This window comes from Castanea sativa, chromosome 5, assembly GCF_040712315.1.
Source record: "Castanea sativa cultivar Marrone di Chiusa Pesio chromosome 5, ASM4071231v1".
NCBI lineage: Eukaryota > Viridiplantae > Streptophyta > Magnoliopsida > Fagales > Fagaceae > Castanea > Castanea sativa.
The window spans coordinates 33,753,170-33,825,258 of record NC_134017.1 but is presented as its reverse complement, the minus strand read 5'-3'; the positions used below and the strand labels follow the sequence as shown (position 1 = coordinate 33,825,258).

The following is a 72,089-nucleotide window of genomic DNA, read 5'->3' as shown; positions in this document are numbered from 1 at the left end:
ACATTTGTGCCAACATTTCTTTAGTATCTCCTAGAGGCTACATAGCCCTCATGTACATATTTAGGTGGGATTTAGGGCAGTTGGTGTCGTCGAACTTGTTCAAGATCGGCATCTTGAATTTTGGGGGCAATCTTACATCTAGGAAAAGAGAGAGCGACTGGTAATCCATGAGATCTTCCATCTTGTGTGCCCTTTTGATCATCTCCTCCATCTTACTTATCTTCTAATTAATCTTCTTCTCACTCTCCAAGATAGGGGGATTCTGATTGGTCTTGTATTTCTCTTGGCTACCTTTCAGGTTTTGAAACTACTATATGATAAGGTTCATGTCTTCCCTCAACTGAATTTAGCTTGCCACCATAGTGTTTAGTAGCTCTTGAGTGTTCATTAGCTCTTTAGTGTTTGGGTGCTCTGCCCCCTCTGCCATGGTGACAGAGTCTTCAGATATCTTATGGCTTAGGCTATCTTGCAAGTTAAACACAATGTTGAGGTGTTGTAACTGTGGAGTGCCTTCTATACTCAAGGGCTTCAATACTGCGATAGGCTTGGAACTGGAACTGCTAGCTTGGCTGTCGTTCTTGGATTCTCTTTGGAGTCTTCCCTTTGATCTTGACCAAATTCTCTCCTAAGAAAAGGCTTAGTTTGGTCAAACAAAGCTAGGTCCCCATATATCAATCTATCAACCAAACAAACACACATAGAATGCAATGCAATTTTAACATGGACCATGCCTAGGAAGACTAGAGCCAATAGGAAAGCCTCCTCTTCTTCTACACCTTCTTTTAAGAGTGATAGGTTTCTGAGTGAGAAAAACCAGGAAACGCATGAGACTTTGAACCTTTTGAGAAATGTTTGGGCTGAGAGAAAGGTTGTTTTAGATGAGCTTGATCTTGATATTAGGAGAAACTTTGAGTGTAGGGGTTGGTTACCGTTGCTGGATATTTCACATCCTCCTCTGGCTACCTTGATCAGAGAGTTCTACTCGAACCTCTCTGTCCACTCTTATGATTCCAACACTCTTGTGAGAAGTTGGATACGGGGTGATGAGTACACCATTACTCCTTCAGTAGTGGCTGCTGCTCTTGGGGTACCACTAGTCCAACATCCTGTTTATCCTTATGATGAGTCTCCACTCCTTGATGACATCATGTCATATCTTACTGGGTATTCTATCCAGTAGGGTTCTGATCCTCGGATCACTACTCACGAGTTGACTGAGATTCATTATCTCTTTTTCTGGATTTCGTGTCATTTCGTCTGGCCTATCTCTCATCTGCACACCATTCCTATAAAGAGATGTGCATTTTTGTATGCTCTTGTTACCGATGCTCCTATGAGCTTTCCTCATCTTTTCATTCGTTCTTTGATTGAGGTTCATCGGAGTAATTCTGTTTCTCATGCTCTTTTCTTTCTTGTTTTCATACATCGGATTCTTTTGCATTTGGGTTTAGAAAACTTTCCCGCGTCTGAGCCTGTCCATATAGTTGCTCCTATAGGTGCCACCTTTCTTAGGTAGAGGGCTGCTCAGATGAGAGCAAGCTTAAAAAGTCCTAGGTTTGAGACTTCTGGTGTTGCTCCTCCTCCTTCCTCCTCTACAGGTGATACTTCTGCTAAGGCGTCTGTCGATCCTGCTGCTGCTGTTGTTCCTCCACCTTCTACTTCAGATGATTCAGACATTTGTCGTATGTTGGAGACTATCATGACCGTTTAGGCGGCTCATGGTCAGCTTTTAGTGGACATGCTTGATGAGCTTCGTGCTTTGCGAGCAAATTTGGAGAGTATTAGACCGCCACCTCCTTTTGATAATGAGTGAGTGTATTTGGAAATTCGTCACAAAAAGGGGGAGTACATATGTTGTAGAGAGGAGTTTTTGCTGTTAAGGGGAAATTGTATCTAGGTGCTTCATTTTGTATTTACATTTTTGGCTCATGATGTATTGTGTATGGGTTATCCATGATAGAGGGAGATACTTTGATTATATATGTCTCTTGTTTCACGTTGTTTAAGGATTTATATTTATGAGGTGAATCATGATATATGTATTTATTGTGTGTTATGTGAAATCAAGAAGTTATATTTAATTACTTGTATTTTCCACACGTGCATTTACGTGTTTGTTAAGTGTTACAGGAATATACAGATCGATTCAGTCGTACTGCTATCTACACTTGCAACTGATGGATAGTAGTTAGGTTGAATTTGTTGTGTTGGGCTATGATTTTGTAAAGGGCTGTCTTGTTTGTAACTTTGAGCATTTTGTTTAAGTTTGTGTTTTGTCTCGGATTGCCAAAGGGGGAGTTTGTTGGGTTCTAAGACTTTGGTTTAAATGTATTAGAACTTCAATTTGTAATGTTGGCAAACTATGATCAAAACGTTTAGTCTTATTTTAGACTCGCTCAAAGTATGATTATGTTGTAAAGTTGGAATCGAGTGTTCTGTAGGATTTACAGTGTAAATTTGCCTAGCTCGATCGATCGAACAAAAATTAGACTCGATAGATCGAAGCTCGTGCAGATTGTTTTTCTGCAAAATTTTCTAACTCAGCCCAAGCCCGTTTTACGTGTAACGTTTTATGTTTTGCCCTTAGCAACGTTTTAGTGTTGCTCTTTATGCTATGTGTGTGAATCTTTTGTGAGATCTAGAGGTGTTTGCCTTCGCATACACTTAGGGTTATCAAGATCTAGGTTGATGTCAAGAGCTTGGTGATCAATTCAATTGCAGATTCAAAAGCTTAAAGATATACAAGCGGGAGTGCTTGTGCTTGTCGAGAATCCAAGAAGGAAGTAGTCTGTGGACTCGGAGCAGTCATGTGGTCATAGTAGTAAGTTTCCTACTCGAAGGTAGCAATAGGATGTTAGAGTTCTAAGTCGTTATTGTGTAAACTTCAATTCTTTCATAGTGGATTCAGTTTACCTTGAGGATAGCTAGGTTAAATCCTCCCCAGGTTTTTTACTGGCTTAGTTTTCCTAGGTTATCATATTTTTATGTTCTTTATTTTCCGCACTTTACAATGATATGATTTATATGTGTTAACCTAGATCTGCGTAATATACCTAAATTAATCACTTGGCTAAATAACTAGGTTAATCTGGTTGTGTTTTAAGGGGTCTAAAAACGAACATAATCCTTATATATGTTTAGGGTTGTGAGAAAAGAAAGCCTAAACACATACTCATGGATTGGATGAAAAAAAGTCCTAAAAAACTGAGTTTCATAAATCTCGACAGATACCCTAGCTATCGAGCTGCTATCGAGCCTTGGGCTGAACAGCTCTTTTAAACCTCGATTGGTACTAGTTGTCGAGCTAGCTATCGAGATTTAATGAACAACACTTCTTCACTTGATTCTTGGATAGACTTGCATGGCTTTAACACTTGAACTTGAAACCTTGTTTCTTGAAGTATTAAACACATCCTAGTTCTACCAAAATATAAGTAAAGTGCGTTTTGTCAAAGGATTAGCCAATTACATAAAATGTTGACATTTGTTCCTATCATCAATCATATATGTACTAACATATATATATATATATATGCATCAGATAGAAAAGAAAAGAATATAAAAAAAATGGTAAGATTAAAGACATACTTGCATGAATGTGCCTTTCAATGAAAGAATATTTTTGAAATCAAAGAAGTTTAAACTTTTTGAAATCTAAAATATGTTCACTTACGGAAAAGAAATTCTTAAAGTCAAGGCTTCCAGAATGTCTTTAACGTATAGGGAGCAAAGAAGTCCGAAAAAGAGTGGCCTTGATTTTTGATGTTTTTCCCTTATTTGTAAAGGTTGGATGCTTGAGAAATAAGCTAGATTGGATCAGATATGAGTTGGGTTGCATCCTCATCCCTAAAAATTCGAAATAGATGTGTTTTAACTTAATCAGACCGTTTCTGGGTCGGGCCTCAAGTCAGTGCTAATCAGCACCTGGGAAGTGCCGATTGGCACTTGCCATGTGTTGATCAGCACTCTTAGAGTTCCGATTGGTCCTTTCAAGTGCCGAGCCGAATTCCCAACTTTGGTTTGATATGGATTCTTTTTTAGGGATTTTCTGAGTTAGGAATTGCACCTATACGTATTTTTAACCCGTATTCTAAAATTAATCCCTATTATATTGATAATCAGGTCTTTAAAGAAATAATTATCTAATAGATAAATATTATAAAAAAGACTTAATTATCAACAATTTCCTCGTTATCTAATTATCCATTTTATTCCTATGCAAGTAGGCTTATTTCTGACAATACCAAAAACCAAAAACCAATCACACAATTATTTAATTAATTTTAAATTTTTAACCAATTAGAATTAACTTCAATTAATCACATGCGATTGGTTTCACCCCTATACAATGCATGTAGACCATGAACATTTGATCTTGTAATATCTTTCAATCCAACGGTCTGATTTTGAGAATCGGGCATACCTTCACGACCATTAGAATCTCAAGATCATTTTTATGATATGCAGTGAATGAGTAAATGCATGTAATGCAACTATGATTTTTGGGTATTTGAAATGGTCATTTTAGTCATCTTTCAAAATTAAATTATGGGTGCAAAATCAAGTGCTACACTGCCTCTTAAATCTCTTGTAAACCACCTATGCTAGTGTACAATTCTAGCAAAGCCTTCTCAATAGACTAGGACATAGCTAAGACACTCAGACACTAATCAGCCTTAACATTGCAAGTGAAGTTGTGGCCCACTCTCAGGAGATATTTCTGCAGGAAGTAAGAGAATCAATTAAGATAGACAGTTTAGTTGCACATAGCCACACACAATACTCTCTTTGCATATTTGTAAATGTGATTTGCATAAATATAAATGTTTAACTTGTAGTATATTTATGACTGTTCTGCCTATTAAACTTTCTCAAAAAAACAACAAAATAAAAGCATGAGATGGTTCAATATAAATGGTTTGAAAGTATATTTATGGTTTTGGTGAGCCAACAATAAAGAATTAGATAAAGGAAAGTACATGTTACATGCCTATTTTTACACCGGCCAGTTCTGCAAAATGCCAGAATAGCCGTTAGGATTGCAAATTGTCCACCCTGAAATGGCTGGCTTTGCAAACTAACCCACAATTTAACCAACCTATAAAAACTACTATGATACAAACTCACAACCCAAATCCAATACCCAAAAGTTTGATTTTTAGGGACAATAAGAAGTATTTTAGTAGTGTAGAGAGAGAAATCTAAATTAGAGAAAAGAAAGAGTGGGGAGGATGTGTTTCATCGACTATGAATTATATTGAGAAACATACACAATCAAATTTACAAATTCTTGGGTGCATATCGCACTCTTAAAATACAAATTGACTTTAGAAACCAATAATATTCAAACTAAAAACCAAATATCTAATGCTGAATTGACTTTACAAATTGACTTTAGAAGCCAAATTGACTTTAAAACTAAATAAAAGTTAAAACGATTCAAAAATATCTAATATTGACCTTGTCATTGACATCTACCCCATCAATATCTGCTACACATTTAAAACAAAAGCACACCCAAACATAACCCTAAATGTTTAGAAAAAGAATATATCAAGTATTGAGCACACACTTTACACTGATTTTTTTTTTATATGATATTATTCTCTCTTGAAACTTGATTCTACAATTAGTAGTTGTATTTTCTAAATTTCTCATAGCTCTATCTTCTCCTAGGCTTTTCCTAAACACATCTATTTTCAATAGGGCAATACTCCCTGTGCTATTAAACCAAAAAAAAAAGAAGTAATGATGATATTTTGAGACCAAAGAATTCAAAGAAAAATACTAAACCCATCTTTTTTTAAATTGTTTTTGATCAAAGTTTTTTTAATCAAACATTAACAAATGATAAAGAGATACAAATTTTTAAAAAAAGCAACAAAGGAAAATTAGGCTAGCTTGACCTTTTGATTTAATCAAGTAGCTCTTTTTGAATAGTTACCAATTGTCTTATAAGCCAGAGCAGAGATGATAGATCTACATTAGCACATGAGGAAAAAATATGTCATTGAAAATACAAAATTACTGATAAGCGACAATGTAAATGAGGCCTCGAAAATTTCGCATATCTATGAATTATTAGTACAGGACAGGAAAAACTTAGCGAATGTGAATTTCAACAAAAAAATGAAAGGGTAATAAGGTTTTTTAAAATGACAGAAGAGAAAGATGAAAGATAGACACACACCAAACAAACTATCAATAAGTAAATAATCACACAACCATATTAAGTAAATAACCCCTTAATATGCAGTAACACATTTTTTTAACAAACTATTTGTTATTTATTTGTTTGTTTCTACTCAAAATTTCACTTTGGAAAAATTCTCAAAACAAAAAAGTAGAGATGTTAATTTGAGACCAAAGCATCCCAATAAAAACCAACGTTGCATCTTTCAGGCATTTTATCTAACACTTCAAGTGCATAATTAAACCTGTAACTATCAAGAACAACAGTGTATTTTGATTCTGTCAAATTTTTACACCCAAATGCAATGAGTAGGACTAACTTCCCTTTCACAATCCAGACATTCATATGAAAATCTGCTAACCAATGTTGATTGCTGTTGGGGTTTATGCCCTAAAATCCAATTTATTGGCATGTCATAAATAATTAAATTATTTAATTATATGAGGTTATTTATAAATGAACTAATGGGACATTATCTTAGTCCATGAGATGCATTGTATGTGATTTATGTGATTTAGTCACAGAAGATGTAAATCACAAGTTCCCTGTAAACTCAAAATGTAGTTCGTAGTCGGTGATGAAATTGGGCGTTTCATCTGTGAAGACTATAATATATCAACTAAGATGATTTGTCTTGATCATGGAAATGGAGATTTCTAGTTGGTATATTGATATGTTTTAAGAGTTAAGACATATTGAATTGGACCGTTGTAAGATTTATTATTCTCCTAACGACTGTCAAATGAATAATAAATCTCACGACTTCTATTTACATCAACTCTTAATCCTGAGAGAATAATGGACCTGATCATGAGATGTAGGTTGCTTTGATATATCAGGATTGAGATCTATTAGTCACGGTCAAAACCTCAGTATGTTGGGCAGTCACATTTAGTGTTGATAGAACATGTATTCTCAAGATGGAATTCATAGTCTCTTAACGGAAATACAAAATATTCCCTTGAGATAAGTTTAATGGGTTTGGTTATTCAGGGAGTTGGACCCAACCACTTTAGTAAGGAGTTACTAAAGTATATATTTAAGGAATTGGATTTCATAAATATATAATGAATAACTTAAAGGATTAAACCGGATACTCAAGGATTAAGATGTAGTAATCTTCAAAGTGACAGTCTATATTCATGACTTTGTATTACTACGAATATTTTATGAAGAGGTTGCATGTACAATAAAGTCTTGAGATATAATTTATAGATAAGGTCTAGAGTGCAACTATATTTATATAGTGGTATTAAATATAGTTAATGGTAACTTTGGACATGTCAAGAGTTGACAGAAAAGCCCAATGCCCATTAGAGCTAGTGTCTTATTGATCCCTTTTGGTCCCACTCCAAGCCACACATAAGAGCCTAATTGTAATGGCCCAAAAGGCTAGCCCAATTAGATAATCAGTTACATATAAGGAGAGAAAAATACAGAATTTTATTAAGAGTTTTCATGAGACTTTTTCATTAGTGTTTTCATACCAAAAAAAAATGAAATGGTTTGTATGTGAGTGTTGGACACTCTCCTATTCTCTAACTGATTGAGAGACCACACATCTTGGGCATTAAGTGGAATTAGAGTGAAGATTAAAAGTATTTCCAAGTGCTTCTGATCTTCGGTTTTGAATTTCACCACACCAAGGTACACTTTCTTGTTCTCTAATTCTGAAACTTAAGTAGTACATGTTATCAATTTTGAATGAAGTAGATCCGTTAATTTTTTCGCTGCACATGTTTGCATGAGATACAAACACGTATTTCCATGTATTTTTCCAACAATTGCAGATTTTCTAACCAAACCTAAACATTTGCAAATCAAAAGGTAGAGAACCAAAGTCTGATGAGTCTAATTTATGGATTCAAAACTGTTAGTAATCTTTTTTGTAATTTTCATAATCTATAAATTATCTTGACTTGACTATAAAAAGAGAGAAACAAAATCATGTGAAACCAACATGTTCTCCATAACCAAATAGGATTATAAAAACGTACCAAGCTTTAAAGGCCAAGACTTGAGCCAGCATAGGCTGCAAACAAAGAAAGCGAGACTGAGAGAAGAGGTGAAGGGTTTGGGCTCAAGAAAGCCATTTGGGCTCAAGAATGTGAAAGCAATCTACCAAAGGATGGCCACAACCTTATTACATGACATGATGCACAATAAGGTTGAGGTGCATGTTGATGACATGATCATGAAATCCAAGGTAAGGAAGGTCACATCATTAATTTGATGAAGTTCTTTGAAAGGATCAAGGAGTATCAGTTGAGGTTGAACCCCCAGAAATGTACTTTTGGAGTAATAGCTGGGAAATTGCTAGGCTTCCTAGTAAGTGATAGAGGGATAGAAGTTAACCGACCAAAGATCAAAGTCATATTGGAGATGCCTCCACCTAAGACTGAGAAAGAAATAAGGGGATTCCTAGGTCGATTATAATACATCACTCGGTTCATCAGCAAACTCACTTCCACTTGTGAGCCCATTTTCAAGCTTTTAAGAAAGAATAAACCCCATGCATGGAACAATGAATGTTAGAAAGCCTTGGAACTTTTAAATACCTCCTCCATCCACCCATCCTAGTACCCCCAAAGCAAGGGAGGCCATTACTACTATACCTGTCCATCATAGGAGATGCAGTTGGAAGCATGTTTGCATAGGAAGATGATGATAAGAATGAGAGAGTAGTGTACTATTTGAGCAAAAGATTCCATGATTATGAAACAAGATACACACCCACAGAGAAATTATGTTTCGCAATTGTATGGGCTGTGCAAAAGTTGAGGCACATTATCCTACCTTTTTAGATATAGATAGTAGCTGGAATGGACCCATTGAAGTACCTATTTGAGAAACCCTCCTTGAGTGGAAGGTTGTCAAGATGGTTGATCCTAGTAGTAGAATTCGATTTAAAGTATGATGGAAAAGAGGATTTCACATATGAGGATATTTTGGAAGTTGAACTAGGGGCATGGAAGATGTACTTTGATGGAGCCGTGAACCAACATGGGAATGGGACAGGAGTACTTTTGATCACCCCTGACAGATCTCATGTGCCCTTGGCAGTCAAATTAAACTTTAAGGCAACTAATAACGTGGTGATATGAAGCTTGTATCGCCTAAATGGAAGCTCTTTAAGAGTTATAGGTAAAAGAAGCAGAGGTCTTTGGGGACTTGACTTTAGTCATAGCCCAAGCATAAAAGTTGTGGAAGGTAAAGGAAGAATATTTGAAGCCTTATCAACAATATTTAGAGGATTTGACCAAAACCTTTGATAAGATTGAATACACTATCATCCCTAGGGCTCAAAATCAATTTGCAACGCCTTGGCTACCTTAGCATCGATGGTTGAAATACCCAAAGGAGTATGGACATGACCCTTAGAAATTGAGCAGAGTTATGAGTTAGTGCACAAGGGGAAAATGGAGTCTTCAGCCTTGGCTATAGAAGAAGAAGGGGTTCCTTTGGTATTATGACATCATGAAATTCTTGGAATTGGTAGTATATCCTAACGGTGCCAATAAGAGAGAACTCCATTCGATTATAATGATAGCTATGCAATATATCCTATGTGGAGGGCAGCTTTATAGGAGATCTTATGAATGGTGTGCACCTCCATTGTTTGAAGAAAGAAGAAGCCAAAAGAGTCATGGAAGAAATTCATCAAAGGATTTGTGGTCCTCACATAAATGGGAGAATGTTAGCCAAAAAGATACTAAGGATAAGGTACTATTAGAACACAATGGAGACTGATTGTGTAGACTTTATGAAGAGTTGTCATGATTGCCAAACACATACCAACTTGAATCACGTGCTACTAAGTGAGCTATATAGCATGACCTCTCCTTGGCCTTTCTTTGTGATTGGAAGGATAGCCTCTAAGGCTTCGAATGGACAGAAGTACATCCTAGTGGCGATTGATTACTTCACCAAGTGAGTAGAGCCAGCCTCCTACTCCGTATTAAAAGCCAAACATGTGGCTCGGTTCATAGAGAATAACATCATTTACCGAAACAGGGTACCACAAAAGATTATCTCAAATAAGGACTCTCACTTTGAGGGAGAAATTTGAAAGATCATGGAGTTATACCACATTGAGCATATCAACTAAGATGATTTGTCTTGATCATGGAAGTGGAGACTTCTAGTTGATGTGTTGACGTGTCTTAAGAGTTAAGACATATTGAACTGGACCGCTGTGAGATTAATTATTCAATCAACAAGTGTCACCTGAATAATTAATCTCATGACTTCTAATTTCATAGACTCTTAATCCTGAAATGTAGGTTATTTTGATATATCAAAAGTGAGATCTAATTTTCATGATCAAAACCTCAGTATGTTGGGTAGCCACACGTAGTGTTGAAGGAACACATATTCCCAAGATGGAATCCATAATCTCTTTTGTAGAGACACGAAATATCCCCTTGAGATAAGTTTAATGGGAACTGGTTATTCAGGGCGTAGTAAGAAGTAATTAAAGCTTATATTTATTGAAATTAAATTTCAATAAATGTGAATAACTAAAAGATTAAACTGGGTACTCAAGGATCAAATAGTTGTTCACAAAATGACAGCTCATTATGACTTTGTTCACTATGGATATTTCATGGAGGGGTCAAATGATATTATTAGGATCTTGGGATATAATTTATTAATAAAGTCTAGAGTGCAATTATATTTATATAATGGTATTAAATATAATTAATGATAACTTTGGACTTGTCAAGAGTTGACAGAAAAGCCTAAGGCCCATTGGAGCTAGTGTCTTATTGGTCCCACTCCAAGCCACACACTAAAGCCCTATTGGAAAGGCCTAATAGGCCAACCCAATTAGATAATCAATTAGTTATAAAGGGAGAAACATACAAAAGTTTTTTATCAAAAAAAAGAAGATACATCATTGTGAAATGGAGTGTATGTGTGGTTAGAAGCCATTCGATTATTCTCCCTTGGAAACTGATTAAGAGACCACACTTCTTGGGCCTAAAGTGGAATTGGAGTGAAGATTAAAAGTGTTCCCAAGTACTACTAATCTTTTGTTTGAATTTCACCACACCATGGTACGCTATCTTGTTCTTAAATTCTAAAATTTGCATAGTGCATGTTATCAATCATGAATGAAATAGATCCATGTTTGTTGCTTCCGCTTTGTGTAAACCAAATTTTCCAACACAGAGTTCACCAGCTAAGTGTGTCCAAAGAAGAGTACAAGTAGGCAAGACACGCCTGTTGCTAATTAGCCTCTCGAGCCTCCCCAAAGTTGAGAAAGAGAGCTAGCCACCTCAGAGATACCATCTTCCCTCCACTGGCAAAGAGATATGCCCCTAGAAGATACAACAAGAAGGCCCTAACCATCTAGGCGCAGTCATCGGCTGTCACCTATAGGGAAGCTTGTAATCACCGATGTTGAAATAGCGGATTGTCTTGGTGGTGTACCTCCTCCTGGAAAGTCTATACCTAGCTAAGTGCCTGATCAACCCTCCAAGTTTATGAAAGCCCCATCGCACCTAAGTCTGGTCATGCAATAGAAGTCATGGGGAGTCACAGTCATCTCCTTATCAGCAATGTGGAAGGTGTGGGTAGTGTCCAACCACCTCTCAGCCAAAGACTGCACCAGAATGGCACTGGCAGACCTCTTTGATAGTAAAGGATGATCGGCTCAAAGCCCACTGCACAAATGTGGACCATTGTTTTCGAAATAAGAACCCTATATCATACCGCCACACGGTTAGTGCTTCCCCCACATAAAAATGGGGGTAAAGCCTACAAAAGGATAAAAATAGGGTGTTAGATTTGCATTTGTATAAGAAACAAATAAAATAGGAGTTAAGATAGGGTCTATGTCTGGCGACATGCACACACAGGCCCATGTCTGCATACACAGAAACTAGGTACACGTACGCAGGTTGGAAACCGTGTGCCCAATAACTCAAGAATAGATATGAATACGCATGAATAAGCCCGCGTACATATAATGACTGGCCGCATATGCATGAATATAAGCCGCGTACCCAGCTCAAATCCGCGTACGCAAAAACATAAACAAAGAGTTGTTCTTCGATAGTTTCAAGCACGTTTTGATCAAAACTCATCCTAAACATGTTCTCATCTAAACTTATCCCATAGCAAAACCCAAGCATTTGCATGTCCAAAAATAGATTAAAATGGAATATCAAAGAAGAACTCGAAAATGAGAAAAGTTTAAAAAACTTACCGATCCAATCCTTGCACCCTCTAAGAGATGATCTTGTGGCATGAATGTCAACAGAGGGGACTCGTTTAGCCTCACCGCTCCATTCCAACGTGTGAAGTTGAAGGCATTACTAGGGAGCACGTAGGAAATTTTCTTGGACTTTGGTGCCATGGATGAGATGAGAGAGTTTCAGATAAGAAATTTGAAAGAACAATCAGATTGTGAGAAGAAGTGAGAGAGGAGCAAGGTTTTTGTAGAGAAGGAGGGAAGTGAGGAGTTAAAAAGGATATAAAGAGATGAGGAGGATGAGAAGAAAAATAAATAAATGATTGATGATAGACGGGAAGGCATTTAATGGCTAAACTACATATAGTTTAGGTCCCCACTAAACTACATGTAGTTTAGTATTAAAAAAATTTCATTTCTCCAAATATAAATGGGGTTTGTAATGGCTCCCAGACGATGTGAGATTCGTTCCAAACCCCAGTCTTTAATGCAAAAAACTTGTCTTACATAGTTTCTAGAACCCTAGCTGCATGCGTAGGTCCGTGCCTACTTAGGTCCGTGCTTGCGTGCACAAATTTTGTATTCTGCTCTTCTAACTTGTATGGGTTTGTGCCTGCATATTCAATTCCCATAGGATATGTGCACAAGTTGCCTTTGTGCTTTGATCCATGAAGTCTTGGGTGAAGAATCCACTGGGGATGATGGAAGACTCACTTTATCAGCTCCATGGGGAAGTTTTTCTTCATAACTCACGAGGGGGTTGCCTTTATGCCTTAGACACGCAAGGAAGTCGTTCCATGATATTGTACTTGATTGGGGATTTGGCCGATGATTTGAAATCACAGGGGAGTTTCCTTGGCAACTTCTGATCCGCTAAGTGATATTCTTGATGTTTTTGATCCACTGGAGATGCTCTGAGGGTCTTTGTGTCTTTTACCCAACTAAGAGTACTTTTAACATTTTTTATGCATTCTTAAATTTTCCTTTGCATTTCCTACCTTCTGAGAACCCAATGGGATTCAACTGTATAAAGCCTTACATGGTATATTTCAAAGACACACTAAAAATCCTAAGGGAAAACCTGAGATTCACACTACAACAAAATGTATTTTTAGCAACGAAAATTAGTGACGATATATTTTTCGTCACTAAAAATACAGGTTTAGCGACGATATAAGGATTTCATCGCTAATAATGAAAAAAATTATAACATTTAGCGACGAAAAGTAATTTTCATCGCTATTGGTGATCTGAAATATGGGCGCTAGCAAGGAAAAATTTGGCGCGAACTTAAATAATCTACAGCAACGAAATATTTCGTCACTAAAAGTGAAAATTTTTAGTGACAAAACATTTCGTCACTATAGGTGTTGCTATGAATAGTATTAGCGACGAAAATCATTTTGTCGCTAAAAGGAAGAACTAGCGATGGAAAACAATTGTCGCAAAAAAAAATCATACAAAATCTTAATTTCTTCGCTAAAAATTGTAAAAAAATCTGTGTTCTTTGGTGACGAAATTATACGTCGTCGCTAAAAGTATGTTATAGTGACGAAACTACATTCGTTGCTAAAAGCATAACAAGAATCTGGGACCTTTTGCAACGAAAAAATACGTAATAGCAACGAAAAAATACGTAATAGCGACAAAATATTTTCGCCGCTAAAGGTGATAGTATAAATATACCAATTAAGATTTTTTGCTCAAACCCTAACATTGCTTTTACTCTCTCTCTTTGCCGTTCTCCATCAAGCTCCCTTCGCCGCTGATGAGGAGCTCCCTAACCATCGCCATCAAGCTCCCTAGCCATCGCCATCAACCTCTCTAGCCATTGCCATCAAGCTCCCTAGCCATCACTGATCAACTCTCCTTCTTAGTCTCTCCCTAGCCATCGACACATCATTTTGTTGATCATTTGCCACGATTTCAACCTTGGCGACTCCACCAGTTCATTCCTTCGATTTTTGAAATTCCTTTTTTTTCTTTTTAATCTTTTCCCAATTCAAAACTAAATACAAATTTACTTGACTGAATGTTCCATTCATTGATTGAATAAATAAAAAGTACAAGTTCAAAAATTTGAACTTTACATGGCTTTGGGTCCTAGTTACAATCTACCAAATATACATGTCTTTTTGTCCTAGTTACAATCTACCCAAAAAAAAAAAGATAAAACTAAGTCTACTTAACCAAAAATCTAAATCCAGAGGCTAGGTTACGGAATGGGAAGGTGTTAGGCACCCATTCCGCCCATGTTACAAGTCCTTTTGCTTTAGCTTTGGCTTGGGCCATCTTTCTCACTTCCATCTCTAGCAAATCATCATCAATGGGCTTGTAACCTAGTCCAAAAGGCGGTGTGGCAGTAGGGATTGACAGGTCCTGAACAATTGGCTTCTTCACAATTGTCCCCAAATTCATCCCTGGAAGGTAGTTCATTCACCTCATCATTGCTACCACATTGTTGTTACCATAAGAAGCAAAGTCCATCGAAATCTTCTCAACTTCTCCCTCTCTCTTTTCAAAAATACGCCTTTCAATCACGAAGCCATCCAAGGTCAATGGCTTTTTCTCAGAATCGATACCATAAATTGGTTTAGGCACGATCAGAGTATCCCCATAGATGCTCACAATAGCTCCTTCATGTGGAAACCAAACCTTTTGATGTAGGGACGAAGGTACGGCCTCTATGTCATGAATCTAGGGTCGCCCAAGGAGCATGTAGAAGCATGAGGCTATATTAAGGACCTGAAAATCCACTTTCTTGACCATTGGTCGTATGGTAAGCTAGGTTATGGTTCCTAAGACTTGTCTTCTACTATTGTCATATGCCCTCACATGTTGGTTAGTAGGCATAAAGTCTTTAATGCCGAGGCCCAGGCAACTCGCAGTCTTTAATGGACACACATTCAAAGCGCTTCCATCATCTATCAAAACCATTGGTATCCTCTTCTCCATTGAATCTACAATAATATGCAAAGGGTCATTGTTATGCTTCCCCTTCATGGTCAGATCATTGTCAAAATAAGAGATGGTAAGTCCCCTATTTATAGACCTAATCATAGCATTCAAATCTTGGGAGGTTGTCATTGTAGGGACTTGAATTTGGCTGAGCAGGTCTACTAGGTTTTGACGGTGCTTGTATAACGCCATGAGTAAACCCCATAAGGATATGTTGGCTTACGTCTTTTGTAGTTACTTGAGGACTTCATCTTCCTCGGCAAGTGTCTGTTGGGTAGATCTATTCAAGGCTTCCATAGGGTTGTCAGTCTCCAAATGTTGGGGTTTGAAGTGTCTCCCCCCTTGTGATGTGGCCGATTTTTGTTAGATCATTAAGGTTAGTGTTTTGGGGTTTGAAGTGTCTCCCCCCACTCGTGGATCTTTGGTTGTTTATTTGGGGTTTGAAGTGTCCCCCCTACCTATGGATGTTTGGTTTTTTATTTAGGGTTTGAAGTGTCTCCCTCCACTTGTGGATGTTTGGTTGTTTATTTGGGGTTTGAAGTGTCTCCCCCCATTTGTGGATGTTTGGTTTTTTATTTGGGGTTTGAACTGTCTCCCCTCACTTGTGGATGTTTGGTAATCCTTAGATTCATCATTCCATATGTCATATCCTGCTGCGGTGGTAGATTCCCTATCCATTAATTCTTCCCATGTCATCATGAAGCATGCAGGTAGGTCACAAATCAGGTCAGATGGATCCTCCTTATTCTCCTCATCAATCATTAAGCAATTAATCCTTGGTCATTTCCTAAAGTTTTGATTGGGTAAGGGATTTTTAGTGATGATAGGCCTTGTAGGCGGCGCGATCACTTTGTTGTCTATTAAGTCTTGAATTGCATGATGAAGGGTGAAACAATGGTCAATGTCATGACCAAGGACTTGGTGGTAAGCACATCTTTTATTTACATCAAACCTTGAGGGCAAGGGGTTTGGAATTAGTCTTGGGTCTAAGGGCTTCAGTAACCCTTTTGCTTTCAGCTTATCAAACACTTAGCTCATGGGCATGTACAACTCATGAAATTCTCTTTTAGGCCTAGGCCCTTGTGGTACTTGCACAGGTGCAACGGGTGCAATCAATTGATATGGATCATTTTTATGAATATTAGAAATTTCTGCAGCCTTGGAATTAGATCTTATACTCTTTCTAAAACTTGGTGGGTCATCAGTTTTTATGGTTCCATTATTTAAAGCATCCTTAATTTGGGTTCTAGCAACAATTAGAGCTTTAAAATTGGGAAAGTATTGTGCAAACAAATATTTATGATACACAAGTAACAAATTCTTTACAACCATGGCTAATTGTTCTTCCTTACTAGGCCTACTCATCATCTGTGCGGCCCTAGCTCTCCACTTGGTGATGAAAGTAGAGAAGGACTCCTTTGGCTCTTGGTTGATAGTCTTGAGGTCTCTTCTTGTGATGTCAACTTCTGTATTGTACTTGTATTACTTGTGGAACTCTCGACAGATGTCCTCCCAACTTCTTGCTCTTGCATCATTTAGATTAAGGAACCACCTAAGAGCGGCTTCGATCAGTGTGCTTTGGAACATCTAAGCAAGTACTTCCTCGGTCACGCCTAAAGGTTGTATAGCCCTCATGTACATCTTCAAATGGGACTTTAGGCAACCGGTCCCATCAAACTTGTCAAGGGTTGGCATCTTGAACTTGGGTGGCAATCGTGCATTGGGGAACAATGAGAGAAAATCTTAGTCCCTAAGTGATGGAAATAAACATGTTTGTATCACATACAAAAACATACGCAGCGGAAGAATAACGGATCTACTTCATTCGTAAAAGTTAACATGCACTATATAAGTTTTAGAATTTGAGAACAAGATAGTGTACCTTGTAGCGGTGAATTTCAAAACTGAAAATCAGAAGCACTTGGGAACACCTTCAATATTCACTCCAATTCCACTAACGCCCAAGATGTGTGGTCTCTCAATCAGTTCCAAAGGGAGAATGTCAAAATGTCTAACACTTCTTTACACCACTTCACAATAGTGTTCTTACAATTCTCTATAGAAAATTCTGTATGTTTTTTCCTTTGTATCTAACTGATTATCAAATTGGCCTGGCCTTTTGAGCCTTTCCAATTGGGCTTAAGTGTGTGGCTTGGAGTGGGACTAAAAGGGACCAATAAGACACTAGCTCCAATGGGCCTTGGGCTTTTCTGTCAACTCTTGACAAGTCCAAAGTTACCATTAACTATATTTAATACCACTATATAAATATAGTTGCACTCTAGGCCTTATTTATAAATTATATTCCAAGACTTTATTGTGCATGCAACCCCTTCATAAAATATTTGTCGCAATACAAAGTCATGAAAGAAGACTACCACTTTGTATATTACTACATCTTATCCTTGAGTGCCCGGTTTAATCCTTTAAGTTATTCGTCATATATATATGAAATCCAATTCCATAAACATATACTTTAGAAACTCCTTACTAAAGTGGTTAGGCCTAACTCTCTGAATAACAAACGCATTAAACTTATCTCAAGGGAATATTTTGTATATCCGTTAAGAGACTATGAATTCCATATTAAGAATATATGTTCCATCAACACTAAATGTGGTTGCCCAACATACTGAGGTTTTGACCGTTACTTTAGATCTCACTTATGATATACCAAAGCAACCTACACCTCATGATCAAGTCCATTATTCTCTCAGGATTAAGAGTTCATGCAAACATAAGTCGTGAGTTTATTATTCAATTGACAGTCGTTAGGAGAATAATAAATTTCATAGCGGTCCAGTTCAATATGTCTTAACTCTTAAAACATATTAACATACCAACTAGAAATCTCAATTTCCATGATCAAGACAAATCATCTTAGTTGATATGTTATAGTCTTCGCAGATGAAATGCCCAATTTCATCACCGACTACGAACTAAATTCTGAGTTTACAAAGAACTTGTGATCTATATCTTCTGTGACTAAATCACATAAATCACATACTATGCATCTCATGGACTATATGATAATGTATCAATATTCATGCTACCATTATTTTAGATAATAATAAAACAACTTTATTAAACACAACATTAAGTTATACATAATGTCATAAATAATAACATACATAGCATCATACAATAGGATTTAAGGGCACTAATCCTAATAATCTCCCACTTGCCCTAAAGACTATTGTGCACTAAGCTAACTCCCATCTCCTCCAAATGTGACTCAAAAGTCCTTTGGGGCAAGGCTTTGGTAAAGGGATCCGCTAGATTCTTTACACCATTAATCTTTGCTACTACCACATCTCCACGAGCAACAATGTCTCGAATGATGTGATACTTTCTCTCAATGTGCTTTCCTTTCTTGTGTTCCTTGGATCTTTGGATTGTGCAACCGCTTCACTATTGCTGTAGAAAAATGTAATAGGAACTTGCTCAATTCTCACAACACCAAGATCAGAAAGGAATTTCTTGAGCCAAACAGCCTCCTTTGCTACTTCACAAGTAGCAACATATTCAGCTTCCATGGTGGAGTCCGCAATGCAAGACTGCTTAACACTCCTCCAACTTGTAGCTCCACCTCCCAAGGTGAAAACACAACCCGACGTGGATTTTCTGAAATCTAGATCCAACTGAAAATCTGAATCTGTATAGCCAATGGGAATCAAATCCTCACAACGGTTAACAAGCATATAATCTCTTGTTCTTCGTAGATACTTGAGAATATGTTTTACAATTTGCCAATATTTAGGTCCTAGATTTGATTGATATCGGCTGACCAAGCCAACTAAATAATAAATATCCGACCTAGCACAAAGCATGGCATACATGAGACTTCCCACAGCAGAAGCATAGGGAACTTGTCTCATCATATTTTCTTCATCTTGAGTCTTAGGCCTTTGGTCATCAGACAAAGGAACTCCATGTCTAAAAGGAAGTAATCCTTTATTGGAGTTTTGCATGTTAAACCGTTCTAGAACCTTATCTATATATCCAGCTTGTGACAAACCCAACATCCTATTCTTTCGATCTTGCCAAAGCTTGATCCCTAGAATATAGTTAGCTTCACCCAAGTCCTTCATATCAAATTGGCTTGACAACCAAACTTTAACCGATGACATTACCCCTACATCATTTCCGATGAGCAGAATGTCATCTACATAAAGCACTAGGAACATTACTACTTTATCTTGATGTCTCTTGTACACATATGGTTCATCAAAATTTTGTTCAAAACCAAATGATTTGATTGCCTGATCAAATCTGATGTTCCATGACCTAGATGCTTGTTTAAGTACATAAATGGACATTTTCAACTTGCAAACCATATGCTCTTGGTTCTTTGCTATGAAACCTTCCGGTTGCAACATATAGATTTCCTCTTCAAGATTGCCATTAAGAAATGCAGTCTTGACATCCATTTACCAAATCTCATAATCATAATGAGTTGCAATGGATAAGAGAATTCTGATAGATTTAAGCATTGCTACTAGTGAAAAAGTTTCATCAAAGTCAATGCCTTCTTTTTGTGTATACCCTTTCACCATTACTCTTGCTTTAAAGCTTTCAACATTTCCATCTATCCCTCTCTTCCTCTTGTAAACCCATTTTCAACCAACAGGTTTAATGCCGTTAGGCACCTCTACAAGATCCCAAACTTGATTGGAATACATCGAATCTAATTCAGATTTCATAGCTTGGACCCAATGATGTGCATCTATATCATTCATTGCCTCCTCATAAGTGGAGGGATTTGATTCAGCCTCTTCTAAGATAGCTTCATAAGTTTCTCCTAAACCTATAAATCTCATAGGAGGCCGAACAATTTTTCCACTACGATGAGGTACCTGTGTACTAGATATCTCATTAGTAGTATCTTGTGGTATATCTAATACAACCACATCATCTCTAGTTTCATCATTTGGTTGTTCAACTACAGATTCATCTATTTTAGCCAAAACAACTTTACTCCTAGGATTAAAGTTATTCACATAATCATCCTCCAAGAATTTGGCATGAGTGCTAACAAACACTTTGTTATCCTTATGATTATAGAATAAATAACCCTTGGTTTCCTTTGAATACCCTAAAAACATGCATAGTTCTGTTTTAGCTTCCAACTTATCAAACTTCCCTTTCAACACATGTGCTGGACATCCCCAAATGTGGAGATATCTCATACTAGGCTTGCACCCACTCCATAATTCCTTGGGTGTGTTAGGAAAAGATTTTGATGGAACTAAATTTAAAATGTGCATTGCAGTTTTTAGTGCATATCCCTAAAAAGAAATTGGTAAAGTTGAATAACTCATCATGGACTTAACCATTTCCAAAAGAGTCCTATTCCTTCTCTCCTCTACACCATTTTGTTGAGGAGTTCTAGGTGCAATCAATTGGGATACAATCCCATTTTGAATTAGGTAATCCTTGAAATCCCCAAGAAGGTATTCGCCACCTCGATCAGATCGAATGGCCTTTTATGCGTTTGCCTAATTGATTCTCAACTTCAGCCCTAAACTCTTTGAACTTTTCAAAGGCTTCGGACTTCCGTCTTATTAGGTATACATAACCATATCTTGAGTAATCATCCGTATCTTGAGTAATCATCCGTGAAAGTGATGAAATACTCATAACCTCCTTTTGCTTGGGTTGACATAGGAGCACATACGTCCATATGAACTAATTCAAGCAACTCTTGGGCTCTTCTACCTTTTGCATTAAAAAGTCATTTGGTCATTTTCCCTTCCAAACAAGATTCACAAACTGGAAATTCATCAAAGTCCATAGGCTGTAAAAGTCCATCTTTGATTAGTCTTTGAATCCGATTTGAATTAATATGACCCAAACGCAAGTGCCAAAGATATGCATCATTAGAAGAAAACTTTCTCTTTAATGATTTTACATGAGAATTACTATCTAATTCAGAATTGTATAATTCATGTTTATTAGGAGTTAAAATATAAAGACCATCTACAATATTGCCAGAACAGATAAACATTTTATCCTTCTTTATTACAACGTTGTCTTTTAGGATAATACAATACCCATGTTTACCTAAATAAGTTGCAAAAATTAAATTCCTACGAACATTAGGTACAAATAGACAGACTTCCAATATTAAAACCCTAGACTCAAAGCATAAATTAAAAACACCAACAAATACAACTGGAACTCTACTCCCATCCGCTAAGGTAAGAAACAATTCCCCTTCATTCAGCTTTCTGGTCTCCTGAAACCCCTGCAAAGAATTGTAGATATGATTAGTACAACCTGAATCCACACACCAGGAATCCGTGGGATTCTATACCAAACATATTTCAAGAAGAAAAGAACTTTTCATACCCTTATTCTTGGCAGCTTTAAAACTTAGACAATTCCTCTTCCAATGTCCTTTCTCACCACAATGGAAACACTTTCCTTTGGGCTTCTTTCCTTTATTGGCAACTCCCAAGGCAATTTGTTTACCCTCTTACTTAATGAAGTCCTTCTTCTTTTTCTTCTTCTTACCCTTGCCTTTCGACTTAGGTTGAGAAGTAGAAGCTTCACCCACATTGGCTTCAACACTAGAAGTACCAAGGATGCCTTCCACCGCTACCAATTCATTCATTAATTCAGACAAAGAATAAACCTTTTTGTTCATATTATAATTCAGTCTGAATTCCTTGCATGATTCCGGTAGTGATTGGAGTATCATATCCACTTGGGATTCTCCATCAATATCGGCACCTAAAACCTCTAATGTATTCAGATTAGAGATCATTGTAAGACATTGCTCCCTAACTGAAGTACCTTCAGCCATTTTGGTATTATAAATTTGCCTCATGGTTTCTTGCCTTGCTGAACGGCCTTGCTCACTAAACATCTCCTTCAAACTTATCATAATGTCCGAAGCTAGTTCTACATCCTACATTTAATGTTGTAGAACATTTAAGATAGATGCTAGGATGTAGCACTTAGCCATCTCATTAGATTTCTGTCAACGATCATATCGTTGTTTTTCCTCAAGAGAAGCATCTAATGAAGGAAAGCTAGAACATGGTTGAGTAAGCACATATTTGTGCTCTTCAGCAGTTAAAACAATGTCCAAATTTCTTTTCCAGTCAAAATAGTTAGATCCAATCAGTTTGTTTTGATTAAGAATAGAAATAAGTGGGCTAAATGATGCCATGTTCAAATCTGAAAATAATAAACATGAATATGATAAGTAAACTGGACATTATCAATTTAGCACATAAACATATAATATGGAACCTTAATAAAACCATAATATAATATATGCAATGACAACCAAATCTCATGTTTATAATTCCTTGGTAGCAAGTTTATTATAAACACTATGATTGATTGAGAACTATCATTATTAGTGATATCATGATAACTCTTATCAAACACTAATAATATGTCATATTACCTTTGGCCTCTAAGTAATAATGACATAACTCATTTGGGAGGTTAGCATTATACTTAGTCTAGTGTACACCATTATCAAGAATCATGTGTAGCCACATTTCATCTCCCTTTAAAGTGTTTAAACTTGTAGTACCATGAAAAAAAAAACCCTCATTTGGGATCGCGAGGCATATACGCCAAGACGAGGTGCTTGTCCACACTACTTTAAACAGGTAAGTTCAATCTCGTAGTACTATGAAATAAACACCCTCGTTTGGGATCGCGAGGCATATACGCCAAGACAAGGTGCTTATCCCACATTACTATGAACCGATAAGGGAGGCCGTGAGATCCAACCCTTATATATGTAAAAAAACACTTAGATAAAATTATGAACCTTCAGTCCTCGATCGATCGAGGATGTACCTCGATCGATCGAGAAAAGTTCTGGTTGCTCGATCGATCCTCGACAGATTCTCGATCGATCGAGAAAAATTTCTACGAAGCTCGATCGATTCTTGACAGATCCTCAATCAATCGAGAAATCTTCTGTCAGCTCGATCGATCGAGCGTCGCAAATTACGAATTTTTCAAAATTTTTCGAAGACAGTTTTTCAACGTTTTCATGTACAAAACAACCAACATACGATCATAATGAACATAAATTGATACCAAAACTGAATTACATTGATGCTATAGCCTTAAAGTTCAGTTTAACATTCTTAAACTAAAATTTAAACAACATCATCACATCAATATCAGTTTTTATCAAAAACAATAATTTCAACATCCATGCAGAAAACTAATTTCTAACAACATGAAACTATTGCCTACAATTCCAAAACTCAAAACATGTTAAACATATATGAAAATGAAGACCGCTTCGATACCATTTGATGGAAATAAACATGTTTGTATCACATACAAAACATACGCAACAGAAGAATAACAAATCTACTTCATTCGTAAAAGTTAACATGTACTATATAAGTTTCAGAATTTGAGAACAAGAGTGTATACCTTGCAGCGGTGAATTTCAAAACCGAAGATTAGAAGCACTTGGGAACACCTTCAATCTTCACTCCAATTCCACTAACTCCCATGACGTGTAGTCTCTCAATCAATTCCAAAGGGAGAATGTCAAAGTATCTAACACTTCTTTGCACCACTTCATAATAGTGTTCTTACAATTCTCTATAAAAAATTCTGTATGTTTTTCCCTTTGTATCTAACTGATTATCTAATTGGGCTGGCCTTTTGAGCCTTTTCAAGTGGGCTTAAGTGCGTGGCTTAGAGTGGAACCAAAAGGGACCAATAAAACACTAGCTCCAATGGGCCTTGGGCTTTTCTGTCAACTCTTGACAAGTCCAAAGTTACCATTAACTATATTTAATACCACTACATAAATATAGTTGCACTCTAGGCCTTATTTATAAATTATATCTCAAGACTTTATTGTACATGCAACCCCTTCATAAAATATTCGTAGTAATACAAAGTCATGAAAGAAGACTACCACTTTGTATATTACTACATCTTATCCTTGTGTACCCGATTTAATCCTTTAAGTTATTCATCATATATTTATGAAATCCAATTTCATAAACATATACTTTAGTAACTCCTTATTAAAGTGGTTAGGCCTAACTCTCTGAATAACAACCCCATTAAACTTATCTCAAGGAAATATTTTGTATCTCCGTTAAGAGATTATGAATTTCATCTTGAGAATATATGTTCCATCAACACTTAATGTGGTTGCCCAACATACTGAGGTTTTGACCGTTACTTTAGATCTCACTCCTGATATATCAAAGCAACCTACACCACATAATCAAGTCCATTATTTTCTCAGGATTAAGAGTTCATGCAAACATAAGTCGTGAGTTTATTATTCAATTGATAGTCATTAGGAGAATAATAAATCTCACAGCGGTTCAGTTTAATATGTCTTAACTCTTAAAACATATCAACATACGAACTAGAAATCTCCATTTCCATTATCAAGACAAATCATCTTAGTTGATATGTTATAGTCTTCGCAGATGAAATGTCCAATTTCATCACCGACTACGAACTAAATTATGAGTTTACATAGAACTTGTGATCTATATCTTCTGTGATTAAATCACATACTATGCATCTCATAAACTATATGATAATGTCTCAATATTCATGTTACCATTATTTTAGATAATAATAAAACTAATTTATTAAACACAACATTAAGTCATACATAATGTCATAAATAATAACATACATAGCATCATACAATGGGATTTAAGGGCACCAATTCTAACAATAAGGTCCTCCATCTTACAAGCTCTTCTAATCATCTCCTCCATCTTATCCATTCTCTCGTTGATCTTCTTCTCACTTTCTACAGTTGGTGAATCATGATCAGTCTTGTCTTCCTTTCGACTATTTTCAGATTCTGGAACTGTTGCATCATACAGTTCACGTCTTCCCTCAGCTGAATCTAACTAGCTACCATAGTGTTAAGTAGCTCTTAGGTGTTCATGGGTTCCTCTAGGTTTGGGTGTTTTCCTTCCTCTGCCATGGTGTGGGGAGTTTCACTATTCTTGTGGCTTGAACTATCCTGGAGGTCGAAGATGGGGTTGTGATGTTGCAACAATGGAGTCTCTTCTATACTTGATGGCTTCAGTATGGTGATGGGAGTGATGAGCTTGGAACTAGAGCTACTAGCTTGTGTGTCAGACTTGTGTTCTCTTTGTAGCCTTCCTTCAGATCTTGACCAAATTCTCCCCTAATGACAAGCTTGGTCGGGTTAATCAAAGCTAAGACCCCATCCACATTCATCATTCAATCAAAAAACACACACACAACATGCAATGCAATCTTAACCATGACTAACCTAAAGATAGGTTCTAAGTCATTAAGTTGTAGGGTGGGTTTGTTGTTTCATTGTTTCCCACAGTTTGGACGTTACACCTTCTCACTTGTAATGTAATGAACATTGCGTTAATCCAAACGACATGATTTATCCTTTACAGTCAACAGGAAATGATCCACTGACTTTGGGCTATGAGTTAGTGAGTTCGCCCCTGGGTACCCGAATCTAATGAAGACCGGTGATCCATGGTTACTACTACCACAAAATTTTTGAGAAGGGGTGCATACATATTGTTTGGATGGTACACACTATGACAATTAGGGAAAGATTTTAACAAACAATACACACAACAAGATATCATACACCAAAATCATACAACATCCCATCAAACATAAATGAGCAAACAACAACTATATCATGCAAGACCATGCAAAATAATGGTACATATTTGGTCACTTAAGTCTAATATGAAGCTTAGCCCTTAACATCCCCAGTGGAGTTGCCACTGTGAGTGACTAAGGAAATCACCTCTAAAAAAAGAGAGATTTTTGGAGTGCTTTTTAGGGCACCTCTCTTTTTAGGTAAGTGGTATGGAGTCACCACTTATTTTTTATATACAAAAAATAAGAAAAACTAAATACAAATTTACGTGACTAAATGTTTCATTCATTGATTGAATAAATAAAAGGTACAAGTTCGCAAATTTGAACTTTACATGGCTTTGGGTCCTAGTTACAATCTACCAAATATACATGGCTTTTGTCCTAATTACAATCTACCCAAAATAAAAACAAAGATAAAGCTAAGTCTACTTAACCAAAAATCTAAATTCAGAGACTAGGTTACGGAATGGGAAGGTGTTAGGCACCCATTCCGCCCAAACAAAGTCCGGTTTTCTAGACTCTTGTGACCAATGTACCATTTTATGCATGTTATGTATAATATGTTAAACATGTGAAATAAACTATACAACACAAAACCATTTATGAATGTAACCTCTTTTGTTTAAAAATTCAGATCTGTTTTAATGATTAGGAAAATTTTATTTTGGCATAAAAAATCAGATCTATTTTTGTTTGTGGAAAAGATTTTTGAAGAGAAAATTTAGATATGTTTTTGCTTAATAAAAAAAATATTTTGATTGGTTTTAAAAAATTCAGATCTATTTTTATATTTAAAAAAGAAAGATTTTTTATGTGAAGAGGATCTCATTAATAAAATAATTTCATGCTTCATGAGTCAAACAAAACAAACAACAATATATGATCTCTTTTTTTATTTCAAAAATCTACATGCATTAAAAAGTCAGATCTGTATCTAAAAGAGATACAAAATCCGTTTTTATCTCAAAAAAAATTCAGACTACATCTAAGGAAGATGTAGATCTATTTTGTTTTGAAGAAAAAGAGTTAATTTCATGCAAACCCTTAAAACTAAGAAATAGATTATAGTAACAATTAAGAAAAGCAAGATCATATTTTCTCAATCTACATTAACAAGTCAATGATGGAAATATGCATGTACACAGCGGAAAATAAACGGATCTACTTCATTCGCAATTGATAACATGTACTATGTAAGTTTCAGAATATAGAACAAGAGAGTGTACCTTGGAGCGGTGAATTTCAAAACCGAATATCAAAATCACTTGGGAATACTTTCAATCTTCACTCCAATTCCACTAACGCCCAAGATGTGTAGTCTCTCAATCAGTTCCAAACGGAGAATGTCAAAGTGTCTAACACTTATTACACACCTTTTAACAATAGTGTTCTTACAAAATTCTCTACAGAAAATTCTGTATATTTCTCCATTTGTATCTAATTGATTATCTAATTGGGCTGGCCTTTTAGGCCTTTCCAATTGGGTTTAAGTGTGTGGCTTGGAGTGGGACCAAAAGGGACCAATAAGACACTAGCTACAATAGGCCTTGGGCTTTTCTATCAACTCTTGACAAGTCCAAAGTTACCATTAACTATATTTCATACCACTAGATAAATATAGTTGCACTCTAGGACCTACTTATAAATTATATCCCAAGACTTTATTGTACATGCAACCCCTTCATAAAATATTCGTAGTAACACAAAGTCTTGAATGTAGACTGGCACTTTGTAAATTATTACATCTTATCCTTGAGTACTCGATTTAATCCTTTAAAGTTATTCATCATATATTTATGAAATCCAAATTCATAAATATATACTTTAGTAACTCCTTACTAAAGTGGTTAGGCCTAACTCTCTGAATAACAAACCCATTAAACTTATCTCAATGGAATATTTTGTATCTCCGTTAAGAGATTATGAATTCCATATTAAGAATATATGTTCGATCAACAATAAATGTGGTTGCCCAACATATTGAGGTTTTGACCATTACTTTAGATCTCACTTCTGATATATCAAAGCAACCTACACCTCATGATCAGGTCCATTATTCTCTTAGGATTAAGAGTTCGTGCAAATAGAAGTCGTGAGATTTATTATTCATTTGACAGTCATTGGAAGAATAATAAATTTCACAACAGTCCAATTCAATATGTTTTAACTCTTAAAACATATCAACATATCAACTAGAAATCTCTATTTCCATGATCAAGACAAATCATCTTAGTCGATATGTTATAGTCTTCGCAGATGAAATGCCCAATTTCATCACCGACTACGAACTACACTTTGAGTTTGTAAGGAACTTGTGATTTACATCTTCTGTGACCTACACCTCATGATCAGGTCCATTATTCTCTTAGGATTAAGAGTTCGTGCAAATAGAAGTCGTGAGATTTATTATTCATTTGACAGTCATTGGAAGAATAATAAATTTCACAACAGTCCAATTCAATATGTTTTAACTCTTAAAACATATCAATATACCAACTAGAAATCTCTATTTCCATGATCAAGACAAATCATCTTAGTCGATATGTTATAGTCTTCGCAGATGAAATGCCCAATTTCATCACCGACTACGAACTACACTTTGAGTTTGTAAGGAACTTGTGATTTACATCTTCTGTGACTAAATCACATAAATCACATACAATGCATCTCATGGACTATATGATAATGTCCCATATTCACGTTACTATTATTTTAGATAATAATAAAACAACTTTATTAAACACAACATTAAGTCATACGTAATGTCATAAATAATAACATACACAACATCATACAATAGGATTTAAAGGCACACATCCTAACAGTCAAAATATGAATGTTTAAAAAACTAGAGAGCATACATCATCATGATTAGAGAAATATAAGAACAAAAGGGTTAGAGAACAGCCTCTTGCATGAGCACACTTTGTTCTTGAAAGGATGTTTTAGGATTAAAATAAATTTGTTCAATTCTCTTTGAAACCTAAAAACCCTAATTTAGGCAGCAACACTCAGAGAAGGGATCAAGAAATATGAAGGATTTGAGAGCCAAAAACGTATGCCTCTTAGAGTGTAGCAAAAAGGTGTTGAATTATGAGGTTCAGTATCTATTTATAGAGGTCAAAAATCCCTAAAAAATAGGTATGGACGACTATGGTTTGAATCCCAACACATCCTTTTGCGAAAAGGTCGAAAAAAGTGTGCATTATCGTCACTTAAAGACCGTTGGGCCAAAGCCCAACCAAGTGCAATTCGGCACTTTCAAAGTGTCGTTTGGCACTCCAAAAGTGCTGAATTGACCCTTGGATGCCGAACACACTTTCGTGTTTGGGTGCCAATTGGACTATCTTTCTACAGTTTTTTGGCCGATCCTTGTACCTAGACGCGTTTTCATCCTCCTTCTATGATTTTCTATCTCTTTTTTGGATAATTTAGGTTTTTAAGAACAATTATCTTGAACAATTATCTTGACCCATTATCTTGTGAATAAATCCCTTAAAATAGATCTCTATAAAGTTCAGATTATCCACAATTTTATTGTTATCCAATCATCCCATTTATTCCTATGCATGCATCTCTATTTTTAAACACTAATAATCAACCAATCACAAAATTATATATATATATAACCAAATCCTCTGAAGCTCCCACAATTTTTCACGTCAACATAATATTAAAAACAAAACACAAAAAAAAACTTTTCATGCAACATAAAACTTTTCTAAAACCCAATAAACGCAAAACCCGCTCAATCAATACCCACCATACCCACAAACCCAATCTCTCCTTCCTCAAACCCTATTTCTCCTAATCCCCTTCTCCTTTCCCATTTCACCCACAACCACCACAACTCATCAGGCAGCACCACCACCACCACCCACAACAACTGCAAACTCTCTGGATCGAAGAAGAGCCTTTCTCTTTCTCACAGTGTATCTGAGTTCCTTCCTTCCTCGCCTATCTAAGTTCCTTCCTTCCTATCTTCCTATCCTCACAGAACGTGGCTGCTTCGGTTGAGGTATCTCTCCATTCTTTTGCTTGATGATTTTTGTTTCCCTTGTTACATTTTGTTATATGGATTGGTAGTAATGGTTTGCTGCTCGGTTTTGAACACATAACTCAGTTTCTGAGATTATAGGAAGACAAACACACATTCAAAATTGAATCTTTATTATTGGTCTAAGAGTTTGGGTCTTTGACAGAGATATAATTGATTAATTAAGAAACAGAGAAAGAGAGAGAGAGAGAGAAAAGCCCAGGAAAATTGATATGGATATGGACTCTTTAAGTCTCATCTATATCTCTGCGTTGTTCTTGTAATTCACGGATTTAATGGAGTGTGCTTTGACAAATCAGAGAATTGTGGGTCAACTTTCATCCAAAACATTGTATCTTGCCACAAGCTGTTTGAATTTACTTCCAAAATATAATGTAAAAGTCAGTCTTTTACAAAGCCATAGTACTTTCCTAGGCTCTTTTATTTTCATACTTTCCTTCCTATTGTTTTTCTTTTCTGTGTCTTATTTTTATGCTTAAGGGAGGTTTTAATTTATGAAATAAGCTATAGGTGGGATTAATAACCAATTAGTTGTGGTGAAATTGTCCTTCTGGCTTAGGCAACCATGCCCACTGGCCGATTGGAAATAACTTGGAATGTAAATGTTCAAAGCCGCCTTGTATTGCAACTTATCTTTTGGAATCTAGGTAGGACGGGCTTAGCAGAGGTGCTTTGCTGTGGTGTGGATGATTGTTTTGATTCCTGTGGTTTTTAATTGGAGCTCTGTCCTTTGGTTCAATTCTGAAAGACGCTACAGAAAAACCGCCAATACTGTCACATGCTAGATTTTAAAACTACAACCATAGTGTCATGTTTTTTCACCGGTTGTTTTTTTAGCACATGCATTTCTTATTATGCTTTGTGTTTTTGTTTCTTCAACTAGAAATAAAAATGAATTGCTTTGCTGGGAAATTCCAGATAGTTGTCTGCAAACCATTTTTAAGATTGCTTTGAATGTTGTGTAAAGAAGAAAATATAGATCGGTCTTACTTTATTTACTTATTGTGTTTTTTGGTTTGTGAGAAATTAAAAGTTATGCATAAGTAAGCAAAAATAATGTGTGGACCAAATAACTTGAATATTTGTTTCAAAAACTTTAAAATATAAAGAAGCAAAAGCAAAAGCAAAGAGAAAAAGAAAAAGAAAAAAAAAAAAGCATATAGAGCATGTAGGTGAGAATTCGGGGCAGATCTCAAATTCAATTAGAAATAAAAATGAACAAAAGCAACAGTTAATTGCATTGCTGGAGCTATTTTTTTTTTTTTTTTGTAAAGATGCAAATGATATGGGAATTTAATATTTTTTTTGCCTTTATGATCAGCAAATGATGAGTGTATCAAATAAATTAAGCCATAACCTTTCTTTTTCTATTCTTTAAAGCAGTGTAGATGTCAAGTTTATTCATTTTCTTCACTGTAGTGTTATTTCTCAATCTATCAGTAAAATATATAACTTTTAATTGTATAGAATATATAACTTTTAACTTTATACAATGAAGTTTTGCACAATTCTAGAGTCGTTATATTTTTTAAAAAAAAAAAAAACTCAGACTTCTTGGCTTCTGCAGCAATTTCCTCAGCTGGCAGACCCCCTATGATAGCAGCTATCAATCAATTATTCTTCATCTTTAATAGAAATGATTATAGACATATTTAAATTTGATAAAGATTTCAATTTTAGGTTCAAGTGTATAGTTAAATCTGCCCCCAAACACACTGTATTCTTTACTATGTTGTTAATTTAATATGCAATAACATATTTAGTGATCAGATTCTTCAATTACATCATTATAGTCCAATATTTCTGGTGCTCAATGCACTTTATGGTCACATGCTGTATTTTAAATCCACAACCATAGTGTCATGTTTTGTCACCAGTTGCTTTTTTTTCTAGTACATTCATTTCTTATTATGGTTTGTGTTTTTGTCTCTTCAATTAGAAATAGAAATGAATTGCTTTGGTGGGAAATTCCATTGTTGTGAATCTATTCTGCTTTACTTGGAAATGGCATAACAATTGATGAGATCCTTTGCTGTGTAATTTTAATCTCTAAGAATATGTGAAAGGAGTTTTAGGGGATTTTTCTTTCAGATAGTTGTCTGCAAACCATTTTTAAGGTTGCTTTGAATGTTGTGTAAAGAAGAAAATATAGATCTTACTTTATTTACTTATTGTGTTTTTGGTTTGTGAGAAATTAAGTTATGCTTAAATAAGCTGAAATAATGAGTCCGTTTGGATAGAACTTATTGCTGAAAACTGAAAACTAAAAATACTGTACAAAAATAATTTTTTAATATGTAAAAATTACTGTTCATCCCAAAAAGTACTGTTCATTGGCCTAAAATCACTGTTCATGGCCAATGAACAGTGACACATGCGCGTGGAAAAAAAAAAAAAAAAAAAAAAACTGGCCAGACGCCCAGACGTGGACGCAGCCCTCCTATCCAAACGCATTCAATGTGTGAGATTTTGTAAATCTTGATGAGATTTTGTAATTGAAACCCACAGTATAGAATGTTATTCATGCTGTTTTTTTTTTTTTTCTTTTCTTTTCTTTTTAAGGAAGAGGGATGCAAATAAGGTGTTTTTTGTCTAACATTTGTTTAATTTGACAAAAGCTTCTATATCACCAAAGCTATGAAGCTCAAGCTACAGCTCTTCCAACTACTGATGGCACTTGGAGAGCCTAAGCATTCAAGGAAAAAAAAACTAATAAGAATCATATTAAAAGTAGTATTAGATTTTAGTTGTAAAATAGTGTTCAATACATAATAGTAAGTTTATTGATTTTCATCTGTTCATCTTTTCCTGAAAGAACACCATCACTACAAATATATATATAGAGGGCATTTTGTAAATTTAGTTATTGTTTTAATACTTTGAACCAAATTCTCATGTTGTAGTTGCTTTATGGTTAGAATCGTTAGATACATATGTTTGATCATTAGATACTCCTTTTTTTTTGGAAAACAATTTCCACACCATGCTGTTGTTGATTAGTGATAAATTTAATTAAGCTATTTGTGTCTTAGTGAGCATATATTTTCATGTTCTATGGTTCCATTAGACACTTTATACATTGGATGATATTTTTTACACTTTATACTTTGGATGATATTTTTGCATATGAAAGAAAGCATTACTTCACAATTCTACCAAATTACTCTCTATTCTTGATCTGCAAAAGTTTGTGTCTTCCTCACTCATTTTAAAGGCTTTAATCATTTAATATAATGCTATGAAATAAATGCCTTTGTTCTTTAAATTTAATGTAGTTGTGAATTTAATGTCTTTGATATCATTTTCATTGTCCTCACATATGTACGGTTAAGTTTTTAGGTTCAATTTCAAAGAAAGTAAAAACTAATTGTATTTTTTACCAATTTTTTAGTTGAACATTTATTTTGAACTAAATTATTTACTTTCCTTCATTTTTAACTCAATTTTATTTAACTATCCCGTGCATCGCATGGGTTAACGACTTGTTTAATTCATTTTAATTGATTGACCAATCAGAATTAATTTAAATTAATCATGTGTGGTCAACTCTTCCTAGACATAATGCATATGGACCGTGCAAACTTGATGATGCGATATCATTCGATCCGATGGTCCGATTTAGAAACCGGAAACACTATTGTGACCGTTAGAATCTCAAGATCATTTTCATGATATGTAATGAATGACATGATGCATGTAATGCAAAGACAAATTGGTGCATGTAATGCAAGAACAAATTGACGCATGTGATGCAATTATGATTTTTGGGGTACATGGATGGTCATTCGAGTCATTCTCCTTGATTAAAGCATGGGTGCAAAATTGAGTGTCTACAAGCACAAGATCGATGTCATGCATGTGGGGGAAAACATTAGTGAGAGTACTTATGGTACTTTGTTGGGCATTGAGGGGAAAACCAAAGACACTAACAAGGCACGGATAAAATTGCAAAATATGAACTTTAGGCACACGTTGCATTTGAAACAACGTCCTGATGGATCATATGACAAGCCTCGGGCTTTCTTTTCATTAAAACTTGATGAAAGGGATATGTAAAGTTAATAGCAATTTCTTAAAGTTTTGTACTTATCTTGAACTTGATATGGATATTGATGTAGTCATTTGTTGTGTTGAGTTAGTAACAACTATGTTAAAATTTTGCAATTGTGAATTGCTTAATATGGATAATGGTGTGGATTATTATATGTAAAGTTAGTAGCAATTACACTTATCTTTCATGTCAATACATAGTTTCAAAAAGGCCAAATACACTCATAATATACCGAAGTATGAGATGACAAGATCGGATAGAATGAGGCAAAAACAAGAGAGAATTGATGCTTTGGGATTGAAGCACATCTCAACTTCTCTAAAGGATTCTGCTCAGTCCAATTGTGCAAAAGGGAAAAGAAATAGAGCTAGTGTTGTGGTAGATGATGATGATTATGTACCACTTATTGGTGACGATGACAATGATGATGAGTCGTCTAATTCTTTAATCCATAAGGTACTATAAATGTGATGTATTGGCTCACTACTCAATGAGATATAGATTAACACCACCCAAGAGATACAAAAACCGATACTCGCCACCCAAAGGAATCAATACAAGGGATAAGAGTTAATTTAGAAGACATCAATCTTCTAAAAAACAAAAGGTTTTTAATTTAAAAAATACACTCTGATATTTATTTGATTTAGCCAAAAGGCTTAAATAGAATTTGAAACAATACCCAAGCATAAGAAAACAAAAATAATGATTAAAACATTCACTTAACTTGACCAAAGTCAAATATGACTCTTAGGAACTAGAAACACAATAAAATATTCATCTGCCTAGGAGAAATAAAATATAAAGTCCGATACATCCTAGGAGACACTAATTAAAGATTGTTTGACCACTTTATTAATAATAATAATTAAAAGTTCAAAATAATGGGCTAATCTTCAAGGAAAGCCTTTGGGCCGGACTAACATCAAATTAGGCTTGTTGGATCTTGGGACACTTTGGTGTCAACTTCATACGTACAAAATTATTTAAATTCTTCAAGTGATAGTATTCGTTCAATGTGCAGAGTATTCAACATCATTTAAAAATTGCGTACTTTGAATGTACAAAATTATGTAAATTCTTTGAGTAACATTGTTCGTTCAATGAGATGTATATTCAACATTCTCTAAAAAATTGTGTACATTAAAAGTGGAATTTTGAGCATTCTTCAAAAAATTGCAGACTTTGAAAGTGTAAAATTATGTAAATTCTTCGATTAATAATGTTTGTTCAATGCGCAAAATAGAGTACTTCGAACATACAAAATTACGTAAATTCTTCAAGTAATAGTGTTCATTAAATGCATGGAATATTAAAAATCATTTAAAAATTGTGTATGTCGAATGTGCGAAATATTGAGCGTTCTCCAAAAAATTGCATATTTTGAACGTACAAAATTATATATTTTCCACGAGTAATAGTGTTTTTTTTAATGTATAGAATATTCTACATTCTTTGAAAAATTGTTTACGTTGAATGTGTAGAATTTTGAGTATTCTTCAAAAAATTGAATACTTCGAACAAACAAAATTATGTAAATTCTTTGAGTAATAGTGTTTGTTCAATGCACAGAATATTCAACATTCTCTGAAAAATTTTGTACGTCGAACATGTGGAATTTTGGTGTTCCTTTGAAAAATTGTGTACTTCAATGCAAACCCTTTGTGTAATAGTGTTCATGTAATAGGTGATTAGCCTCTAAGAATTTGAGAAGAGAAGAATTTTGTATTATAGTACTCCTTGATTCTTTTATTTTTCATTGATTAAATATCTCCAATTACACATAATCTGATATGCTGAACTAAAAAAAATATAAAGAATTACATTTGAAGAATAATCTACTAACAAGCAGATAACTCTTCCTAAATGATAGTAGCCTTAATTTGATAAGCCTATCAATAAACTAAAACTAATCCACCCAAATCTCTTTCTTCAATTTGATAACCCAGCATATCTTTTCCTTTAAATCTCAGCAACATATCTTTCTTGGTTGAACTTCTTTTCCTTGAAATCTTATCCATTTTTGTCATTTTCTTTTGTTAATGATGACAATACATCATGAATAAGTTGAGGGCTAAGACAATTCCTAGAAAACTTATGATAGAATGCAAATTTCTTTTTTACTTTCCCTTTGCCTTCCCCATGAACACCTTTTCCACAAGGTCTTCTTGCAACCTGTAAATTACCAAAATTTTTCATTGCTATGACTGAAGTTTTTCTTCTCCATTCTAGCAAATGAGTTTTCTTTTTCTATAGCAGATTAGCAGGGTCCTCTGTGATAAGTATAGCATGTTTATTTGTTTGACAAGTTTTAATGTATCCTTAGTTTTGTATTAAATCATGGGTGGTTCCACATTTTTCTTTATTGAATCCAAAACTTTTGAGTTTTCTGTCGTGGAAGGGGGTTCTTTTTTCTCTTTACGGATTTTTGAGAGAGGCCATTCTTCAATGCGTTTTGTCTTTCTGGGGAAGGAGAGTGCAAAACGATTCTTGCTCCATTTGGAGCAATTAAATTCAAAGCCATCACCTGGTCAGTATGCAAGATCGTTTAGAGAAGGTAACGTTGTGTTCATCCTTCAATTGGGGTCAAACACACATGGCAAGTTTTTAATGGTTTCTGAACTTCTTCATCGTCGACGGAACGGGACTATTGTGATACCTAAGGGAAGGATGGGATGTGGCTTGCACTACTTTGGCATAAACCTAAGGAAAATAATAAAACCAACAACGCTTTTTAGTCAGGGATCTTCTTAAAGAACCCAGAGTGCACCAAAGGTGGATGCGGCAGTGGTGGGTGACAGACCTCATAACCAAGGCGGTGCAAAAAATAAAGGGAAACCAAACACAGGTATTCCCAATAGAGAGGTCTCATCTTCCTATGTGTCGGTGGTGGCGGGGAATCGGAAAAACACCACTAACGTAGGGGCTGAAGGAAAGAAGAAATCTGCTTTAGGAGGGGTGAAGATTTTGTCAGAACGCAGTCGCAATACCAGCAAGAAAAGTGTCCTAGGACAGAGGGAGCAGGTTGAAGAGAAGCCTATGTCAGATCCAAGCTGTGATTACTGTGATTCCTGCAAGGCAAGTACTCTCCATCAGAGGGAGCTTCTCGGGGCGAAGGTTTTGTCAACGTTAAAGGTAATTGAAAGTGATGGGATGAAACCAGAGCTTTTCTTGGACCTTTTTATGCGTTTGGAATGTGGACTAGATGGGAAGTGGGCTATTGTGTGGTCCGAGGTAAATGAAGTGGGCCTAAACTCTTTAAATCCCTCAAAGCCCATCAAACATAATAGTATTCCCACCAGACCTTTTATTCCAGCCAAGCAAAAAACTGTGTGGAGGCCACGCCATACCCCAGCAAGGTTAAATCCAGCCCACTGCCAGAGCTCTAAACCCGATCTTGTTGCCCACGTTCTAGGGTCTCAAATTCAGAAATCGATGGAGGTCCAGCTTCCGATAGTGCGACAAGAGGGTGCAAGCTCAAGGGGTGAAGAGTTGAGGACGGTGAGTGCATGCGGTGATGATCCAGTGACCGGAAAAGCTTTAGAGGCATCTTGTAGCGCCGATAATGTTATTATCGATGCCGACATGGCTTCGTCTGGGTTCTCGAGCCCTGGTGTCGAGGTGACTCATGGGCTTGGGTTTTGGGACTCGGGATTCACCAGGGACTTAATGGTAGGCTCGAAATTGGCAGGGAGTGAGCCAGAGATGAGAAATAGTTTTCTTCCTCTTTTAGGCTTGGGTAAGGAGTTGGAGGATGAGTTTGGGGAAGGGGAATCACATGTAGAAGAGGTGGATTCAGGTGGGGCATTTTAGTCAGAATCTGGGCTTCATCTTCTTCCTCGGGAGTCTAGCGGGGTGGTTGAAAGTGGCTGTGGCAGTGGAGAGAAAGATAACTGTGTGTTGGAATGTGATCCTCTGTCTCAATGGGTTCCTAATGATCTCAACGTGGGTTTACTGACTCAGGATTCTGTAGAGGGAGCACAGATGACTAAGTTTGGTCCACCCTCGGATTGGGTATCTAAGTTGATGAAAAAATTCTGTAAAATGGTGGGTTTCCCTATTGTGAGACATGAAGCTCAATGTTTAGCCCTTTTTCGCATCCTGGAACAGGAGTGTCTCAAGGTGAATGACGAAGGGGTGTCTAAGAGACCTACTAATTCAGGGACATGAGGCCTCAGGGAGCTTAAGGGGCTGATTTCTTTAGTTAATTATGATGGGGCCTCTGCTAGGAGTAAAAGCAGAGCTTCTTTGACTGACTTGAGGGTTGCTAGTAGTTCTAAATGACGCTACAACTACTTTATTGGCATGTAAGGGGGCTTAATAATCCCCGAAAGAGAGAGGTGTGTAAGAACCTTCTAAAAGAGTGGAAGTGCGATATTGTTTGTCTTCAAGAAACGAAAGTATCGTCTATCGACGGGGTGTTTGTTCGGAGTTTATGGGGTAGCCCGTTCACTAATTGGACTGTTTTAAATGCTGTGCAATCTTCAGGTGGGGTCTTGCTGATTTGGGACAAGAGGGTTTTTGAGAAGTTGGACGTTATTGTTGCTTAATTTTCTGTCAGTGTATTATTGAGAGGATTGGTGGATGATTTTTTCTGGGCTTGTACAGGTGTGTATGGCCCTAATGACAATGGACAGCGGCCTACTTTGTGGGAGGAACTGTCATAGGTGCGCACTAGGTGGCCCATGGCATGGTGTCTAGTAAGTGATTTTAATATTATTAGGTACCCAAATGAGAGACTTGGCTGTGAGTATTTTAGCCCTACTTTGTTCGCATTCTCAGATTTTATAGAGAATAATTCTTTAGTTGATTTACCTTTAGAGGGGGCCTCCTTCACTTGGTTTAGAGATTCTGGTCTTCCCTCTATGTCAAGAATTGACAAGGCTTTGGTTTCTCTTGAGTGGGAGGAGCACTTTGAGAATGTATCCCAACGGATGCTTCCTCGTATTCTTTCAGACAACTGCCCTCTTCTGTTGGAAGCTGGTGTTGTTCGGCGTGGTCGAAGTGCCTTTAAATTTGAGAACATGTGGTTAAAAACTGAGGGCTTTGTTGATAGAGTTAAGCAATGGTGGGATGGTTACAGTTTTGAGGGTTCTCCAAGTTTCTTCTTGGCGCAAAAATTGAAGGCTTTAAAAGCAAACTTAAAAAAGTGGAACAGGGAGAAGTTTACTGATTTGGCTTTTAGAAAGAAGAACAAGCTGACTGAGCTGATGTGGTTAGATGTGAGAGAGGAGCTAGTGGGTCTTTCAGATGAGGATCAGATTTAGCGCCTTCAACTTAAAGGAGATATAGAACAGCTGGCTTCTCTTGAGGAGACTTCTTGGAGGCAAAAGTCTCGGGCCTTGTTTGTGAAGGAGGGAGATAATAATACTCGATTTTTTCATAGATTAGCAAACTCCCATAGAAATGCTAATCAAATTGAAAGGATCGAGGTGGACGGTGTCCTTTACGAGGATGAGCTTGATGTGCGCTCTCAGTTAGCCCTCTTTTATCAAAGGCTATATAAGGAAACTGAGGTGAGGCGTCCTTCTATGGATGGGTTATATTTTGCTCGTATTGAAGAGGATGAGCGGGAGTCCTTAGAGAAGGAGTTCTCGAAGGAGGAAGTTATCCAGGTTCTAAGGGAGATGGAGGGGGATAAAGCCCCTGGTTCTAATGGCTTCACCATGGATTTTTTTTTTCAGAAATGTTGGAGTGTCGTGGAAAGGGATGTAATGGGTTTTTTTGAAGATTTCCATCACCACTCTATGTTTGAACGGTCTTTGAATGCTTCGTTCCTCACTTTAATTCGTAAGAAGTGTGGTGCCGTTAACATTAAAGACTTTCACCCCATCAGTTTAGTGGGTAGTGTGTATAAGCTGCTGTCCAAGGTGTTGGCTAATAGGATGAGGGTGGTTTTGGATAATCTCATATCTGAGACTCAAAATTCGTTTGTTGGCGGAAGACAGATTCTGGATTCAGTGCTTATTGCAAATGAGTGCTTGGATAGCAGGTTGAAGAGCAAAATTTCGAGTGTACTTTGCAAGCTGGATATTGAAAAAGCTTATGACCATGTGAACTGGGAGGCCCTGTTTTATTTATTGGGTCGAATGGGTTTTGGAGAGAAATGGAGGGGGTGGATTAAAGCTTGCATTTCATCTGTCCGTTTTTCTGTCCTAGTAAATGGTTCCCCTGAAGGCTTTTTTGGAAGCTCTCGTGGGTTAAGACAAGGGGACCCTCTATCCCCGTTGTTGTTTCTTTTGATAATGGAGGTTTTAAGTAGACTCTTGAAGAAGACAGAGGAGTGTAATCTTATTCAGGGATTTCAGGTCGGAGCCGTGAACTCTGCTGGGGTGAGTATTTCCCATCTATTATTTGTGGATGACACCATCTTATTTTGTGAGGCCTTTAGGGATCAACTGCTGTCTATAAGATTAGTGTTGTCTTGTTATCAGGCGTTCACGGGTTCGAAGGTCAATGTAGGGAAAAACGAAATTGTCCCCGTTGGGGAAGTGAATAATATAGATGCTTTGGCTAATGTTCTTCATTGTAGAATGGGCAGTTTGCCTATGAAATATTTAGGGATGCTGTTGGGATCTTCTTTTAAGTCAGCCTCGATTTGGAATCCTATTTTAAAGAAGATGAAATAGAGGCTTTCTAGGTGGAAGTGTCTCTATTTATCTAAGGGTGGTAGGCTCATGTTACTAAAGAGTACTCTCTCAAGTCTCCCGACATATTTTTTATCTCTCTTTTCTATCCCTAAAGCAGTGGCAACTAGATTGAAAAGTATTCAGAGGAATTTCCTTTGGGGGTCTTTTGAGGGGGGCTTCAAATATCCTTTGATGGCATGGGATAAGGTATGTTTACCCGTTGAGATGGGTGGTTTGGGGATAAGAAAAGTGGTGCCGTTTAATCAGGCTTTATTAGGGAAGTGGCTGTGGAGATATGGCCATGAAGTTACCCACCTATGACGTTGTGTTATCTCTTCAAAATATGGCGAAGGACAAGGGGGGTGGAGGACTAACGTTTGTAGGAGGTTCCATGGGTGTGGCCTATGGAGAAGCATTAATGAAGGTTGTGAGAGCTTTTCTAAGCATCTATCTTTTGTAGTGAGGGAAGGCACTCGTATCCGCTTTTGGCATGACAGGTGGATTAGTGACGCTACTCTAAAAGTTCTCTATCCTGAGCTCTATGTGTGTTCAGCGGTCAAGGATGCCTGTATCTCTAAGGTTTTGTGGATTCCAAAAAGGGATAATGTTAAAGTGTAGAATTTAATGTTTTATAGAGCTTTTGACGATTTGGAGTTGGCTGCTTCGTATTCTCTTCTTCGGCTCTTCCAAACTCATATTCCTCAGGGTAGTAGGAGAGATACACTTTACTGGCGGCTTAAAGAGGATGGTAAGTTTGACACTCGATCTTACTACCTTGTGATTCAGGGTGCTTCGAATTCTAGGATTCCTTGGAGAGGGGTTTGGAAACCAAAGATCTCTAAGCGCGTGGCATTCTTTCTGTGGTCTACTGCTCATGGCTGGATCCTCGCTTTGGATAACCTTATGCTTAAGGGATGCCCTTTGGCTAATAGATGTTGTATGTGTTACAGTGACGGGGAGTCGGTTAACCACCTTCTTCTCTATTTCCTTGTTACCCATTCCCTATGGACTTGTTTGCTTCAAGCATTTGGTATCCTTTGGATTATGCTACGATCGGTGGCGGGTTTGATATCTTACTGGCATCAGTGGCATGGGAAGCATAAGTCGGACATATGAAACTTGGTTCTAGGGTGCTTAATGTAGACTATGTGGTTGGAAAAAAATCGCCGATCCTTAGGGACAAAGAGAAGACGTTGGTTGAGTTAAAACTTTTATGCCAGCGTAGTCTTTTAGAGTGGTCTCGTTGTTGGGGTTTTACTAATTGTTCTTCTCTCTCTGAGTTTTTGTCCTCCCTTAGCTTAATTTCCTGATAGCTTATTTCTTGTTGTTCATCATCGTGAACTTCTTGTATGTCTGTTTTGTTTTTTTTTTTTTTCTTTTATAAAAGCTTTCTGCTTACCTATAAATATATATATATATATAAATAAATAAAAAAAAAAAAATAAAAAACCCAGCCAGCAGATTGGAGTCCTTCAGCAAGAGCACCTATTCTGCATTGGACTCCTTCAACCGCATTTGTTCTACATCCCAAGCTAAATGAGTCGAACCAAGAGCACCTCTAGGCAACATTGTCAAGTTTCTTTGCATCGCCCTGAAAAGGAAGATCAAAGAATTAAAGGTAAAAAAAATCTACAGCTTCTAAATATAAGGCATTTCCAGCGAAAAAAAAAAAAAGTTAAGTCTACAAAAGAAATAAGATTTGCCAATGGTATAAAATGCACCTTTATTCCAAAGTATAGAGAGACAAGTTCCAGTGAAAAAAAGATTGGTGCACCAAAGATCTTACTACAACTTGTATCCAAATAATTTCAATCGCGTATTGTACTTCCAAAGGCAAAAATAAATTCAAGAACTTTACAAAAGAAGATACAGAGCAATTAGACAATAAATATAAAAATTATGTAACCAAATTAAATATTCATTGCAAATATACTTGATTGTTGATATAGGTATTATCAAACTCCATTGAAATTTCTAAAAGTAGCCCTTGCACCTTCTACAGAAACAACATAGCAATTAATCAAGTAAACAATAGAATTCAGTACCACCAACTATTGAACTATGCACCATACCTTCAAACTACCTTCATCAGTAAACTCAACAAAAGAAAAGCAAATTATGGAATTGGGGTCATCACATATACAACAGTCAACAACCTTCACACCAAAAAATGAACTTCTTCAAGACCAAAATTTCAATTACCGTATCAGCAAAGCATTTATTTTAAATTGACAAACATAGCAGCAAGTTGTTTGCCAATGGACATAGGGAGCACCAACGGACAAAAACAAGAAACCAAAACATTACAAAATATATATATATATATATATATATATATATTTTTTTTTTTTTTTTTAGCAAGGACAGAAAAAGAAAATTAGTTAAAGAAGGGCAAATCTTTGACAATGAAATCAAAAAAGGAGGGAGAAAAAAAACTGATAATCAAAATGTCCAGATCTAATCTCGTTTAGGGTTGCCTTTAGAATAAAGGTGAAACTTACAGTATTTCATTTGTTAGATTGATCTGTGTTTCAGATGCATAATCAAAGCATATTCCAAAAATACAAAGAAAAAGAATAAGATAATACAGCACATAAAAACAGAGAACACGTCTTACCCAAGAGTGGGTCTCTCCTTCGAGCTACAGGAATGAAACCAAAACACTAGATCAGTAAAAATGAATGGCTATTTTTTAGCAAATTATGGATCATAACTGATAGTGTCAAAGGTGGATTTTTTCGGCAAAATCAAACAAACCCAATTCAAAAAAATTAAGATAAGATCAAAACAAATACTCTCTAGATAATAAAAATCCAAACAACAAGATCCCCCAACCATTTAAAAAAAAAATCCCGAAGTACCGATTTGAGAGACATAGGAAATTTACCAGAACCATTACTGGAATTGGTGGAGCGAAACACAGTGGCTGTTGGCTGTAGCCATGGAGATTGAGCCATGGAGTCCTAAAGAAAGATATGATGAAAGAGATTTGTGGGTTTCAGGGTAATCCGACAGACCAAGCCCGCTCTTGTCAAAACTAGCGAGGCGGAGCAATGGCTATGCTGGAGGCACAGTTAGGGTTAAGAGGAGAGTCAGGGAGAGGGAGGTAGAGAGAGAAAAACCCCTGGTGGAAGTGAGAGAGAGAGAGAAAAATAAGAAAGGAGAGAGAGTTTTTCTGAGATCATTTGGGTTAACTGTTGTTAAGTGAAAACTAAAAAGAGAAGAGAAAGAGATGGGCACGCGGATCGCCAGTTACATTTCAATATTTTGAGGATTGGATTTAATCTATGGCTGATATTAAAGCTATTGCACTCCGTACTAATACCTTAAGTATTACACAAGATATAGATCCCATTTTGGGATTTAGAGCATACACATTAGTAGATGCAAAATTCTCGTCTATTTTACACGAAAAAACCTACTTTTTTATTTTACACATTCATTTTTATAAAACACCCACATCAGTTTATTTATTTTACACATTTATTCAATAAAATATTCATTCCTTTACAATTTTTTATTATCCCTCCCTCACTGCCCCTCTCTCTCATAGACCCACCGTCACAACCAACGATCACTCCAGCCACCATCATCACCACCACCCAGCCACCATCACCACCATCATCACCACCCAGAAAAGCCAAGCCGATCAAGATCAAAACCCACCGACCCACACCCACAATCAACCAACAAACCAAAAAAAAAACCCAACAACCAACGGATCGGAGCGAGATCAAGGCCTTCGGCCTGATCAAGATCGACACCTCGCAGCACCGCCACCTCCTCGCAATGGCCGCCGGCCTCAAGCTCAACCAAAAATGGATCAAAACCCATGAGATTCTAGGCGACGGACCTGTCGGAGAACTCCGTTCGTGTTGTAGGCGATGGACTCGTCTGGCGACTCGACTTGCTCAACCTTGTTTTCCTCGACGGCGATGGCGATCGGCAGAAGCTAGAGGAAGAAAAATTGATGAGATGAGAGAAGAGAGAGCTGTGTTGTGCGCCTGAGAGAGAGAGGGAGGTGAGAGTCAGTGGAGAGGAGAAAAAAAAAACTATTAAGATATTAGATAGACATGCTACAGTATCCGTGTAAATTTACACGGTAGTGTAGCAACTTGTATTTTATAGATGAGTTTACACCCACTAATGTGGGTGATTTTTTACTCAAAATGTGTAAAATTGGTAACTTTTTTTCATTTTGCACATTTATTCATCCACTAATGTGGATGCTCTTAGGGATGCTATATATATATATATATATATATATATATATATAACTTTGGCTTTATCTGGGCTAATTTTGGGACCCAGTGATGCTAAAAATAGCAATACAGCGATTTCCTTAATTGGCGTGCTGTATGCGATTTCTTTGCTTTGGCTCATAAGAATACGATACATTTCGGTAATTTTATGATCCAAATATCCAATATCTTCAATTGGCGTGCTGTATGCGATTTCTTTGCCTCATTATATATATATATATATACACGTACTAAATCTTTTGTTTATTTGCTGTTTTTTACTTGTTATTGTTATTGTTGGTAGATATGGGCGGGTCTGAGCTAGTGTGGGTTAGTAGGTCACTGGGCTTTCTGCTATTGATACCAGGAATTCTGGGTTGGGGAAAGGAAGGCCACTATGCAATTTGTAAAATAGCTGAGGTAAAGTATATATGCATAGACTTTTTATTTTTAATTTTAGATGATTTTGGCATTAACATGTTTATGTGAAAAACCAGAGAAAGAAGAAATTTGTGAAGATGGGGTTGTAATTAGCCTTAGGAAGCAAACGATCAAACCCACATAATAATAATAATAATAATAATAATAATAATAATAATAATTTCACCATCTCATCAACGTATTTGCATTGTTTGTGGGTCTGACCTGCTATAATTTTTGTGGAGTAGAAATTTGATGAGGGGTGCACTTGATTTGTGGTGTTTCAGGGATATCTAACTGAAGACGCTGTAGCCGCTGTGAAAGAATTGCTTCCAGAGTCTGCTGGAGGTAATCTTGCGGCTGTTTGCTCCTGGTCCGATGAGATTCGACATAACTTTCGTTGGCGATGGAGTAGTGCATTACATTATATTGATACACCGGATTTTGAGTGTAACTATGAGTACTGCAGTAAGTTTGCTTACTTTTTGTGGTTCAAAGATGCCGTTTTCTATGTTGTTATGTTTAGGCTATTTGAGATTATATGAGCTTAAGCTTTACATTATGGAGGCATATGTTTTTTTTTTTGATAAGTAACATTATGGAGGCATATGTTAGACCGTCTCAATATCATAGGCTTTTACTTTTATGGTCTAAGCAGTTAATTGATGATTTCTTTTGTTATGGTCTATACTCCATATGTTCAATAAGTTGTTTGTATTTATGCACAAAACTGATAGGAAAGAGTTTTCCATGATCATGCGGGGAGGGGGGGGGGGGGTGTTTAAAAAAAAAATCTTATGAAATCTACAGATATTTCTGCAATTTGACGCACGAAGTCATTCTATTATCAGCTCTCAAGCCACTTAGGCTTTGAATGTTGCCACAGAAAAGTAAATTATGAGCAGAAGTTCCTTGATGCTGTTAAATCGGGTGTTTGTACATATGATGGCTATTGAAGTATATCATGTCACCAGAGAAAATAAGGGACAACATATCCTTCTGTGCTATATACTATGAAGCACGGGTGCGTTTCGGGATTCGGGTGCGGGTGCGGGAGCGGGTGCGGGACTCGGCAATTTTTGAAAAAGTAGGGTGCGGGTGCGGCGGGGTGCGGCGATTAAAAAATTATTAAAAATATTTTTATTTATATTTTTAATATATTGCTAAACATACTTTTTTCACATTATATAAATATATACCAAATTTAAGAGCAATGGTAAATAATAACTAGAATACAAAGAATAGGAGAGAGCCTAGCTGAAGAGTGAAGGTAGAGAGTGGGAGAGAGGCTCAAGAAAAATGAAGAGGGAGAGGGTTGGGTCTTGGTTTTTTTCCAAACGGTGCGTTTGTACTTTTTTTTTTTTTTTTTTTTTTCAGCCATACGCACCTGTTGTTGTTGTTGTTTTTTTTTTTTTTTTGAATTTCGGCCGATATCGGCATATTTCGGCCGATATCGGCATATTTCGGCCGATATCGGCAGATTTCGGCCGATATCGGAAGATTTCGGCCGATATCGGAAGATTTCGGCCGGTATCGGCCGATATCTGCCGATTTCGCCGGTATCGGCCGATTTCGGCCGGACCGATTTCACCCGATTCGGGCCGAATCGGCGCGATTTCGCGCGCGTCGGCCCGAATCGGCGCCGTATCGGCGCGAATCAGCGCGAATCGCGCCGAAAAAAATAATTTTTTATTGCCGGACGCGGCACGGACGCGCAGGCAGCGGCGTCGCCTGCGCGTCGCCGCGTCCGGCCGCGTCCGACGCGGGTGCGGCGGCCCAAACGCCGCACCCGTGCTTCATAGGCTATATATTCTAATCTACTTTTGCACTGTCATGATTATTTTCTTTAACATAAATTCCAAATGAAATTGCTCTATGATTTTTATGTAGGAGACTGTCATGACTCTGCTGGACATAAAAATAGATGTGTAACTGGAGCAATTTACAACTACACAATGCAACTCGCATCAGCTTACCAGAATACCAATTTAAAATTGCATTGTAAACACTCTATATCTATGTCACTAGAATCAATTGTTGCACATGATATAACATGATAGTTCCAAGAACTTCAATTCTCTTCCTTTTTTCATTCACAGACAATCTAACGGAGGCACTTATGTTCTTATCACATTTCATGGGAGATGTCCATCAGGTTTGTTCTTTCTACTGGCAGCTCAAAAACTTAAAAGCAGTTTGAAGATACAAACTATGCCAGCAAACTAATTGAATCTGTAATGAACAGTAGAAATTTATTTTCTCACGTTCTGTGCTTGTCAAACTCTCTCTCTCTCTCTCTCTCTCTCTCTCTCTCTCAGAAAGGGTATTTTATCAGAAGAATGTTCTAAATGTTTTAATGGAAATTACCATTCAGATGGTGTGTCTCAGAGGTTTACGAGATTTGTGTGTAAAACGGAACAAACAATAGTCATATTTGTGAAAACCATCTGAGTTGTATTTAGAGTGGCAACAATTATTTTTAGCCTAAAGTACCATTGTTATGTTTTTTTTTTCTTCCTACCTTGATAAGTTGGTTTAGCTTCAAGGGGTGGAGCAGGGGGAAGTCTCAAACAAGTGACTTTCATTTCATGACATATGGTTCTTAGCTTTAGTGTATTAACCCTTGTTTAAATTTAGCGTAAGTTCTTAAAAAATTCAATAAAATATTTTTTTCGGTCTTGCTTGTATATTTCCATAAGTCTATCTGATACAATCAATGTCAATGTAATGGTGTTTCTATGACAATCATGATTAAGAACAGTGTATATTATAAGAAGGATGGCTGCAGAATATGATATCACAACTAATTGTGCACATCTACCATAGTGAGCAGCCACTGGAGTTAACTGCCAGTTTTTCTCAGTCTTTTTCTCCCTTTACTCTAAAGCTAAATTTTCTGTAAAGATTTTGTGCTGAGGAAAATAATATGTTCTCATGTTATCTAACTTCCTGCTTTCTGATTGAAGCCCCTACATGTTGGTTTCACTGGAGATGAAGGCGGGAACACAATAGTAGTGCGCTGGTTCCGTCGGAAATCAAATCTCCACCACGTAAGTCTTAGTAGTCCTCCAATTGTGTACCATTTTCCATCTTTTTCTTCTTCTACTTGATAACCATTGACAATGTATTGGACAAAGAAATATGCATAAAATTTGACTAATATGCAGAGGTTAGAATTTTATGCTCTAAGGATAGCAGTTTGTATACAACAGATAGCAAACTGAATAAATGCTGCAACCTGGATAATGTCTGTGCATGCATGCACTTTTCTTTTCTATCGATTATTCTAGTCAATAATATTATTTAATAAAATTGGTTTTGTTCCAGGTATGGGATGACATGATCATTGATTCTGCTCTAAAGACATTCTATTGTTCGGATCTTGAAATCATGATTAAAGCCATTCAAAGGAACATTACAGTATGCTTTTCCTTCTTCCTTTCTACGTGCAATTTTGAATGCAACTGATGGAGCCATGGAAATTAATATGCTATTACGTTGCAAATTCGCCTATTCAAGAATTATTTTATTGGGTCCTCATGTGAAGTCCAATTGAAGTGAAAGACGTTATATTGAGGGGCAAATCTGTAATTTCTGCAAATTAAGGGTATTTTGGTAATTTGGTTGAGTCTAGAATCTTCTAAGGTATTCTAAGTATCTTAGGTTTAATTACTTTAGGTCCTAGTATTTATTAGGTTTTATTAGTAGTCCTAATACTAGTAGGAATCCTATAGTACTAGTACAAGTAAAAGTCTATACATATTGTGCTCAATGTATTCAAAGATAAGAGAATGAGTTGCTTAATAAAATTGAGTATTTTGAGCAATAGGAACATTGGCCTTTGTTGTTTCTTTCTCTTCTTTTTTTCTAAGGTTACTCTTTATGAGTACTATTCACAGAGCCCCTAACACTAACAGCCCTAACTTCTCTCTAATTCTCTTCTTTCCTAACCTTAAACCCACCACAACTAAATGTAGACAACTCCCTAATTTTTCCTCCATCAAATTGGTATTAGAGCAAAATCCTATCACAAGTCTTTTGCCAAAATCATCTTCAAGCGCTTGACAAAATTTATTATCTAGGATCATGTTGATGCTCAGAGATGGCGATCTCAAGGAAGATGAGGAAGATGCATCTCTTCTCTCAATTGTTAGGCATATTCAAGTTATACCCAAGCAAGAGGAGGATTGGAAGTGTACTTCAATATTTAGGACCATAGTGCTTTGTGAAACTAGAAGTCGAATGCTTATTATTAATGGTGGCTGCGAGATTATGTTGCTTCTGAAGCTACTGTTGAGAGGTTGAAGCTACCAATAGAACCACATCCAAAACCATACAAGGTAGCCTGGATAAATAGCACCTTTATTCTAGTAATGAAACGATGCTTGGTTTCTATTTTTCTTGGGAAATATAATCGTTCTATATGGTGTGATGTTTTTCCTATGACTGTGACTCATTTTTATTAGCTTGCCCTTGGCTTTTGAGATGTGTATCATATTGAAAAGGACAATACATATAAATATATGTTCAATAATGCACAAATTGTGTTAAATTCTATGAGTGCAAAACAACTAGAACAGCTAAGGAAAGAACAAAAGGTCAAGCCTAAGGATGCTACTAAAACTCCAAAACAAAGAGCTATAGTACCACTAAAGGGAGTTGGACAGCTGGAGCAAGATGAGAATAAGTTTGATCATGGGAAAGTTGATACCAGGGAAGATAATGGTGTTCTTGCAATGGAATCACAAAGGAGCAAGGCGAGCATAAAATTGATAATGAAAAATCAAGATGAAGGAAGACGTTGATGTTACTACCAGAGATCAATTCAAGAAGGATTTCAAGTTGAATAATCCTTTGGTTGTTGATTTAATCATTCCAAATGAATTTAATGATACAAGGGGAAATAAAGATTTTTCATTCTTGATGCTTCCAAAGGCGATTGAAGAGTTGGTGCAAGTTTCAAGTTTGAAGGTTATTATACTTAAAACACTAAAATTCGAGGTCAAGTTTCTTTCAACTGGAGGAGTATGATGGAGTCATGGAAGATTAATATGCTATTACTTTGTAAATTTACCTATACAAGAATTATTTTATTGGGTCCTCATGTGAAGTCCAATTGAAGTGAAAGACATTATATTGAGGGGCAAATCTGTAATTTCTTAGTTCCTTTGAATTAAGGGTATTTTGGTTATTTAGTTGAGTCTAGAATCTTCTGAGGTATTCTAAGTATCTTAGGTTTAATTACTTTAGGTCGAAGTTTGTATTTATTAGGTTTTATTAGTAGTCCTAATACTAGTGGGAATCCTATACTAACTATTAGTAAGAGTCTCAATGTATTCAAAGAAAAGAGAATGAGTTGATTAATAAAATTGAGTGTTTTGAGCAATAGGCACATTGGCCTTTGTTGTTTCTTTCTCCTTTTCTTTTTTCTCTTATTCACAGGTACTGTTCACACAGCCCCTAAACAGCCCTAACTTCTCTCTAATTCTTCATCTTTCTTAATCTTAAACACACCACAACTAAACGTAGATTTGTCTACATCAGCAACAGCTAAATACATCAGATGGCACAGTTGACTCCAAAGTTAGACCACCTGATGTGAAGACAGTTTCCCACAGGCGATACATGCATGAACATCGCCTAAAACTCTGAGCCTGCACTTTGAATCTCTTTGTTGAATTAATTTTTGTGCATTATATGCAGTAAGCATGAGCACTATATATATATATATATTTTTTTTTGATAAGTAAGAAAGCATGAGCACTATACTATTCCAAAACCAATGCTAAATAGAACATTCAATGGCACATACATTCAAGATTTATGAGTAATAAGAACTGCTGTCTCACCAAAAAAGAAAGCATAAATGCAGGATACCCAAAAGACAGATTGATTAGCTTATTTCATGTAATTTAATATAGAAAGGCAGTCAGAAAATAAAAACTATATGTTGATATTTTAATATCATTTCTTTTTCATCATAATTTTTGTTTGTTATGGATTTGTGGCTGCTAACAGCCTAACATGAGCGTGCTCTGTGAATGCCTGTGCAGCAGAGTGATACCAATGCTTCTTTTTTTCTTTTTCTTTTTTCCTTTTTGATTACTTTCTTGTCTACAGAATGGTTGGTCCAATGAGATATCATCATGGGAAAACTGCTCACATAACGACACAGTTTGTCCGAACCCGTAAGTATATATGCCCGTACTCCTTTCCTGATTCCTTGGATTCTTTGTATATATGTAGTTCTGTTTGTGATAATGGCTTTGAGATCTTAAATAACGTACAGGCTTTATAAGCACATTCACAGATAATATACTGGAGTAACATAAATACCAATGATGCAGAACTGCTAACTGTGCCTAGTAATTTACTCATTCACCATAAATACTGGAGCCTTATTCACAAATAAATGTTAACTGTGCCTAGTAATTTACTCATTCACCATTTGGTTGGATTCCTGTGAAGAGGAAAAAAAATCATATGTACATATATATTACACAATGCGGGAGAAGAAGGGAAATGAAATAAATCTATATTTGGTTGTGGTAAATTAATGAATGGAATAGTATACCAGGTTCTAATATTTTCCATTAATAGTAAGAAAAAGGGCAGGGTGGGATACCAGTTTAAAGGACAATATCAATATGAATAACCTAACATGGGAAGAATTGAAATAAATAAGCTATGGTTTCAAAAATAAGGGATGATGTGGCTTGCTTTGTTTAAATTTTTTTTTTCTTAAATAATAATAATAAATAATATATATATATATATGTATATATAATTGAATTTGATTGACAACGCTTGTCTATTTTTTTTTTTTTTTTTTTTTTTCACTTTAGATAGAAGAAAAGAAATAAAATTTAGTTTTGTCTTGTAAGGAATTAATACACTTGATCAGGACCAGGTTGCTTTTAATTTTTTCAGGTATGCTTCTGAAAGCATTAGTTTGGCGTGCAAGTTTGCATACAAGAATGCCACGCCAGGAAGCACTCTGGGAGGTATTTTCTCTTTTCAATTGATCTTTTACAGTTCATCTCTTTTGACTTTTGGTATATAAAATAATTAAAGGTTGGACTTTCTAGTTTTAAGGGACATAATTAAGCTAGCAATAAACTGTATATGTCTTGCCTGGTATTAACCCCACTGAAAAAATCGTTGCCAAAATTATAGTCCCCGAATGTTATGTGAGGATTAATTGTTTTAATTTATGCAAGTTATGGAAATATGGAACCCTAATTTTAGCTTCTCTCTTCAGTCTTCACCTTGCTTTCATTTCCTGTGTGAGTTATAATTATTGTTTGGTAGAATAGTCCTTAATTTTTTTTGCCCAATGATGTAAACCAAAATTTTATTGAGCGGTTTGGCATGGTTTTTCGATTCATTATCAGCCCTTTACTCAACACCACTTTTCACTACCACCACATCCACAACTACAACCACATTCTACTCTTCTTTTATCATATATGCATATAATTTATGCAAGTTGAAATTATTTAAGTAAAAAAAAAGATATATATCAACATGCATAAAAATAAAAATAAAATAAAATAAAATAAAGAATCTAAGCTGTAGAGATACATAGGTATCCCGATCAATGCAAGAGAAAAACTTCAATAAAATGAATATGGCTCTATTCCTTGTGTACAGGCCAGACTATTTTTTACATGTACGTTCAGGTCGTCCCCCCTCTTAATACCAGTGGCAGACAACATTGAATGTGGTTGTTTCAAAAGAGCATACAATTACATTATTATTATTATTATTATATAAAATTGGACTTTTAATCACAGAAAAGATTATTTCATAAATAATAAAAATAAAAGATCGGAAGCATCCAATTGAAATGTCTGGTGGCCAACCCTTTTATTTTTATTAATTGTTGCACATGGCCAGCACCAAATTAAGTTGGTGTGAAATGCTAAAAAAAGCTATGGTTACACATCATTGCTTCCCCTACATAACCATCTATCTGAAGTTGATTACGTAATTACCATTTCTTTCTGTGTCTCATGGTTCCTTGTTTGTGTTGTAGATGATTATTTTCTTTCAAGGCTGCCAATTGTGGAGAAGAGGCTAGCCCAAGGTGGGGTCAGACTAGCTGCTACACTAAACCGTATTTTCACTTCTCAATTGAAATTAAATGATGATGATAGACTACTTGAGTGGGCCATTGCCATCTAATATTATAGTATACGTGAACGTGAGAGTAGTTGTTGTTGAGACGACATCATGAGTCATGATGCAAATTAATTAATTATCATTTTTAAGCTTCTCTCAACGATGATGCCCTTCTATATACCAGAATATGCCCTAACCTTGCTTGTATTAAAGGTCAACAGCCATTGTGGCGGGTACTTTAAATAGTGGCAACTATAAACTTGTACTCAATGATTTACTTGTATATATAACTCAGACATTCTGGTAACTCTTATTTCATCTTTTTAATGTGTTGTTAGTCACATTAAAAAAAAAAAAAAATTGTTGGTATTTTGAGAGAATGGCCAAGTTTGAGGTTTTGGGGAGATGCTCTCCATTCTGGTTTGTTTTGTTGCTGTGTTTTGCTTTCATGATAGGCCCCGGAGCTCAGGGCTGGAGCAAAGAAGGTCATATTATGACATGTCGGATTGCACAGGTAACTTTGAAATTTTCCTTTAATAATAATTTATTTACAGCATCATGACTGGTGAACAAGAGAAAATTCCTATGTTGAAGAAATTGATTCTTAATACTCTTAAAATAAAGTAAAATATACTTTTCATTTTTTTTTTTTTGACGAGTACTTTTCAAAAGTTATTAAAAAAAAAGAAGTGGTTCTTGATCAAGCCATCAATTATATACTATAATGGGCTTAAAATAAAACACTCGGTTATTTTCATTTCTATTTTCTGCGCAGTTGAAGGGTTAATGGGGGGAGCTTTTAACTGGATGTTTAAAGAAAGTGTGTTTTTGTTTAAGTTGTATTAATGGGTCAGTAATACTCAATGGAAACAATTGAACCCATGAGTCCATGACTCACCTTTTTCCCCCATGGCCATAATTGTCAATCTGTTTTTGTATCATCGTGTTGACTGGTTTTGATAATCTTCTATTACCACTCTATCATTGATGACTTTCCTTGAACTTTCTTTCTTCAGTTAGCTTCGCCAGGCTACCAAACATTGACGCGACTGTCTGGCGTTTGCTTGTTTTACAATTGATTTCTTTTCCTTTTCCTTTTATTCTTTTGTTAATTATTTGGAATTGTAAATTTTTGCACGCTTCCTTTGCCTGTGTGCTAAGAAATTGAATGCCTTTGATTTATAGGCTCTAATTGTTAGAAAAATGTTAAAAGTGGTGAATAAGAAATTTTAACTCCTAATGTGTCTATTTGAATACGGTATTAAAGTGGTGAAAATTATTGAGTTCTACATAAAAAGGGCAAGAGAGGGAGTATATTTCATATACTCATGGATTGGACTTTGGGAATCTGTGGGCTAGGCCCTTTTATCCAAATAATAATATTTTATTATATTATTTTTTGAGCAAGTTTGTGCACAACATTTTATTCTGAATATGTGTTTGTTCACCAACGTTCATATTTATAGTCCATCTTTCATGAAATACTTTGATTAAGAAACTTTCCCATAGAAAATATTTGTATGCATGTATAAAGTCAAAGAGAGAGAGAGAGACACAGTCCAATTCACTGAGCATGAAGATTGTAATCCTTCTTTGTATTGTTGATTATTTTATTCTGGAAGGCAAACATTTGTGAGTCTCTAACCACCATTGTATGTGTGTGGAGTGAAATCTACTTTAAGATTGTTGGATATATATATATATATATATACATATATAAAATTGTAGGGAAGCTAAAAATGAGTGTGCAGCCCAACCCAACTTGATAAAAATGGGTTAGGTTAAGGCCTAATACAACTAATTTATAGAGGTGGATACTTTAGATAACTCCCACCACATTTGGTAGTCCCAATCCAGTAATTAGAAAAATAGAAAAAGACAGGAAAAACAGCGTAATTCAGGGGATTAAGTTAAGGAGAAAAAGAAAGATTTTCATATTAATTTCTTCCTCAAGCTAGCCGAGGAGCAACAATTCTTTGCTCATACTTATCGGTTTTACAATGATGAATTTCTCTCTCTCTGATCTTTATTTCTCTCCTCACTTTTTCTAATCCCCTTTCTTGGAGGAACTTTCTTCCTTTATATAGGCTACTAGGGTTGCATCTGTATAAAGTCAAAGAGAGAGAGACACGGTCCAGTTCGTTGAGCATGAAGATTGAAATGTCTTCTTTTATGTGGTGTTGATTATTTTATTTTGGGAGGCAGACATTAATGAGTCTCTAAGCACCACTGAATGTGTGAGGAGCAGTATTTGCCTTAAGAAATTATGTCAAACACAAGACTCAATTAGTTTTGCATCTTTCATTCTTTAGAAATCTTGTATGCGAGTTACTTCATTATTGTACGGTTTTCTTAATTTAGTTATTATTCTTGCTTTTGATTTTTTTTTGTGTTCTTGTTTATGACTAGGTCTGTATATTATTCTTATTTGTATAATCACTAATTGTACATTGTTTCCAATATATATCCAACACTAGTTACTTCAGTTAATTAAGTCTGTTTTTGTCAAATAAAAAACCCAAGATCAAATTCTGTGCAACTAAAAGAATTCATTAATGTCTTGATTTCATGGTAAAAGACAATCATCATGAAACTAACACTATAGATTCAAATTCTATCAAATCTCTAAAAATAATAATAGTAATAAATAGTAATTGTATTAAAAAGAAAAATTTTCAGTTTAATGAAATTAAATTTTTTTTTTTTTTTTTTTATAAATATTTTGGAAAATTGAAAATTAGTCTTATTATTGGTGGAATATGAAGCCAAGATACTTTAAGAGTGACTTGGTGTAGGCAGGGCCTTGTTTCAGAAAGATCAAAGGCCCAAAAGTGTTAAAAGGGGGTTACAAATCACATAAATGTAGGTTTGGCCATTTGGGGCAACCTTGCTGGCTCCTACGCTTTTTCTATGATCAGGTCCAATCCTAGCTATGAGAATAGTGTGTAGCCCAGAATTCATTCAATCAATCATTTTAGAGTGAGTGAGAGCACAAGAACAAAGACATACGAGAGAGAGAGAGAGAGAGAGAGAGAGAGAGAGATGCAATCAAATGGGTAAAATCTCCAAGGAATAATTGCGGCTTCATCATCCTTAAAATAAGTAGATAACAATAATTTGTACACCATAATCAATCAAATATAATGATGATGACTAACTAATTGCTACTACTTGCTTGCTTAATTAATAGGGTCTTCTAGGGTCTGAGGCATTAGAAGCTATTCAAAACTTATTACCCCTTAATGTCAATGGCGACCTGTCGGCCCTTTGTACATGGCCTGACCAAATCCGGCATTGGCATAAATATCGGTGGACAAGCCCACTTCATTTCATTGACACACCCGATGATGAGTGCACTTTCAATTATCAAAGTAAGCCAAATATTTTCTTCTTTTTAGTGATATAAGTATATTTGCAATTAATATATAAATATATATATATATATATATATTTTTTTTTTTATAAAAAAAAAAATGTTTACATGGCATGGGGTTAGGGGACTGTCATGATCCGCATGGAGTGGAGGACATGTGTGTTGCAGGTGCCGTTCAAAATTTCACCTCTCAGCTTGTGCACTACAGAGAGGGAAGTGCTGATCGTAGATGTAAGGAAATCCAATGAAACAAAATTAGATTGTATAGTTTGTCCTAATTAATTATATATAAGATTGTTTTGGTTTAGCAGTTCCATGTATATATATATATATATATTTGCAGATAATATGACTGAGGCCTTGTTATTCTTGTCACACTTCATGGGAGATATCCATCAAGTATGTGAGAATTTTAACATCTTTTTTCTTTGATAAAATTATCTCTTGTCCAAAAAAGATAATTTTTTTTTCTTGATTTCTCCAGCCAATGCATGTCGGATTTACAAGCGATGAAGGAGGAAACACCATAAATCTACGCTGGTTTAGGCATAAATCTAATCTGCATCATGTAAGCTGCCTAGTTAGGATCTCCATAATAAGTGATAATGTATGTGGCTTTTTTAAGTTTTTGAAATCTCTCCAAAGTTTTAGAGCCCGTTTGGTACATGTGTTTAAAAACTGAAAATTGTTGTTTGAAAATGTTTGTAAAAATATGTGGGTGAAAAAATGTATTGAAATACGTGTAATGTTGTTTAAAAATTGAAAATGGTTGTTTGAAAACACAAACCGAACACCCCAAGTAACTCGCAATTAACTTTATGTACAGGTATGGGATAGGGAGATTGTTCTAACTGCTCTATCAGATTATTATGAAAAAGACATGGACCTCCTCCAAAAAGACATAGAGGGAAATTTCACTGATGTAAGACTAACTAATTAACTTCCTCACTAGCATTTAAGAAACAAGATTCATTTTCTCCACTAATGAAATTAGTTGCCTTTGATTATTAACTATATAGTTACAGGGAATCTGGTCTTCTGATGTTTCATCATGGGAACATTGCGATGATATTCTTTCATGCGTAACCAAGTGATTCTCTCTCTCTCTCTCTCTCTCTCTCTCTCTCTCTCATACCCCTTATTTAGATTTATTTTTTAATATTTGCTTCTTGCAAAATTTCTAGAAAATTAAGAATCAATACTTGTCATCAATAAATTTTTTAAATTGCAAGTTTTTGAAATTTAAAATTATGCATAAAATATAACCTTATATAGATCATATAATAAATAATATTCGACTAACACAAAATTTGATATGTATATTAAAAATGTAAAGAACATGCAATTCAACAGTTAAAATTAAAAATACGTAGTAATGTTTATTTTATTGAGTGAGGTTGTAGTCTTAGGCTACAACCTTACTCAATATTTTTTTATTGGAGATAAATTTTAACAAATCAATCATTGAATTACATTTTCTTCTTATATTTTCCCTACTTGCAAAATTTTTAGAAGATTAAAAATCAATAGCAATGTCATCAATAAATTGTTTAAATAACAAATTTTTGTAGTTTAAAATTATGCATAAAGAGAGGGTTTGGATCCAGCTTTTTTTTGCTGCGTCCACGTTTTGAGTTTTGCTTTTTTTTTTTTTCTCTGCTGCGGGGGGACAAGCGCGCAGTGCGCGCACTGTGCGTGTACTGTGCGCGCACTGTGCGTGCACTGTTTACGTACTTTTTTAGCAATTTTTTTATTAAAAATGGGTCCCGCAGTACTATTCATACATTTAAAAATTATTTTGCTACAGTGTTTTCAGTTTTCAGTTTTCAGCAATAAGTTCTATCCAAACGGACCCAAAATATAATCTTATAGATTATATAGTAAATAATATTCTATTGACATATGAGCTAATTGTTCTACACTTCTTACTTGGTGTGGCTTGTTATATGGGTCGTGAGTGGGAACTTAGTTTCCGTCTGGGTATGCGCCCTTGGATTGTTGTTGCATATTCAGCTCCAGTTGCTGCTGCAACTGCCGTTTTCTTGATATATCCCATTGGTCAAGGAAAATTTGACATTCTTATTAAGTGCATAAAGAATATTCAATTCAATGGTTAGATTTTATAAATACGTGGTAATGTTTATTTTATTGAGTGAGGTTGTAATCTTATGCTACAACCAATTTTATTGTTAAATTTTATCCATACATAAAACATCCTTTACACATGCATGTAGGAATGCAAACACACAAACAACACAAACACACGGATAACACAAACACACCCCTTAGTTATTACAAATCACTTTCCAACGTCGATTTTTTCCCCTCTTTTTTTTCCCCTAATGGTGGTATATATGCAGATGGGCTGTAGAGAGCATAAACATAGCTTGCAAATGGGGTTACAAAGGAGTTGACCCTGGTACAACTCTAGCAGGTATGCAAATTCCCCTCACATCATAAACACCAAAGCCAGTTTAAAATGGAAAATTATTCCTGTCAATCCATTACCAATTACAGCATGCTAGATCTAGCAAATTGAGGGAATATTTCAGTCTTCTTGTTTGAAATTTATGTATTTAGGATTGTCCATTTGTTCCAATTTGTCAAGCATAAAATAAAAAAAGAATATTACAATTTCGACCATCATCAAATTACAAAACAAATCAGGGCATACAAAAGTGATTAACAGCTAGCCTTGTTTCAAATAAGGATGACATAGTAGTTAATTTGCATATTTTGTGTGCTTTCAGATGATTACTTCGACTCAAGGATGCCAATCGTTATGAAACGAATTGCTCAGGGTGGAGTTCGATTAGCTATGATTTTGAACCGCGTTTTTGGTGACACTGATGAAGGATTTGCAATAGCTACTTAAAGCAGTCCATCAACACAAAAATACTTGAATATTCTTCATTTTCTTTTGTTGACCAATAATTCTATTAACTGAACTTGTTAATAATTGTTAATTTTTATTTAATGACTGATCCTGTAGGTTAGTCATTCATCCCTAGTTTAGTTTATAGATTCAAATAAGAGAACCTCTACTTCATTCAGATATGAAATTGTTGCTTCCACACCCCTCCAGCACATTATCAAAAAAACTGTGATGAAGGCTAATTCTCATTAATTAGAAAACAAATACAGAGTTTCGTGTATATATATAGAGAGAGAGAGAGAGAGAGAGAGAGAGAGAGAATAAGAAGCAGAAGAAGAAGAAGAAGAAGAACAACAACAACAACAAGAAAACTACCAAAGAAACAAACTAACTAACTTGCACACGTGCTGTACAGGATCTATAACTAACGCTTACATGTGCTAACTACTAACAGTTCCTAAACACCAACTACAAGTCATATTGTTGCTTTAAGCTACAGTTATTGTCGTTTTGCTTCAACTCTGTTATGCAGTTACCCTTGCTACCTCTATCCTCTTCTGTCAAGCCCATCTACCCTTGCTTGAGTTTATTGCCTTCATTTTGATACTCCCCCTCAAGGGCAACTGCTGAATGTATATTGATCATTCCCATTTTGCAAATGAGACTTGAAATTGATTAAAATTTAATGCCTTAGTCAACAAATCTGCAAGCTGAAATTGAGTTCTAACATGATTCAATTTAATGACCTTTTCCAACACTTTGTCTCTAACTACCTAACAATCTATCTCAATATGTTCGGTCCTTTCATGAAACATTGGATTTGGTCCAATGTGCAAGGCTACCTCACTATCATAGAACAACAAGGCTTCCCTTTTATGTTCAACACCAACATCTTTAAGGATATACAGTATCCACACTATTTCACAAGTAGCCAATGCCATTGCTCTATATTCTACTTCGGCCAAGGACCTAGACACTGTAGACTGTTTCTTTGATTTTCATGAGACCAAGGAATCCCCAATGAAAATGCTATAACTTGTGACAGACCTTCTAGTGCCAGGACAAGCAGCCCAGTCAGAATCCGTGAAACCCTTTACATGTAACTCTGTCCTAGCTAAAAACAAGATACCTTTCCCTGGTTCATTCTTCAAATACTGTAAAATTCTATGCACTGCATCCAGATGTGGCTTCCTTGGCTTGGTCATGTATTGACTCAACCTATGAACAACATAGGTGATGTCTGGCCTAGTGATGGTCAAGTACAATAGCCTTTCAATAAGCCTTTTTGTAAGCATTTGGGTCTTTGAGCTCTTCCCCTTCATACTTAACTTCACATTTTGCTCCATTGGTGTTTTAGCTGGTTTACACTCTAACAAACTAGCATCATTCAACACTTCTAGAATGTATTTTCTTTGACAAAATGATATACCCTTATCTGACCTTGCAATCTCCAAACCAAGGAAGTACCTCAAATCACCTAAACCTTGAACTTAAACTTCAGATCCAGCAACACCTTGAACTGATCCACCTCCCTTTTGTCGTTACATGCTATCAAAACATCATCCACATAGACCAATAAATTCATGAAACAATGACCCTTTTGTCTAATAAAAAGGGAATAGTCTGCTTTGGACTGCTTAAAGCGTAACTGAACCAAGGTGTTAGAAAATTTGGCAAACCATTGCCTAGAAGCATGCTTAAGCCCATAAAGAGACTTATTCAACTTACAAACCATCTCCCCCAGACTCTGAAACCCTGGTAGAAGAGACATATAAACCTCCTCAGACAAATCCCCATGTAGAAAAGCATTATTGACATCAAGCTGACCAAAATACCAACCCTTCATAGCAGCCACAGCCAAAAGGCACTTAACAAAAACCATTTTGGCAATAGGTGAGAAAGTTTCATTATAATCAACCCCTTCCTTCTGTGTGAAACCTTTGGTAACCAACCTAGTCTTATACCTTTCAATGGAACCATTAGACTTGTACTTGATTTTATAAACCCACTTGCAACCAATGGGCTTCTTATTTGCATGCAAAGGTGTCAAAGTCCAAGTGTGATTGGCCTTTAGAGCTGCTATTTCAGCAGCCATGGCCTTTTGCCATTTAGGATCAGAAACAGCTTGGTAATAGTATAAAGGTTCATCAATAGAAGAGATGGAACAACAAAAATGCTTATAAGAAGGAGAAAGAGAGTGATAAGAAAGATGAGAAGATAAAGGAGGCGAAGTACCTGTTTGGAGAGCAACAGTAGTAGGAATTGAGGATACCTGATTACAGTGATAGGCTTGAAGGTAGGAAGGTTGTTTATGAACCCTAGCAGATCTTCTAAAAGGAATTGGATCAACCAAAGGCCCAGGTGGTTCAACAGGGACATCATGTAAGAATTCATCATCAAGATTAGTGTGAACTTGAAGAATGGGATCATTAATAGGATCAGATGATAGAGGAGCAGAAGGTAAAGTGGATGAAGGAAGAATTGGATCAAAAGAATCAGAAGAAACAGAAGGAGAGCAAGGTAGAGGAATGGACTAAGTAGGAAAAGAAGAGCAAGAATCAGACTGATAAGGAAACACAGACTCATGAATACAACATCCCTAGAGATGAAGACAGAATGAGAATGAAGATCAAACAACTTATAACCCTTCACATTAAAAGGATAACCAAGAAAAACACATCTCCTTGCTTTGGGAGAAAACTTAGTCCTAGTTTGAGCAACAGTAGATTCATAACATTCACAACCAAACACTCTCAAATGATCATAGCAAGGAGGTTGTTTAAAAAGAAGCTTGTAAGGAGTCTTATTATTCAATAAGAAAGATGGTAATCTGATAATCAAGTAAGCAGCAGTAAGAATGCAATCACCCCAAAATTGAATGGGAATATTAGACTAAAAATGGAGAGCTCTAGCTATGGACAGCATAAGTTGATGTTTTCTCTCCACAACAGAGTTTTGTTGTGGAGTATAAACACAATTATGTTGGTGCACAATGCCATTAGAACTATAGAAATTTGGCATGTTAAATTCCATAGCATTATCAATTCTAACATATTTTATTTTGCATCCAAATTGTGTAAGAACCATAGAATAAAAGGAAGTGATGAGGGGTCTAACTTCAAATTTGGATTTCATTAAGTACACCTAAGTTGCTTTGGTTGCATCATCAACCACAGTTAGAAAGTACTTAAAACCATCCAAAGTAGGAGTAGCATAAGGTCTCCAAACATCTAAGTGTATCAAATCAAAAGCACAAGAACTGAGTTTATTATTGAAAGGAAAAGGCAAACAATTCTGTTTAGCCAGAGGACAGACCTTACAAAGATCATTACATGATTTTTGCAAAAAGGAAAAACATGACCTAAAACTTGAAGTTTAGCATCTGATGGATGGCCTAGTCTTGCATGCCAGAGAAAGGAAAGAGAGCCTGATGACATTGTAGCAATGAAAGGATGAAAAACATCACCCAATTTGTGATTGACTAGGAAATCTGAAAGGGCAGTATAAGAAGGTTCTTGAGAAGTGCCATATTGTAGCAAGTATAGTCCATTAACTACATGTCCCATTCCAATCATTCTCCAAGAGGTAAGGCCTTGTATGAGCAAAAGGTAGACAAAAGTGCAAGACAATATGGTTGGGATTTAGTAAAAGAGCTGACAGAGAAAAGATTGAAGGTAAATGAGGGCACACATAGGACATTGTGAAGGATAAGAGAAGATGATAAAATAACAGTGCCTGATGTTGTTTCTCCATTAGGTAGTTGAACCATGGACTAAGTAATAGCAGTAACAGTGGTCAAAAGATAGACAAAACACACTATATGATTAGTAACACCAGTGTCAATGACCCAAGTATTGGAATCATATGCCCTTTTATTAACCACTTGTGTAGAAAAAACTGAGTGTCTAAAATCCATACCTGCCATTGTAGGAGCATTAGATGATACCACATTATCCATGGCATTAGTGAGTGTCTTTCCCTTGAACAGGTGGATCTAATGGAGAACTAGGAGTGACAATGAGAGCAAGAAACTATTGATATTGCTCTAACGTGAAAACAGGTGTCACAAGACCTGAAGAAGCCAGAAAAGAGAGATCTTGGGGTTGTGATTGGGGCTGTGAGAGAGTCACTTGATGTGCCATTGGAGTTTTGCCCTTGAACTTGTAACTAGGAGGGAATCCATGCAACTTATAGCACTTATCTATGGTGTGACCAGACTTACCACAATGGGTGCAAATTGGCTTATCTTTTAGCAACCAAGGTAGCTGATTCAACCCTTGTATTGGAACAATGAGTAACTGACCTTTGTGTTTCTTCTTGAATCATCAAGGAATACACTTTATTGAGAGATGGAAAAGGATCCATAAGCAAAATTTGTGTCCTTGTCAAAAAGAGTCATTTAGCCCCATAAAAAACTTCATAACAGATTCTCTAGATTGCAAATCATTAAGTCTCTTATTCACATTACACGTGCATTTCCCGCAAGTACAAGAAGGTAAAGGACTATTGTTTTGCAATTGATCTCAAAGAACCTTGAATTGAGTGAAGAAATCAGTAATGGAATTCTCACCTTGATGGAGGTTTGAAATCTCCTTCTGAAGGTTGTAAATCTTAAGACCATTCTTTTGAGCAAGGCGATCTCTCAAATCATTCCAAATTTCCAAGGTAGAGTCTTCATAGATGATACTAGCTTGAAGCTTAGGAGAAATTGAGTTTGTCAACCAAGTTCCCACCATATTATCACACTTGATCCAAGCTTGAATAGCTGAAAGTGTGGACACCAATGGAGATGACAAAGTGAGTGTGCCATCGATGAAGCCTAGCTTGTTCTTGGTGAGCAAAGCTTTCCTTACTGCTCGTGCCCAAGCTGAGTAATTCTCACTCCCTGTGAAAGGTTGAGTCACAAGCACAGTGCTTGGACTCTCTCCATGGTGCGAAAATAGAGGATTGTCCATTGAAGAATCCTGAGTAGACAAGGGAGCACTCTCTGTTGTGGGAATTGATGAAGAAGAAGCGGAAGCCATTGATGACAAGAAAAATCTTTGACAAGTTGAGAAGAAATGAAAAAATTTGAGAGAAAGCTAAACCCTAGATTGGAATTTGGGAAAATATCTAGAAACTTAGAGAAAATTCTAGAAATTATGCTTTGATACCATATCAGAAAAGCTGTGGTGAAGGCTAATTCTCATTAATTAGAAAACAAATATATATATATATATATATATATATATATATATATATATATATATATATATATATATATGTACAGAGAAGAAGAAAACTACCAAAGAAACAAACTAACTAACTTTCACACGTGCTGAAGGAAAAATTCTGGTTTTGTATCTCATACAAAACACATAGCGGAAGCAACAAACAAGGATCTATTTCATTCATGATTGATAACGTGCACTATGTAAATTTCAGAATTTAAGAACAAGATGGCGTACCTTGGTGTGGAGAAATTCAAAACAAAGATTAGAAGCACTTGGGAACACTTTTAATCTTCACTCCAATTCCACTTTACGCCTAAGATGTGTGGTCTCTCAATCAGTTTTTCAAAGGGAGAATGAAAGTGTGTTTCACACTCTCTCACACACCGTTTCTTATTTCACCTTTTTCACTAAATAAAAATTATGTATGTTTCTCCCTTTATAACTAACTGATTATCTAATTGGGCTGGCCTATTAGGTCTTTCCAATTGGGCTTTAATGTGTGGCTTGGAGTGGGACCAAAAGGGACCAATAAGACACTAGCTCCAATGGGCCTTGGGCTTTTCCGTCAACTCTTGATAAGTCCAAAGTTACCATTAATTATATTTAATACCACTATATAAATATAATTGCACTCTAGGCCTTAAATTATATCCCAAGACTTTATTATACACGTAACTCCTTCATAAAATATTCGTAGTAACACAATGTCATAAATGTAGACTGCCACTTTGTAAATTACTACATCTTATCCTTGAGTGCCCGGTTTAATTCTTTAAAGTTGTTCATTATATATTTATGAAATCCAATTTCATAAATATATACTTTAGTAATTTCTTACTAAAGTGGTTAGGCCTAACTCTCTGAATAACTGAAACCATTAAACTTATCTCAAGGGAATATTTTATATCTCTATCAAGAGACTATGAATTCCATCTTGAGAATATATGTTCCATCAACACTAAATGTGGCTGCCCAACATACTGAGGTTTTGACCGTCACTTCAGATCTCACTCCTAATATATCAAAGCAACCTACACTTCATGATCAAGTCCATTATTCTCTCAGGATTAAGAGTTCATGCAAATAGAAGTCTTGAGATTTATTATTCATTTGACAGTCGTTAGAAGAATAATAAATCTCACAGCGATCCTGTTCAATATGTTTTAACTCTTAAAACATATCAACATATCAACTAGAAGTTTCCACTTCCATGATTAAGACAAATCATCTTAGTTGACATGTTATAGTCTTCGCAAATGAAAAGCCCAATTTCATCACCGACTACGAACTATAAATTCTGAGTTTACAAAGAACTTATTATTTACATCTTCTGTGACTTTTCACATAAATCACATACAATGCATCTCTTGGACTATATGATAATGTCCCATATTCATGTTACCATTATTTTAGATAATAATAAAATAATTTTATCAATCACAATATAAAGTCATACATCATGTCATACATAATGTCATACATAATATCATACATAGCATCATACAATAGGATTTAAGGGCACAATCCTAACACGTGCTGTACAGGATCTATAACTAACACTTACACGTGCTAAATGCTAACAGTAACTAAACACTAACTACAAGTCGTTTTGTTGCTTTAAGCTACAGTTACTGTCGTTTAGCTTCAACTCTGTTCTGCAGTTACCCTTGCTACCTCTATCCTCTTTTGTCAAGCCAATCTGCCTTTGCTTGAGTTTATTGCCTTCATTTTGATACACATGTACAAGCCATACATATAAGAAATAGAGAACATAGTAACAATTTCAAGCATGCAATAACATTTTTTGTAATGATTTTGTATTGTATTCCACAACATATCATGATGAATAATACTATGTCATCCTAATTTGAAACAATGTCAGCTTTGAGTTTCCCCAATTTCGCTTAAGAAAGTGAAAGAAGCCCATAATTTGCTGAACTGCATCCAAAAGTTTTGTTAGTGGTTGGGCCAAGCAGTGAATGAACCAATAGACGTGAATTTTTTTCTTCCAAAAGAATTAGGGTAGAGATATGAATTGAATATGTTCATGATTTCTGTTATATCCCAAGGCCACATGGAAGATAATTATTTAGCAACTAATGAAGTTTGAATTTGAATAATAAATTAGCCGTAGTAGATGAAGGAAAATAATACATGTTTGTATCGCATACAAAACATACGCAGTGGAAAAATAACGGATCTACTTCATTCATAAATGTTAACATGCACTATGTAAGTTTCAGAATTTGAGAACAAGAGAGTGTACCTTGGAGCGGTGAATTTCAAAACCGGAGATCGAAAACACTTAGGAACACTTTCAATCTTCACTCCAATTCCACTAACGCCCAAGATGTGTGGTCTCTCAATCAGTTTACAAAAGGAGAATGTCAAAGTGTCTAACACTTTCATACACCACTTCACAATAGTGTTCTTACAATTCTCTCTACAGAAAATTCTGTATGTATCTCTCTTTGTATCTAATTGATTATCTAATTGGACTGGCCTTTTGGGCCTTTCCAATTAAGCTTAAGTGTGTGGCTTGGAGTGGGACCAAAAGGGACCAGTAAGACACTAGCTTTAATGGGCCTTGGGCTTTTCTGTCAACTCTTGACAAGTCCAAAGTTACCATTAACTATATTTAATACCACTATATATATATATAGTTGCACTCTAGGCCTTATTTATAAAATTATATCCCAAGAATTTATTGTACATGCAACCCCTTCATAAAATATTCGTAGTAATACAAAATCATGAATGTAGACTGCCACTTTGTAGATTACTACATCTTAATTCCTTGAGTACCCAGTTTAATCCTTTAAATTATTCATCATATATTTATGAAATCCAATTCCATAAATATATACTTTAGTAACTCCTTACTAAAGTGGTTAGGCCTAACTCTTTGAATAACAACCCATTAAACTTATCTCAAGGGAATATTTTGTATTTCTGTTAAGAGATTATGAATTCCATCTTGAGAATATATGTTCCATCAATACTAAATGTAGTTGCCCAACATATTGAGATTTTGACCATAACTTTAGACCTCACTCTTGATATATCAAAGCAACCTACACTTCATGATCAGGTCCATTATCCTCTCAGGATTAAGAGTTCATGCAAATATAAGTCGTGAGTTTATTATTCATTTGACAGTCGTTAAAAGAATAATAAATCTCACAGCGGTCCAGTTCAATATGTTTTAACTCTTAAAACATATCAACATACCAACTAGAAATCTCCATTTTCATGATCAAGACAAATCATCTTAGTTGATATGTTATAGTCTTCGCAGACGAAATGCCCAATTTCATCACCGACTACGAACTAAAATTCTGAGTTTACAAAGAACTTGTGATTTATATCTTCTGTGACTAATTCACATAAATCACATACTATGCATCTCATGGACTATATGATAATGTCCCAATATTCATGTTACCACTATTTTTAGATAATAATAAAACAACTTTATTAAACACAACATTAAGTCATACATAGCATCATACAGTAGGATTTAAGGGCACTAATCCTAACAATAGATTCGGTTTTTATTGTTTCAAATTTGTATTTGATAGGAGTTAGTTACTATTTTTTAGAATAGTTATTGTCTCATTATAAGCATTATTTATGTTTTGTGAAAGAATGAATGGAACTCAAGCAGAAAATTAACCCAAAAAGTCTATTCTCCCTCTCAAGTTCAAGAGGCTAGTCACCTCAAATTGAGAAAGTTATCTTTAGGGATGGCAATTGCTACCTGACTCGTAGGTACCTGACTCGACCTTAATGGGTCAGGTTTTACTTGACTCGCGAAACAATAGGGTCGAGTCTGGGTTTATAAAATAAAACCTGAAGCGGGTTTAGGTCGGGTTCGGGTTTTAGTGATAGCCGCCCAAAACCCAGACCCGGACCCAACCCGTTAAACTAAATAACCAAAAAACCAACTATATATATAAACTAATTCAATCAAGACCCTAATCCTTTCCTATCTTATTCTCTCATTCTCATCTCTGAGCCACCCTCTCTCAATCTCTAGTCACTCTCACTCTCACGGTCACAACCACACGGCCACAGCCTCACCCCCGCCCCCCTTCAATGATGTGTTCTTCTCTCTATTTTTTTTTGTCATTCCTGTTTGGGTTCGTTAGGGTTTAGGACCTTTGGCTTCATTAGGGTTTGGGCTCTTGTTAGGGTTTAGGTTCATTACCATTCCTATTTCTCAATGATATGTTCTCTCTTTTTTTTTTTTTGTGATTTCTGTGTTTGTGTTAGGATTTGTGTTTATGTTAGGATTTGTGTTTGTGATTTTGAAAGGGAAAATTTTAAATCTAAAATTTTTGTGTTTGTGATTTTTTGTTTGTGTTTATGTTAAGATTTGTGTTTGCGATTTTGAAAGGGAAGATAAAAAATCTAAAATTTTGTGTTTGTGTTTGGGGTTTTGGTGGCTACCCTGTTCCGATTGAAGAACATGATCCTAGGATTTTTGTTTTTGGGTTTCTGATCTTGATTGATGAACATGATCTTGAGGTTTTTGTTTTTTGGTTTCCGATCTAAATTGTTGAACATGATCTTAGGGTTATTGTTTAGGTTTCTAATTTAGGTTTATGGAGGTTTAGGGCTCCAGGCAAACCTTATTTTTTTTATTAGGCCACGAATTGGGCCCTGAAGTGGCATGGGTTGGGCAGGGCCCAATAGGGCAAGTTTGGGGCCTGAAAAAAACCTGTTTATTAAACGGGCTGAGTTTGAGTTTTGGGGGCGGACTCGCAGGTCGGGTTCAGGCATAAAGAAACCTAGCCCGAACCCGACCCGTTATCATTCCTAGTTATCTTTTATTGGGGAAATTACATTTTTCCACTCTAAACTATGCATCCGATTATACTGTGCATCCTAAATGGCCTAAACTATTCAAATGCACATTTTACACCTTAAACTGTCACACTTATCATACTTTGCACCCCTGTGTTACTTTTGTTGTTATGTTTAATGGAATCTTACTACACGTGACAAGTACATGCATTTTGCTTAGGTAGAACAAACTTAAAAGACTAAAACACCCTTCTTCAAAATCAATTAAAATGAAGACCAATTTTTTTCCACCTTTCTCCCTATCTTATGTGCGTGCCAGCCTTCCCTAAATTCAGATTCTGTAAAACCTAAATCCCCAATTCGAAAATTGCTTAAACTCCACCACCACTCCACCATATCTCCGCCGTCCCTCCAACACCGTGACACCCTCCCTCCTCCATCCAAATCGGAACCTCGCACTCTCGCTTTATTGCATGTGCGTCTTCTATCTTCATAGAGAGCTGGAAAAAGTATTGAGGTGATTTTTATCATAATAATGCTCATGTAATAGAGTTAAAGATAAACAATTGCAAGTACATCCCTACTGCGAGGGATAATAGATTCACCTTAAGGTCAACTTGATGGGGGCAAACGCTTTGAGGCTTTCTTTTCAGCCTTAAAAAAAATTGATCCTTGAGCCGCTTATGGAGAAGTTAAGGGGTGCCTCAAATTTGGAGAGTGTAGGAAATTATGTACTGAATGGGGACAATGGGTACTTAATAAACCAGGGAATGCCTCTAACTAATTATCTTGATATGTTTAAGTTCAGCACTGAGGTACATTTTGATCAGAGCATACGTGTCTAGCACATTGCAACAGACCTTTTGAATGACTTGTTATTACTAGAATCTTGGATTGTATTTGGACACTTGAGGTTAAGAGAGAATTGTTAATGACATATTTTATGTAGTTGGCCAATCCTTTGACAAAACGCACTTTACTTATATTTGGGTAGATCTAGGATATTTTTAATACTTCAAAGAACATGTTGTTCAAGTCTAGTATTAAGCCATGAATATTGGACCAAGAAACAGGTAAAGAAAAGGTGTTCACTAAAGCTGGACAGATAGCTCGACACTTGTGGACACCTGCGAACACCTGCTCGACACCTGCTCGACAGATAGCTATCTATCGAGGTTTAATGAGGCTTGATAGATACTATCTATCGAGGTATCTATCGAGGTTACGGAAATCAGAATTTTCAGATCTGATTTTCGGCTCATGCTTTTGTATTTGTGTAGGGTTTCTTTTCTCACAACCCTAGTGTTAGGACATATGTGTTTCACTTGTTAAGAACATATGTCATTCATGATTTATGTAATTGGCTAATCCTTTGACAAAATGCACTTTACTTGTAATTAGGTAGAATTAGGATGAGTTTTATACTTCAAGAAACTGTGTTTCAAGATCAAGTGTTGAAGTCATCAAGTCTGTTCAAGAAACAAGTTGATTAGTGCAAATTCATTAAAGCTCGACAACTAGCTCGACAGGTAGCATGTGTCGAGGTTTAAAGAGCTGTTTTAGCCCCGTGGCTCGACAGCTTCTCGATAGCATCTCGATACCTCTATCTGTCGAGGATTAAGAAAAACAGATTCTGAGTTATGTTTTGATTCCAATCCGTGGATGTGTCTTTGGGCCTTCTTTTCTCCTAACCCTAGACATGTAAAAGGATTATTTTTAAGGGCCGTAAAAGGTATGCAAGTTGTATAAGCATTGAGAAATCCTTGTTTATGCGAATTGTAACTTGAGACAAAGTTCTTTGCCCTAGTTCATCTCTCTTGTGAAGAAGTTGCTGTGTCTTTGCACTGTAGGGTTTTGTATCCAAGCATCTTCTTGATCTTCATCGTATGGATGAATTGAAGAACTTTTCAGCCAACAATCTTCTCTAGTTGGTGATTGAAGTCACGTACTGGGATCCGCGCAATTAGTTAGTCACGTACTTGGGAGCTGTGCATTGAAAGGAGAAATTGTCACTACAGAACAAGTCCAATTGGGTATTGGGGTAAGGGTTTAACTGTAGGTTGGTAAGGTACTTGGGATTCCTTCACTTGTAACTGCTTGTTGTGATAATAGTGGAATTTTGAGAGTGGTGACCTTAAAATCACCCGGTGGGGTTTTTGCCGTGTAGGTTTTCCTCATTCTTAAACAAATCATTATGTCATTTAATTTCGGCTGCATACTTAGTTTAATTGGTGATTTGTTTGTACTACCACGCGCTTTGCATGCTAACTTGATTAATTAATAACTTGGCTAATTAATCAACTTAATCCATC

General features: G+C 35.9%; 3 protein-coding genes and 1 long non-coding RNA gene across 7 annotated transcripts; all 4 read left to right on the top strand.

The window, feature by feature from the left end:
* Positions 1-29,742: 29,742 nt before the first annotated feature.
* Positions 29,743-34,329, top strand: LOC142634026 (uncharacterized). The gene is made up of 2 exons (XR_012844027.1): positions 29,743-30,003; positions 32,605-34,329. It is a non-coding gene; the product is annotated as an uncharacterized LOC142634026 (long non-coding RNA).
* A 4,449-nt stretch (positions 34,330-38,778) lies between these two features.
* Positions 38,779-39,360, top strand: LOC142635093 (uncharacterized). The gene has a single exon (XM_075809308.1). It carries the CDS (start codon positions 38,779-38,781, stop codon positions 39,358-39,360), a length of 582 nt encoding a protein of 193 aa, XP_075665423.1.
* A 5,637-nt stretch (positions 39,361-44,997) lies between these two features.
* On the top strand, positions 44,998-53,830 carry LOC142636125 (endonuclease 4-like). Of its 3 annotated transcripts, none has more exons than XM_075810213.1 (10): positions 44,998-45,124; positions 45,268-45,383; positions 45,671-45,851; positions 47,274-47,384; positions 47,483-47,538; positions 48,350-48,433; positions 48,711-48,803; positions 51,504-51,571; positions 52,314-52,387; positions 53,422-53,830. In XM_075810213.1, the coding sequence occupies exons 2-10, from the start codon at positions 45,270-45,272 to the stop codon at positions 53,568-53,570; spliced, it is 930 nt and encodes a 309-aa protein (XP_075666328.1). In that variant the 5' UTR covers positions 44,998-45,124; positions 45,268-45,269; the 3' UTR covers positions 53,571-53,830. The 3 variants fall into 3 exon arrangements, with proteins under 3 accessions (XP_075666328.1, XP_075666330.1, XP_075666329.1); XM_075810214.1 differs by lacking the exon at positions 44,998-45,124 and adding an exon at positions 45,142-45,168; XM_075810215.1 differs by lacking the exon at positions 47,274-47,384.
* Positions 53,831-53,886: 56 nt separating this feature from the next.
* On the top strand, positions 53,887-59,956 carry LOC142636126 (endonuclease 1). 2 transcript variants are annotated; one of them, XM_075810217.1, is made up of 9 exons: positions 53,887-54,021; positions 56,698-56,878; positions 57,004-57,111; positions 57,224-57,279; positions 57,365-57,448; positions 57,707-57,802; positions 57,906-57,970; positions 59,241-59,314; positions 59,631-59,956. In XM_075810217.1, the coding sequence occupies exons 1-9, from the start codon at positions 53,887-53,889 to the stop codon at positions 59,753-59,755; spliced, it is 924 nt and encodes a 307-aa protein (XP_075666332.1). In that variant the 3' UTR covers positions 59,756-59,956. The 2 variants fall into 2 exon arrangements, with proteins under 2 accessions (XP_075666332.1, XP_075666331.1); XM_075810216.1 differs by having other exon boundaries at positions 57,900-57,970.
* The last annotated feature ends 12,133 nt before the right edge of the window (positions 59,957-72,089 follow it).

Excerpts from the sequence above, each read along its gene's own strand:
- LOC142635093 (XM_075809308.1), top strand. The coding sequence starts at position 38,779 with ATGGCATGGTGTCTAGTAAGTGATTTTAATATTATTAGGTACCCAAAT.
- LOC142636125 (XM_075810213.1), top strand. The coding sequence starts at position 45,270 with ATGGGCGGGTCTGAGCTAGTGTGGGTTAGTAGGTCACTGGGCTTTCTG. Across the intron at positions 45,852-47,273 it reads GTGTAACTATGAGTACTGCA|GAGACTGTCATGACTCTGCT; the intron begins GTAAGTTTGCTT and ends ATTTTTATGTAG. Across the intron at positions 52,388-53,421 it reads GCCAGGAAGCACTCTGGGAG|ATGATTATTTTCTTTCAAGG; the intron begins GTATTTTCTCTT and ends TTTGTGTTGTAG.
- LOC142636126 (XM_075810216.1), top strand. The coding sequence starts at position 53,887 with ATGGCCAAGTTTGAGGTTTTGGGGAGATGCTCTCCATTCTGGTTTGTT. Across the intron at positions 54,022-56,697 it reads TGACATGTCGGATTGCACAG|GGTCTTCTAGGGTCTGAGGC; the intron begins GTAACTTTGAAA and ends CTTAATTAATAG. Across the intron at positions 57,280-57,364 it reads TCATGGGAGATATCCATCAA|CCAATGCATGTCGGATTTAC; the intron begins GTATGTGAGAAT and ends TGATTTCTCCAG.